At 36.8% G+C, this 69,532-nt stretch overlaps 1 protein-coding gene and 1 pseudogene across 1 annotated transcript; both read left to right on the top strand.

Moving 5' to 3' along the window:
- Nucleotides 1–43,287: 43,287 nt before the first annotated feature.
- LOC107630320 (protein CASP) lies at nucleotides 43,288–51,303 on the top strand. The gene is made up of 19 exons (XM_016333415.3): nucleotides 43,288–43,671; nucleotides 45,398–45,508; nucleotides 45,672–45,850; nucleotides 45,992–46,141; nucleotides 46,247–46,335; nucleotides 46,517–46,626; nucleotides 47,229–47,323; nucleotides 47,430–47,485; nucleotides 47,851–48,016; nucleotides 48,201–48,293; nucleotides 48,394–48,522; nucleotides 48,793–48,912; nucleotides 49,044–49,130; nucleotides 49,664–49,771; nucleotides 49,938–50,081; nucleotides 50,191–50,292; nucleotides 50,637–50,716; nucleotides 50,920–51,012; nucleotides 51,093–51,303. Exons 1-19 carry the CDS (start codon nucleotides 43,587–43,589, stop codon nucleotides 51,151–51,153), a joined length of 2,058 nt encoding a protein of 685 aa, XP_016188901.1. The 5' UTR covers nucleotides 43,288–43,586; the 3' UTR covers nucleotides 51,154–51,303.
- A 4,885-nt stretch (nucleotides 51,304–56,188) lies between these two features.
- LOC107632956 (uncharacterized) lies at nucleotides 56,189–58,938 on the top strand (annotated as a pseudogene).
- Nucleotides 58,939–69,532: the final 10,594 nt, after the last annotated feature.

The following is a 69,532-nucleotide window of genomic DNA, read 5'->3' as shown; positions in this document are numbered from 1 at the left end:
AATTTTTTAAATTTTAAATTTAAAAAATTTAAAATTAATTATTAATAATTATAATTAATTAAATTGTTCACTTTTTCACTGGTATACTTGATTTTCTATATTTTTTCATATATTTATAGTTTTCTTCCATACCCACAATAAAAGCACGAGTAACACACCCTTGACAACGTGTATAAATTCTGACCATGCATGAAGTGAAAATGTCAAATATCATTAATGAGTATTCATTCAATTGTTTATATTGTATCGTATTTGCATTGAGAGTCTAAATCATGTACCTGAATATAAGATATTAAGTAAGGCCCTTTTGCAAAAGAATTTAAGCTATATGTATTAAATGAAGGTAGGGCTCTATATTTTATTTTCTTTGTGTCGTGAGGAATGTCTTGACTGCCTCCATATTTACTAAATAAAACTAGGATTTTACACTTCATTATATGACTGCCTCCATGACCCATAAGAGACTTCAAATTGTTTAAATTTTTTCATAAGTTAGACTTGTACTGGAGGTATGTTCCTTGATTTTATTGTGATGAAAATCAGCGGCGAAACTTGAAACAAAATTTTGGGGGGCTAGATAGAAAATAATTGTCAAAATGTTTTTGATATGGATCTCATTTAAGATAAGATCGTCTAATCTCATTTATCTGGTTTGGGTGATATTGCCAAATTTAAAATCATTTTTCAAGATTTCGTTCCAAAAAGTTAAGGTTAAAGTCATTAGATGTAACTTTTTGAACTTTTGAAAGTTATATCTCACTTTCTTCGTGATTCATTAAAGTAGAAGAACTATCTACAGGTATTGATATTGTAAAAGTTATATGTAATTCTCCTTCTTAAATATTAGCCTTCCTCTTAAAAAATGTATCAATTCTTTGATTTTTCATTATCATTTTATATAAAAATTTGAATATATATCCTGTAAAATATGTAAAGAAGAAATTAGAAGGACAAATATTAAAATTTATAATATTTATTTAATTTTTTATCAATTTATACAAATACAATAATATTAATACTTATTGAATATTCTATTATTTTTTATCATATAAAAAATTAAATTAAATAAATAGTAAAATATAAAATAATATTAAATTAAATAAATAAAAAATATCTAATTTTTTATATTTGAACTTAAAGATAGAGAGAGTGTTGTTTATTGAACTTATTAGATACTTTAAGTCATAATAAAGTATTTAAGTCAATTGAACTATTTTTTATCTTTTGAAAAAGTACTACTAAATTTTTTATAAAAAGTTTGGGGGGACATAGCCCCCTTGTCTGAACTAAGCTCCGCCACTGATAAAAATTAATTTTTTTGTTAATTTTGTTTGAATGCAGTGAAAGATCCTCAGGTATTCTTAGTTTTTATTACATTCTCATTTAAAAAAGAAAAAATGTAAGTGAAATATTTTGAGTTTGTGATCAACTGTCGTGATTGTCCTTTTTTATTCTCTCTTTCCATGAAGTTTTTTACACTTATGGAACATTTTCTTTTAATTTTGGAAAACAAAGAAGAAGATTTTCACATGCTGGTTATATGAAAGATGCATGAAATTCAATAAAATAATGATAATATGTCATATAGTTTAAATCAATATCAAATCTTTGATTATATCTATCTACTTTCTAAAAAAAAATTAAGACTAGGAATGTTATAATTTTTTTTTTGCCAGTGAATTAGACAATCTCAATTTTAGATACATAACACACTCACACACTTCTCACACATTCTTTTTTCAATTTTAATTTCTAAAATTTAAACTCTAGACTTTTAAAATGAGGAGGAAAAATATGCCATGTAAGCGGAATGTCATAATTTCTATACATGTGAGCATGTTGTCATTTATATCCTTCTTTTTTCTCGTTTTGTAAGAAGTGCTTAGGAAATTTAGTGTAATTCACAACCTGAACTTTCATTCTCTATATGACTATATCCCTAGCTACTTTAACTAACACAAATTAAAAAATATAAATAAATGTGAGATTCTTAGTTTTCATGAAGGGTCTAATTTTTTAGTCAAAGTATTCTTTTATGCATTGTTTCAAGAATAGTGTTGTAGCAATTCATGTACGCGGGCCTCCTCATTTTTTCCAACTATTAATCTATATATAGTGAAAAAAATATTGATCAAGAAAAACTCAATAATACTTTAATAGTTGGAGTAATTTCTTTACTTCAATTAAAGTGGAATGACTCATTTCCATATATATATATATATATATATATATATATATATATATATATATATATATATATATATATATATTTTGATGGTACACCATCATCCAAATTAAACCTGACAAATAAACTTGATAAAGTTTAATTGTAAAACTACTGATAATAAGGTTTAATAATGAGTAAAAATGTCATCGAGTTTGATGGCATAACTTATTTGTAATTTATGCATATTTTTTAAAATAATTTTTTATTATGAATTATTTAAGTTTTAATAAATAACTCAATAAATTACTATAAGTTTAATTCACCATGTGTTTGATTGTGCTAGGTGAAAAATAATATCTACGTACGTAAATAATGTTAAAAATGATCCGAACAACGAGTTGGGTGATAATTTCAATTATTTCAGATGATGAAAATTCATTAGATGTTACTAGCAACAATGAAGATACAACTGAGGTTAAAAGAATTGTAAATTTAATGGTGGAACACATTTGGAATCGAGTTTAGATAGATATGAAGCTTGTCAATTTTATAATGCTTATGCTAGTTGACATAGTTTTGTTACGAGAAAAGATGACATCATTAGAGATAAGAATGGCATAATTATTTGTAGGCAACCTGTGTGCAATAAAAAAAGATGCAGAAATAAAAGGTATCTTGATTTAAACAACAGAACAAGGGAGACAAGGTCAATCTCGCAAGCTGTGTCTAGCGCGGCTTAAGGTTAAGCTTAACTATCAGTGTGGGAGATAGAAAGTATCATGTTTTGTTGAAGATTATAATCGTGAACTAGCTCCTCTACAATTTGCATATCTCGTTCCAGCCAATTACTGTTTAATTGCAGCTGATAAAGTCCAAGTAGAGAATCTGCACTAATTTAGTGTCAAAATGTGTCATATTATTGGATATATTATAAGCTAGAAGTGTAACACTCCGATTTTTCACAGAGTTATTTTCGAAAATTTTGTGATAAAAAATTTGATAAATATCTGAGAATCACCTCATCATAAAATAATAAGGTGGATTTAGACTGAATAAGTGAAAAGAATAGATATACCGTGAGAGATAAAAGCGTGTCATAAGCTGAAAATCGTACCGATAACGATAAATTTGACAAGTTAAATTCATCTATGAAATCTTTACTACTAGCTTTTCTTGACTGAATTAGCTTAGTAGAACATTCTAAGCTTAATCTAAATTTGAGATACTCTCTGCGACTAATATCTCAATTGCCGGTTATTCAAACCGATACGGTTTGAAACAGTAATCATACGGTTTAATTATTAAACCGTATCCTTTTTTTCTTTAGTGATTCGGCTAAACCAATGAAGAACTATCTTCACCCAAGACTCATAAAACCATATAATAAACTAACCCGCTGAGCTTAATTAAACCGAGCTTGAATTGTACCAAACCAACCGAACCACTAATCCACTATAAACCATGATTAATCAAACCAACGGAGCTAATCAAGGTTAGCACCACCTCATTCTTTTCTTTCAATGTGCTGTCCGAACTTCCTCATGCATGCAAGCCAAATTTGATGATTCATGAGAATGTAATTAATGCAAGCTTGCATGCAAGTTAACAAATGCCACCTAGATCTTTAATCCAATATCCGTTGCACTTAAATAATCTCATATGCTAATAAAAGAAAAAGGAGAGTTGGAGAGAGTGGTCGAAGAGAGTGAGTGAGGGAGAACTCGCCAAAACACTTGAATGCTCATCATGTTCCTCTTCCAAATTCAAGAATACCATACCACTTCCATTCATTCTTCCCACATTCATATCAACTCTCTTTAAATTCCAGCCACAAGCATCCAAGAATGTGACCAAGTTGAGCAAGAAAAACACAAGAGGTGGAGTAGAAGAGCTGGCCGAATTTGGGTCAAGGAAGGAGACCATAACCAAAAAGAAACTTCAAGAAAGTTACAAGAGGGGGTTATTAGGAACAAATTCAATGGCTTAAGCAACACAAGAGGTAAGGGTTAAGTAGCTATATGTGTTGATTTCTTTGTGACAATTTGTTTGTTGCATTTGTAGGTATAGCTTTATGTCTCGATTTGTTATTCACAACATGCCTACCAAAGTTCCCTCTCATCTGACCTGGGTAGATATTTCTGTTCTTACTCCCGTTTCTGTTATTGATGATAGTGAGTATGTTGAGACCTTTCGTAGGCACCATAGATTGTGTGAAAGTCGGGAGGATGAGAAAAATTATGAGATAGTTGTAGCTGATCCCGAGGAGAGGGTATGTTTTCCCCCATTAGATAAGTCGAAACACCCTTTCTTTTACGCCTATGATTGTTTTTTCACTAAGCTAGATGTTAGGCTTTTTTTTTTTCGATTTTGAGATTTATGTCCTCTGGACTTGTAATGTTGCCCCTATCCAACTACACCTGAACTCATGGGCTTTTTTGAAAATATACCAACTCCTTTGTTGGGAGCTGGATGTTCAACCTTCCCTAAAAGTATTTTTCTATCTTTTTGTGTTGACCAAACCTTTTAATTCTTCCAAGAAATTAGGTTGGTTTTCTTTCCGGGCTGTCCAGGATAGGAAGATTTTTTTTCTATTTTTGATGAGTCCTTCCACGATTTTAAAAATTACTTTTTTAAAATTCGAGCTATTGAGGATGCCCGACCTTTCTTTTTAGATAAGAATAATGAACCCTGTTTTTCGTTATATTGGGAAGAGAAACCAATGATAGCCAAATATAATGTAGATGACTTAGATGAGATCGAGAAGAGTGTAGTTGGCTTGTTTCAAGAGTGATGGGGTCGGGTTCCTTACTTGGACACCAAAAAGATTTTAGAGGATCCCAATCAATTTTGGTCCAAGCTAGGTAGCTCTCTTACCTTTTGATTATGAATTGTGGTTGTGAGTTTGTGTTGATGACTAATGTGCCTTTATTTTTGTATTACAGAAAGAATGGCTCCTAAATCTGCTTCCATGAAGACACTTCGGGCCACTAGAAAGAATGTTCTGGCTCGGGGTATTCAATTGAAAGAAGCTAGTGATACTGCTGCCTGACCTTCCCCTACAAAGTCAGACTCGGGCACCTCTTCTTCGTGGAAGATTATACCCGTCCCTGCATCTTGGCCAATTTCCCACCTCTCTACGTCAGACAGTGCTGTGGCACGTCCTCTTCCTTCTTCATCCAAACCCCCTCCCAAAATGTAGAAAACTTCTGATGGGGATAGTATATATGATAAGGGTTTTGATGAATTAAGAATTTCTATCCTAGTTGTGGACCACAAACATGGTAATTGTGTGTGAATTAATCTCAATTAGTCAATCTTACATCAAGCATAAGTCAACTAGGCATAATTAATCTCAATCTCTAAGTCCTAAGTCAACACTAGGGGGGTCACTTAGAGTCAAGGAAAATCAAATTAATTAGCAACCCTCACGCAATGTGGAATGGACATCCACCACTCAAGTTCACCCAAACACCAAAATTCTCAACCAAGAGTGTGAGAAACTAAGCAAAAACCCAACCAAGCATTTTGTCAAACACTTGGTGGCATGTAAAGAAAGCATGATAAAATGACAAGAAATAATAAATGCTACAACTACCAAGCAAGGAAAGTAAAGATAGCAACTCAACAAAGCAATAAATGATATAAAAACTTAAATTGCATTAAATGTAAATTAAGATAACAAGAGTGTGTGTGAACATAAAAATAACCAAAATGAGAAATTAACAAGATAACATAAGGGAATTAAGACAATAAAACAAAGAAAGGTAGAAGAAACTAGAGTAAAACAAGAATTAAAAGTAGCAATTACAAGGAAATTAAACTAAAAACCCTAGGTTCTAGAGAGAAGGGGGAGCTTCTCTCTCTAGAAAATGAACTACATGACTAAAATCTAACCCTAATTACTCCCCCCTTCACATGGAGTGAGACCTTGCTTAATATAGGAAGAATCAGCTTCAGAAAGTCCAAAAACTGGATTCTGGAGACCTAGAAATCTTCCCCAGCGATTTCCATTAAATGAGTCACGCGCTGGGAAGTGTGCGGACGCACAGGCGTGTGTGTATGCACACATGCTGATTTTCCTTTTGTGCGTACGCACAGGTTGTCATGCGTACACACACATGGTTTTGTGGCTTTTGTGCGTACGCACACTAGGTCGTGCGTACACACACTCCGATGTGTGCTTCTCTTTTATTTTCTTCATGTTTTCTCCCTTTGTACATGCTTCCTTCCACTTTTGCCTTGCCAAACTTGCCTTTAGGACCTAAAATCACTCATCAAACATGTCATGGCATCGAGTGGCATAAAAGTGGGATTAAAATAACTAATTTAAGCACAAAAACGCATGTTTTCATATTTAGGCACAATCTAGAGAGAAAACACAAAAGCATGCTATTTGGATGAATAAATATGGGTTTATATGATAAGATCCACTCAAATCAAAGTAAAATATATCATCAAATATGGATTCATCAATTCCTCCACACTTAAACAATAGCATGTCCTCATGCTAATCACAATCAAAGGAGAAGGAAAAAGGGGAAAAACAATTTATTCAATACAACCAACTACATGCATGCAACCACACTAAATGCTATCTATATATATGTACACTATGGTTCCTATTTAGTTTGGCACAAAACAAACAAGAGATTCCAAGTAATCCGAAACAAGCCTTAGGGCTAAGGCAAAGAGTCAATACACTATGATCAAAGTCCAAAGAATTGAATTGAGATTTTCAAAACTAACCAAAAAAAAACTTGCAAGAAGATACAATATAAGGGACAAGAACATAGAATTGAGCGACCGAACCCCTCACCGGATGTGTATTCACTCAATTCGCTCAGTGTTTAGGGCTTAATCACTCAATTCTCCTTTAGTCATGTTTCTCAAAGATTTGTAAGTCATCTAACAATCAACAATTATTTAGTGCATGCATACAAATATCATGAGGACTTCCATAGTTGTAATGGAGCTAGGGTCAAGGTAGGATGCATATGGTCAAGTATACTAGAATTTGAATCTTTGATCAACCTAAGCTTTCTACCTAACCTATGACAACCTATACAATTCAAAGCTAACCTAACTACCCATTCTTCACTTTTTCATACACTCATGTATTCTCTTTTTGATCATCACACATATGCATTGATTCTTATTGACTTCACTTTGGGGCATTTTGTCCCCTTTTTATTATTTTTCTTTTCTATTTTATTTTATTTTTTTTCTTTTATTTATTTTTCTCATCATTTTTTTCTTTTTCAAACTAAAATATATACAAGAACATCAATGCATATGGTTTAACATAATTCATACATGAGTATGTATCCAATTCCCAATATTTTGACAAAAACATAAAAAAAAAAACACCCTTTTATCTCAACCAATGTTCCCGAACTTCCCAAACTTAAATGATAAACACACTCACTAGCCTAAGCTAATCAAAGATCCAAACAAGGGACATTTATTATTTTTCGCTTAAGGCTTATGATGTGCTAAAATTAAGAACAAATGGGTTTAGCATAGGCTCAAAGTTAGTTAATGATGCGGCGGAAATTAGCCGATTAAGAATTTATAAATAGAACGGCGTTGTAAGTACAGTTCTTAACCGACGAAATCCGCTTATCAATTTAGAAGGGTTGTCACAAAATTAGAATAAAAATACTAGGAGTAGGAATCCCAGGTCGTCTCCCAATGAGTTGACAAAAGGGTGCTATTTTATCAGTTAGGAATTTTCCGAGAAATTTTGAGAGTTGAATAACAGAAAATAAATAATTGTAAATAGATGTAATGAAAATTAAAAGAGATTTATATATTCAAAATAAAAATCCTTGATCGGGAGAAGATTAATTGGAAGTTCTATCCTTGTTGGAATTCTCTCAAGTGTAGTAGCAAGAGGTTGTTGTTTTCACTTAGTTAACCCTTACTAAATACAGGAAAGTCAAGTGATTGAGCTGACTCTTATTCACAAGTCCTAATCCTCTCCCTTAGAAAGGATTAACGTTAGTGCCTAGAGAGTTAACCAACAACTTCCAATTTAACTAATCACTTGAGCATTCCAACTCAAGGGTATCCTTTTAATCAACCCTCAAGTCAAGTTGGGAGTCTACTCTATTGTCATGAATATAACGCTCACAGAAATATAAGAAGAAGACATGATAAATTAAATAAAATAGGAATTAAAAATTAATTAAAAGTAAAAATAATTCTTTGCATTAATAAATCCCAATATGCAACATACGTATCTGAACAGGGTTAATAAGTAATTAAAAGAGTAAAGGAATAAGAAAACAAACTAGAATAATAGCAACTTCAACGGAGGTAGTGACTCTTCTCAATATCCAAAGCAAAAGCTTAAAACTAGAAATCTATAAATGTAAAGGAAAACCTAGAGGAAGTCGTAAGTTCTCTCTCAGATTCAAAACTAAAACTAAAAACTATGCAAATGAGAATGTGTGTTGAGTCTCTGCTTGTCCCCCGGCTCTAGTTTGTGTTTCTGGGCCGGAAACTGGGTCCAAATTCGGCCCAAAATTGCCCCCAGCATTTTCTGCGAATTCTGCAGGTAGCGCATGTCACGCGTACGCGTCAGTCACGCGTACGCGTCGCTGGTCAACTTCGCGTGTCACATGTACGTATCAGGCACACGCACGCGTCGCCGTGCGAACTCCAATTCACGCGCACGTGTTAGCCATGCGTGCGCATCGCTGCTCTCTGGTTGTCTCCTCTATTTCTTGTGCTCCTTCTATTTTTGCAAGCTTCATCTCCATCTTCTAAGCCATTCCTGCCCTAATAAGCTTGAAAATACTTAACACACAGATCACGACATCGAATGGAAAAAAAGGAAAATTAAAATACACAATTTAAAGGCTTAGGAAGCAAGATTTCAATTATGGAACAAAACTAGGAAGGAATTGGAAAATCATGCAAATAGTATGAATAAGTGTGCAAAGACTTGATAAAACCACAATATTGAGCACAAGATAAACCATAAAATAGTGGTTTATCAATCTCCCCACACTTAAACATTAGCATGTTCTCATGCTAAGCTCAAGGAGATAAAAAGAATGAATGGGGAAAAGTAAGACTCATGAGATGCAACCTATGAATGCAACTATATGCTATGATGATTCTGTCTACTTGGTTAAAAGCAAATAAGTTCTTCAAGACAAAAATAGACCAGATTCCACTAATTCAAATCATACAATAAAAGACAAGTAAACTTGTAAGAAGATAGCTCATGAAAACAGGGAACATAGAATCAAGCATTGAACCCTCACTGGTAGTGTATATGCACTCTAATAGCTTAAGTGTCTAGGGTTAATTCACTCCACTCTTCTCTAGTCATGCTTTCTAAATTTTATTCTTCATCTAACCAATCAACAAAACTTTAGTATACCAATGCAAATATCATGAGGTCTTTTTAAGGTTGTAATGGGGCTAAGGTAAGGTGAAGATATATGTATGGCCAAGTAAGCTATAATATGAATCTTTGATTAACCTAAACTCTTACCTAACACACACGCACACTCTATGTAATTCCAAAATCATGCCTAGCTACCCCAAAATTCCCACTTTTGCATCACATACTCATGCATCAACCTTTCTTTAATTTTATCACACGTGCATTGATCTTTCATTAAACTTAACATTGGGGTAATTTTGTCCCCTTATTTAATTATTTATTTATTTATTTGAATATTTTTTATTGATTTTTTTATTAAAAATATAAAAGTAAACATAACATATCAATGCACATGAATTTTTAATTTTTCTAGTCTCACATGAGTATGTATCCAAGTTCCCAATATCTTGTCAACAAAATTCAACACTTTCCTATCAACCCAAGTTCCCACAGTTCCTCACACTTAATTGATATACAATCTCTAACTTAAGCTAACCAAAGATTCAATTGGGGTAATTAATTATTTTTTCGCTTAAGGCTAGTGATGTGGTAAAATATAGAACAAACGGGATTAAAAGGCTCAAAGTGGCAAACAAAGGTAATTGAAAGGATAGGCTATTTGGGATAAGTGAGGTAATAACAAACGATGGCCTCAATCATATGCAAGCATGTAAATATATTAAACAATGGACATATAGAATATAACAAAATATATATTACAATCATAGAAAAGAAAACACACAAGAATAAAATATTATGGTTAAATAATATAACCATGTAATTAAGCTCAAAATCTCAAAGATTGTGTGTTCTTAGCTATAATTCATGTTCTAATTTACAATCTTCAAACAAGTTTAACACAAATGATCAATTTAAATTAGTGAAATGCTATAAAAAGGGTCTTGAAAAGAAACTCATTACTTTAACCAAGCAGAACATACATGCAAACAATTATTATTATGCAATCTATCCTATCTAACAAAAGAAAAAGTCAAATGTTGGTGTTATGAAAGAGAAAAAGCTTACCTCCGGAAGTCAAGGACTGACCTCCCCACACTTAAAGCTTGGCACGGTCCTCCGTGCCTTCAGTAAGGAGCAAGGGAGGGCTGGAAGCGTCGCCTCCAGTGTCTGGTTTGCCTTGGCTCTCTGTACTACTGGATGAAGGGGAGTATGGGGTGTCCTTTTGTTCTGGGGGTGGGTGTGTACCAACTATGAGGTTCTTCAGGTAGTTGTATCGGCGCTTGTTACGGCGCTCCATTTGCTCCATTCGCCGGTCTCGCCGGTCGATCCTCTCAATGATCTGAAGAAACATCTGATGGATAGATGGTGCTTGTGGTGTGGATGATGGTGGAGTAGAAGTAGGAGGAGTATCCAAAGATGGACCTGCAGGTCGGCTCGCAGAGGGAACTGACGGCCGGATGTACTTCCCATTCGGGACATACTGGTCGGCTCTAGGGATCATGACCTTCGTGTCTCCTGCTCGAGATGACACACCCGCTGCAGAGACTAAATCTGAAACCAAAGCGGGGAAGGGCAGGTTACCCGCAATCTGTACGTGTCCCATGGCATGCTGGATGTGTCGGGGCAGGTTGAGCGGTTGCTCTGTCAGGATGCACCAGAGGAGGACAGCCATGTCTGCTGTGAAGGTCGACTCGTGAGTGCTCGAAAAGACATAGTGGGACATAATCTGTGCCCACACGTAAGCCTCCAGGGTGAGTGACTGAGCTGAGATGTTCTTGGAATTTGAACGATGCTGCCCATAGATCCACTTGCTGCCAGGTTGGGCTATAACTCCAAGTACGTTATCCCAGTCGAACTGATACATGTGACGCTTACGAGATGCTTCTTGATATGCATCCCATCCCTCTGGACTAGGTGAAAGGTCCAGTGCTCTCTGTATGGCACTCTCGGAGACAGGGACCTGCTACTGACGGACGAAGACAGTCTGTAGAGTAGGCGAGTAGAAGTTTGAGTAGAATTCAACTACCCAGGATAAGTTAGCCTCTTGTGGCTGCTTCCTCAAAAATTTCCACTGTCTCCTCTCGATTCGGGGCTCCACAAAATCAACAAAGTGTGTTGGAACAATGAGTATATGCTCATTGTTGTAGTTCCTCTCAGCTAGGACGGGGAACATCTGTTCGCAATAACGGTTAGCAAATCGTGTGGAGTCTCGGGCGGAAAAGGCTTTCTCTGATTCATCAACTTTAATGATCCTCTTCACCCGCTTTGTTGGCAGCTTGACACTGGTAGATGGAAGTGCTTTTGCCAGTGTTCTCTTGGTTCTTCTCCTAGCCGGTGGCTTATCAGTGGCCTTCTCTTTTCCTTTCTTGGTACCCATGCCTAAGGAAGAAGAAAAAGGAGGGATGTGAAATATAGATAACCAAAACCGGAAGGGAGAAGATTCCCAGTGATAATGAATGCCAAAAGAAAGATGTTAGCTCAAATACATGGTAGCTACAACATGTAGGTAAGACATCAATGGAGATCAAGAGGACAATTCATAATAAATAGATGTAGGAGTGGTTATGGCATGCAGAAATAGGCATGAAAAGCATAGCTCAAGCATCAAGTAGTAAATGTGCCAAATTAAAGAGCAGGTGTAATGATGACAATTGTGAATAATAATCCCAAATACATGTGGAGTGCAAGAGTTGTGAAAAAGAGGCATTCGAGTAAAAGAGTAAAATAAAATAGAGTTCAGGATTCCATAAGGGCTTTTTCACAAACACTTGGGGAGCAAGATAGAAAAGGAATGAAAATAATATAATCCAAATGTATATGAGAGCTAAATTAAAGTATCAATTGTCAAATCACTCCATATAATAACCACAAGCATCAGGAGAATAAGGTAATACCCAAATAAAACTCCAATACCAACATAAGAATGCATGAAAAAGAAAAGAAAAAGAAACCATAAATAAGTAAGTTAAAAGAAAGATAGAGAAGAAAGAAACATAAATAAATGCAATAATGAAAATATTAGATGGGAGGAAGAAAGGAACCTTGATGAAGAAGATGAAGAAGGAGAGAAGAAAGTAGTAGAAAGAAAAAGGAAGAAGAAAGAAGGAAGAAATAATTAGGATTGAAAAGAATTAGGATTGGAGGAGAGGGGATTTGAAATCAGGCGTTGAAGTGGATAAATTGTGCATCGCATGAGACGCGTACATGTGCATCACGCGTACGCGTGGATCGCGATAGTTTTAAGTGACGCGTACGCGTCAGGGACGCGTACGCATGACATTGGTTGTGCGAATGGCGCGAAGGCATCAATGCGCATGCACAACTCTCTGTTTGTTGTGCGCATGAGACCAGGATCACATATGACGCGTGCGCGTCAGGGACGTGCACACGTGGATGGCCAGTTTGGGAAAACGACGCGCACGCGTGATGGGGCTTGTGCTCCCAGCACAGTTCCAGCCCTACACAATCATAACTTTCTGGCCATACATTTATTTATGCCGATTTTTGGGGTCATGCGTATGCGTGAAGGACGCGTACGCGTGGTCTTGCTTGTGCCTAAGGCACGCTACCAGCACTACTCCCTCGTAACTCTCTGTTCTATTTCTTTAGTTCACGCACTCACATGTGACGTGTACGCGTCAGCGACGCTTGTGCGTCGAGTGCTATTTTTTTATGCGGAATGCAAAATGTAGAATGCAGATGAATATGCAGAATTTAGGAATGACTATTATGGAAAACTAAAGAAAATAAAACTAGTAATGGAAAAGGAACAATCATACCATGGTGGGTTGTCTTCCACCTAGCACTTTGCTTTTACGTCCTTAAGTTGGACGGTCCACAAGCTCAATCTACTTCTATTGGTGGATCTTCCAAGAGGAAGACCTCTAGCTCTTTATTGTCCTTCATCTTCTCACCATGATACAGCTTTAAGCGATGTCCATTGACCTTGATAAATTTAGAACTTGAAGGATGACTCAGGTGAAAGACTCCGTATGGCTCTGCCTTTTCTACCCTGTAGGGGCCTTCCCATCTTAAACGCAGCTTGCCTAGCATGAGTCTCAACCTTGAGTTATAAAGGAAAACTAGCTCCCCAGGTCTGAAATATCTTCTCTTGATGTGTTTGTCATGTACAGCCTTCACTCTCTCCTTGTATAGTCTAGAGCTATCATATGCTTCGAGTCGAAGGTTCTCCAGTTCTTCTAGTTGCAGCTTCCTTTCAGCACCAGCCTTCTCAAATCCCATGTTGCATTCCCTTACAGCCCAGAAAGCCTTGTGTTCCACCTCCACTGGGAGGTGACAAGCTTTGCCATAGACTAGGCGGAAGGGACTCATCCCTATGGGCGTTTTGTACGCTGTCCGATATGCCCAAAGCACATCTACAAGCCTGGTGCTCCAGTCCTTCCTATAAGGCTTTACTATCTTCTCCAGAATGCATTTTATTTCTCTATTAGGCACCTCTGCTTGCCCATTGGTCTAGGGATGGTAAGCTGTTGCCAGTTTGTGAACAATCCCATGCTTCTTCAGTAGACCTGCTAATCTGCTGTTACAAAAGTGAGTGCCTTGATCATTCACGATTGCTCGTGGTGATCCAAAGCGACAGATAATATAGTTTCTAACAAAGGAGACAACAGTGTTAGCATCATCAGTGCGGGTAGGAATTGCTTCCACCCATTTAGAAACATAATCTACAGCTAACAATATATATATAGGAAACTACTAGAGTTTGGGAATGGACCCATGAAGTCAATGCCCCAAATATAAAAAATTTCACAGAATAGCATAAGCTGTTGGGGCATCTCATCCTTCTTGGATATATTACCAAATCTTTGGCATGGGGAACAATATTTACAGAAGACAGTAGCATCTTTAAAAAGAGTGGACCACCAGAATCCACAGTCTAAAATTTTTCTAACTATTCTTTGAGGGTCAAAATGTCCACCACTCTCAAAAGAGTGGCAGGCCTCTAAAATGGACTGAAATTTTGACTAAGGCACACACTTTCTAATTATCTAGTCAGCACCATACTTCCATAGATATGGGTCATCCCATATGTAATATTTGGACTCGCTTTTCAGCTTGTCCCTTTGATGTTTAGTAAAATTAGGAGGGAAAGTGTGACTAACCAGATAATTAGCTATAGGAGAATACCAAGGAACTACTTCAGATATTGCGTGCAAGCTGTCAAATGGAAAAGCATCATTAATAGGAGTGGAGTCATCCTTGATGTGCTCAAGGCGACTCAAGTGGTCTGCCACTAAATTCTGGGAACCACTCCTATCCTTAATTTCTAAATCAAATTCTTGTAGCAGCAATATCCAACGTATTAGCCTTGGTTTGGACTCTTTTTTAGCTAATAAATACTTTAGAGCTGCATGGTCTGAGTATACTACCACCTTAGTACCAAGTAAATAGGCTCGGAATTTATCCAGAGCAAAAATAATGGCCAGAAGTTCTTTCTCAGTGGTAGTGTAATTAGACTGAGCAGCGTTTAAGGTCTTAGAAGCATAAGCAATGACGAAGGGATCCTTACCTTCGCGTTGAGCCAGCGCCGCTCCTACTGCATACTGCATGGTTGGAGGCATCACACATAATCTCAAAAGGCTGGCTCCAGTTTGGTCCTCTCACAATTGGAGCTTGAGTCAAGGCGATCTTTAGCTTATCAAACGCAATCATGCAGTCCTCACTCAGCTCGAACTCAACATCCTTCTGTAGTAGTCTGGATATAGGCAATGCTACCTTACTACTGAAGTCCTTGATAAATCTCCGGTAGAAACCTGCATGACCAAGGAACGAATGGACTTCCCCTCACGGAGGAGGGGTAAGGTAAACTAGAAATCACATATACCTTTGCTGGATCTACAGAAATACCAGTATTAGAAACAACATGTCTTAGAACAATACCTTATTTAACCATAAAATGACACTTTTCAAAATTCAATACAAGATTTGAACTAACACACCTGTCTAATACTCTAGCTAAACTATCAAAGCAAAGGTTAAATGAATCACCATATACGCTAAAATCATCCATAAAAACTTCCATACAGCTCTCAATAAGATCAGAGAAAATACTCATCATGCATATTTGGAAAGTAGCTGGTGCATTACATAAGCCAAAAGGCATCCTCTTGTATGCATACGTTCCAAAGGGACATGTAAAAGTAGTCTTCTCCTAATCTTCAGGAGCTATATGAATTTGAAAATAGCCTGTATAACCATCTAAAAAGCAGTAATGTGATTTACCTGACAGGCGATCAAGCATCTGATCAATGAATGGCAAGGGGTAATGATCCTTGCGGGTAACCTGGTTGAGGCGCCTGTAATCAATGCAAACTTTTCATGAATTTTGCACTCTAGTTGTCAGGAGCTCTCCATGCTCATTCTTCACTGTTGTGACTTCAGACTTCTTGGCACCACTTGTATTGGGCTAACCCATTCACTATCTGAGATGGGGTAGATGATATCTGCTTCTAACAGTCTGGTCACTTCCTTCTTAACAACCTCCAAGATGGTAGAATTCAATCTTCTTTGAAGTTGACGGACAGGTCTTGCCCCCTCTTCTAGAAATATCCTGTGCTCACAAACTTGAGGGCTGATGCCTACTATATCTGCCAAGCTCCACTCAATTGCTTTCTTGTGTCTTCTCAGCACACTAAGCAGCTGCTCCTCCTGTTGGAAAGTGAGTTCCCTTGCAATGATAACTGTGAGCTTCTGATTGTCCTCAAGGTAAGCATACTTGAGGTGGGGTGGAAGGGGATTTAATTCTATTTTCTGCTCATGGCTAGGCACTTGATCATCTGGAGCTAGTGATAATGGCAAAGTGTCCTCATTGTGTTCAGAGGGTTTCCCCACACTTGCACCTTGCTCCATGTGATTTCTTCTACTTCCTCTTGGTGAACTGCAGCTACAGTCTCATCAATGATGTCGCACTGGAAGATGGAATAATCTTCCGGAGGGTACTTCATAGCTTCATCCAAGTTGAAGCTCACTGCTCTGCCATCTATCTCAAAGGAGTAAGTTCCTGAGAATGCATCCAACTTGAATTTTGAGGTCTTCAGAAATGGCCTCCCAAGCAGGATGGATGATGGTCTTCCCGAGTCATTAGAGGGCATCTCCAAAATATAGAAGTCAATAGGAAATGTGATCCCCTTAATGCTCACCAGCATGTCCTCAGCAATTCCAACCACTGTGATGATGCTTTTATCTGCTAAAACAAAACGAGTTGCCAACCTTTTTAAGGAAGGGAGCCTCAAAGCATCATATACAGACAATGGAATTATACTAACACATGCTCCTAAATCACACATACAGTCAGAAAATTTCACACCATCTATAGTAATAGTAACCATGCATGGACCTGGGTCACTACATTTTTCAGGTATATCACCCACTAAAGCATAAATAGAGCTACCTAGAGGAATAGTTTCTAAATCCTGTAATTTATCTTTATGCATGCACAAATCTTTTAGAAACTTATCATATCTAGGTACCTACTGAATGGCATAAAAAAATGGAATGGTTACCTCAACTTTTTTGAATATTTTTACCATTTTAGGGTCTAGTTCCATATGCTTTTTGGGTTTCCTAGCAAGGTGTGAAAATGGAATAGGAATGGCGCCACTTGCAGCTTCTGCGTCCCTTGGTGCTCCATTCCTTGGTTGAGCTGCTTCTTCTTCAACCGAGTCTTGTACTACATCTTCTTCTTCAGCATCCTCTACCTCCACAGTACTTTCAACTGAAGTGTCTTCTGTGAAGCTTGGCTCCGCATGGCTCCTCTCTGGTAGTGTAGTCCCGGACCTCAAAGTAATGGCATTGATTCCTCCTTTGGGGTTGGGTATAGGCTGAGATGGGAGTGTACTGGAGCTTGCATGTTGAGTGTTGGAGGTACTCGACGATCCCATCTGAGAGACGAGAGCTTGTATAGCAGAGGTCAGACCAGTAAGTGTGTTTTCTATGGTCGTTTGTCTTTGTGCAAGATAGTGAAGCAACTCGTCATTGGGAGAGGAAGATGGGTAAGTGATTTGGGGGACCCGCTGTTGGTTGTTCTGAGGCACTTGGGACTGCCTTTGGTGAGGTGCTCTATAAGGTTGGTTTTGGTTCTGCTGTCTGTTGTTGTTGTTCCACCTCTGATTTCCATTATTGTCTCTACCTCCTCTGTTGTAGTTGTCCATCCATCCTTGATTGGAATTATCTCTCCATCCTTGGTTGGAGTTGTCTTGCCAACCTTGATTGTGGTTTCCACCTTGGTTGTAATTGCCGCCTTGTTGATTGTATCCTTGATTCGGGCGGTCATAGAAATTATGAGTAGCTGCCAAGGTGTTGTCTTCTTGTTGGAGCTGCAGACACTCATCAGTGTAATGAGTATAATCAGCACATATTCCGCATACTCTTTGAGGAACTAACTGTTGACTTTGTTGTGGTGGGGGAGGCTGAGGTTGTTGTTGATTCAGCTGTATCTGCTTCGGTAGGTTGGTCATCTCATATAGAGCCTGCGTGAAAGCAGTAGTCTTACTGCTAGAGGAAACCTCTGCAACAGCCTTGGGATGGTTGTTCCTGTGCCTGACATTCCGAGTAGACTCTGCTAGATCAGTGATCAGTTGCCACACTTCATCCGCAATCTTGTACTTTTTCAGAGAACCATTACTCGCACCATCCAATATAGTCTTATCCTGAGGCTTCATGCCTTGTGTGAAGTAGCTGATCAACACCAACCTGTCAATCATGTGGTGGAGGCATGCGTCCAGAAGATTCCTGAAGTGCTCCCAATACTCATAAAGAGTCTCTGATTCGCCTTGAATGATGCAGGAGATTTCTTTCCTCAGTCTATCAGTAACTTCAGTTGAAAAGTATTTTTCCAAGAATTCTCTCCTAAGTGTATCCCAATTGGTAACAACTGCTTCAAGTTGAGTGTAGTACCATTCCCTTGCCTTTCCCTCAAGAGAAAATGGGAAGGCGGTTAGCAGAATAGAAGTCTCATCTACACCATGACGCCTAACAGTTGAGCAGGTAAGCCATGAAACTTAGGCATTAAGTTGATTAGCGCATTCTTCAGTTCAAAATCTGCAACTAGATTTGGGTGACGCACTTGATACGATTGCAGTGTGAAGTCTGGGGCTCCTGCCTCCTGGAGAGTAATCCTTCTGGGCTCCGCCATATTACCTACACGTAGATCAACTGAATTAGTAGAAAAGGAGCTTGTTTCTTCCTCAGATTCGCCTTCAGAAGAGACTGGTGAATTGGTAGTAACCACTTCACCACCCTCAGAGGCTAACTGCCGCCAAGCTCGCCTAATACGTAAAATAGTTCTTTCAATTTCAAGATCAAACACGGCTAAGCTCAGATCAGGCAGCGAACGCGTCATTCAATAAAAGAAACATACAGCTCATGGTAATACAATAAAATAAAATATGCAAAAATTAAAAATATGTACACTAACTAATAATTTAGCACACAATTGCAACTTCCCGGCAATGGCGCCAAAAATTGATGCGGCAGAAAATAGCCGATTAAGAATTTATAAATAGAACGACGTTGTAAGTACAGTTCTTAACCGACGAAAATTCGCTTATCAATTTAGAAGGGTTGTCACAAAATTAGAATAAAAATACTAGGAGTAGGAATCCCAGGTCGTTTCCCAACGAGTTGACAAAAGGGTGCTATTTTATCAGTTAGGAATTTTCCGAGAAATTTTGAGAGTTGAATAACAGAAAATAAATATTGTAAATAGATGCAATGAAAATTAAAAGAGATTTATATATTCAAAATAAAAAGCCTTGATCGGGGGAAGATTAATTGGAAGTTCTATCCTTGTTGGAATTCTCTCAATTGTAGTATCAAGAGGTTGTTGTTTTCACTTAGTTAACCCTTACTAAATACAGGAAAGTCAAGTGATTGAGCTGACTCTTATTCACAAGTCCTAATCCTCTCCCTTGGGAAGGATTAGCGTTAGTGCCTAGAGAGTTAGCCAACAACTTCCAACTTAACTAATCACTTAAGCATTCTAACTCAAGGGTCTCCTTTTAATCAACCCTCAAGTCAAGTTGGGAGTCTACTCCATTGACATGAATATAATGCTCACAGAAATATAAGAAGAAGACATGATAAATTAAATAAAATAGGAATTAAAAATTAATTAAAAGTAAAAATAATTCTTTGCATTAATAAATCCCAATATGCAACATACGTATTTGAACAGGGTTAATAAGTAATTAAAAGAGTAAAGGAATAAGAAAACAAACTAGAATAATAGCAACTTCAACGGAGGTAGTGACTCTTCTCAATATCCAAAGCAAAAGCATAAAACTAGAAATCTATGAATGTAAAGGAAAACCTAGAGGAAGTCGTAATTTCTCTCTCAGATTCAAAACTAAAACTAAAAACTATACGAATGAGAATGTGTGTTGAGTCTCTACTTGTCCCCTAGCTCTAGTCTGTGTTTCTGGGCCGGAAACTGGGTCCAAACTCGGCCCAAAATTGCCCCCAGCATTTTCTGCGAATTCTGCAGGTAGTGCATGTCACGCGTACGCGTCAGTTACGCGTACACGTTGCTGGTCAACTTCGCGTGTCACCCGTACGCGTCAGGCATGCGCACGCGTGAGCCATGCGTGCGCGTTGCTGCTCGCTGGTTGTCTCCTCTATTTCTTGTGCTCCTTCCATTTTTGCATGCTTCCTCTCCATCCTCTAAGGCATTCCTGCCCTAATAAGCCTGAAAATACTTAACGCACAGATCACGACATCGAATGGAAAAAAAGGGAAATTAAAATACACAATTTAAAGGCTTAGGAAGCAAGATTTCAATTATGGAACAAAACTAGAAAGGAATTGTAAAATCATGCAAATAGTATGAATAAGTGTGCAAAGACTTGATAAAACCACTCAATTGAGCACAAGATAAACAATAAAATAGTGGTTTATCAGTTAACAATGGAAGATGAAGGGTAGGCTATTTGGGTAAGTGAGCTATTTGAAACAATGGCCTCAATCATATACATACATTCATACACAAAATAACGGACATATAGAATCAAGCAAATCAAATATTACAATTATAAAAGGAGTTTATCACACAAGAACAAACTTTATGGTTGAAGATGTGCAACCATACAATTAAAGCTCAAATCTCACAAGGTATGTTGTTCTAGCTCTTTTCTATGTTCTTATGAAAAATACTTCAAGCAAGTTTGAAAAATAATTTCTCAATTCAATCAATGGCATGCCCTAAAAGGGATTTCATGAAAATTTCTTGTTGTTTTTACCAAAATTATTCAATCTAACATGTAACATGCAAATATTTACTACCCTAATACTATAAGTATTAAAGAAATATTTACAAACAAACCAAACCAAACAAAGTGTAAATAAGACAAAAAATTGCACAAATTGAAGAAAAGGAACAAAAAGAATATTGCAAAGTGTCTAAGAGAAGAATTTTACCCCCCTTGAAGTTGGCGATCCTCCCCCACACTTAAATAATGCACGGTCTTCCGTGCAAGCACATAATCCGGGGGTGAAGAGCTAAGAGGCTTTACCTTCAGCTGGTGGGCACCGGGGGTTCCGGTTGCATGTAAACAAATAAATAACAATTGAGGAGAAGTGAGATGTGTGTGGTGTGATGAAAGGCAATGTGTGCATTCTAAGTGCGCGGTTTAGAAGACGCACATTGGCCCGGTAAAAAGAGAAACCACATAATCAAAAGAATTAGCACGGTCCTCAATTAGGTAGCCTAGGTTGCAATTAAAGAATAAGTAAACTTAAGGCACAAGCAACCCTAGGCAACCACAAAAGTGAATTGAGTATTTGATATTGGTTATTGAATTTGTGCACGTGAAAGCGCAAGATTGATATAAAATAGCACAATAAACAACAACCAATCCCATAATGAACGGAAACTCCTTATTCATCATGAAACATAATGAAAAAGTCACATGGAAAGGTACTTGTTACAAAAAGTAATAAGCTTGATAAAAATCAAGTTAAGTCACTCAAACAAATGCAAAGCATTAACAAGGAACAAGTATCGGATATGTGATGATTTTTAATATGAAAATCATGATGAACAAGTAATTTCAACTCAAATCACTTAATCTAATGCACTTATATAATTTTTCCTAGTGGTACAATCAAAACAAGAGTATTTAAATCCACTAGGTACTTGCATATTAAAGCAAGGTATAAGTGCATTGTATCAAGAGGCAACCCTATCGCTAATAAACAAACACTTTCAACTTATTTAAATAGAAACAACGAAAGTAAAACTAATATAATAACTAAAATAAAAATGAAATTCAATGAAGATTAAATAAAACAGGAGGAAAAACATGGAAGAAGCAAGAAAAGAGAGGGGTGGAGGGGCGGAAGTGCGTTAGGGCTTAAATGGAAAAGAAATAAAAATTTTGCCCAAAACAGCACCTGTGCGTATGCACAGACATATGTGCGTACGCACACTAGGTGAAAAGGGAAGGGGTGCGTCTGCACAAGTTGTGCGAACGCTCTAGACAGAAGGGGGTGTAAGAAGTGTGCGCACGCATAAGCCTGTGCGTGCGCACAGAAGGTTCTCTTTCTTTCTTTTTTTTTTTTTGAATGGATCATGTGTGCGTGCGCACACTGGTCCGTGCACACGCACTGAAGCGAGAAGGGTTGGGGTGCAGGTGCACAAGCTGTGCCAACGCTCCCACCAGAGGAGCTATTAATTGGTGTGTGGACGCACACATCTGTGCGGCCGCACAGGTCACAGAAAATAGAGCAGCGCGCACGCACAAGCTATGCTGGCGCTGCGACCAGATGGCATGTCAAGGAGTGTGCGGACGCACAAGCTTGTGCGGCCGCACAGGTGGCGAAAAATACAGTTTTGTGCGCACGCAAAGCATGGTGCACACGCACAGATGCCCTGTTTCACAAAAATTTTTCTTCAAAATTCTAAGGTACCAAGCCTTAGTTCAATGAAAGCTCAACCCCAAAAATATTCAAACATCCAAAATTTCATGACCCACATGCAAATTTACCTACTAAACTCAAAATTAAACTAATCCTAAGCAAACCAAAATAAGCAAAAATGCAATAAACCAAAATTATATACAAGAAAAAGGGTAAGAACAATGTTACCATGGTGGGGTGTCTCCCACCTAGCACTTTGGTTTAGTGTCCTTAAGTTGGACTTATGGAGGGCTCTCATCAAACCTCCTTGAAATCCCACCCAAGCTTGTTTTCTCCAAGATTTTTGAGATTCCAAAGCTTATGCACCCAAATCTTGTTGTGAATTTCTTTCATTCCATCTAGGTAACAAGCATTTGAAATTCTCAATTTCTACAACACAATAGCAACAAAACTCACAATGTCATGGGTGAAAATTCATAGGATAAAAAGAAAATAAAAATCAAAGGTAATAAGAACAAATAAAATAAACTCCTAAGACTTAGAAAAAACAAGCAATCAATCAAAACCAACTATTTACATATTAACATATTTACAATAGCCAATAACAAGTACCATTATAACTCCTCGGCAACGGCGCCAAAAACTTGATGAGTGTAGATTTTGCACCGATTTGGATTTTTCTACTCAAGATAACTTACGTTGCAAGTATAGACCAAACCGGAAAATTAAATCCCAAACATCAAAGTTTAATATTTCTAATTTAAATCGAGAGTAATTCAACCTCGGATCGTCTTCCCTAGGAGTTGCAATTAAGTGTCTATTATTGGCTATAGGGAAATGGGGGTTGGATGATGGCAATTGGCAAGAAATTAAAATGCAAGAAGGTAACTTAACATGCAAGAATTTAAATGGAGGCAAGTAAAGGCAATGGAAATGGAAATTGAAAGCTAAAAAGGACTCTTGGTAAGAAGTGGGTAATTAAGGATTCCTATCTTAGTTGTGGACCACAAACATGGTAATTGTGTGTGAATTAATCCCAATTAGTCAACTCTATATCGAGGATAAGTCAACTAGGCATAATTAATCTCAATCCCTAAGTCCTAAGTCAACACTAGGAGGTCACTTAGAGTCAAGAGAAACCAAATTAATTAACAACTCTCACACAATGTGAAATGGACATCCACCACTCAAGTTCACCCAAACACCCAAATTCCCAACCAAGAGTGTGAGAAACTAAGCAAAAAAACCCAACCAAGCATTTTGTCAAACACTTGGTGGGCATGTAAAGAAAGCATGATAAAATGACAAGAAATAATAAATACTACAACTACCAAGTAAGAAAAGTAAAGATAGCAACTCAACAAAGCAATAAATGACATAAAAACTTAAATTGCATTAAATGTAAATTAAGATAACAAGAGTGTGTATGAACATAAAAATAACCAAAATGAGAAATTAACAAGATAACATAAGGGAATTAAGACAATAAAACAAAGAAAGGTAGAAGAAACTAGAGTAAAACAAGAATTAAAAGTAGCAATTACAAGGAAATTAAACTAAAAACCCTAGGTTCTAGAGAGAAGGGAGAGCTTCTCTCTCTAGAAAATGAACTACATGACTAAAATCTAACCCTAATTGCTCCCCCCTTCACATGGAGTGAGGCCTTGCTTAATATAGGAAGAATCAGCTTCAGAAAGTCCAAAAACTGAGCTCTGGAGGCCCAGAAATTGCCCCCAGGAATTTCCATTAAATGAGTCACGCGCTGGGACGTGTGCGGACGCACAGGCGTGTGCGTACACACACATGCTGATTTTTCTTTTGTACATACGCATAGGTTGTTATGCGTACGCACACATGGTTTTGTGGCTTTTGTGCGTACGCACACTAGGTCGTGCGCACGCACACTCTGATGTGTGCTCCTTTGTTTTCTTCATATTTTCTCCCTTTGTACATGCTTCCTTCCACTTTTGCCTTGCCAAACTTGCCTTTAGGACCTAAAATCACTCATCAAATATGTCATGGCATCGAGTGGCATAAAAGTGGGATTAAAATAACTAATTTAAGCACAAAAACGTATGTTTTCATATTTAGGCACAATCTAGAGAGAAAACACAAAAGCATGCTATTTGGATGATAAATGTGTGTTTATATGAAAAGATCCACTCAAATCAAAGCAAAATATATCATCAAATATGGATTCATCAACCGCCTTATGCATCTTTTTTAAAAGCAAAGGTTTACTATAAAGAAAAATCTAAAATCTTTTCTGAAAGAGGAACTGTTCACTTCTTAAAAATTCAAAAGCCTTTCAAAAGGTTTATCTATGCTGAACCAAATTAGTTTTTCATACTTTTCCAAACCAAAAACATCAACCAGACATGGCCTTCGGCCCACCTCATGATCAACCACAACTCTAGGCCCAAACAACCCAAACAATAACCAATCACCACAGTCCAACAGAGTCTCAGTCGCAAACACAAATAGGAAAGTTCAAGCACAAACAAACAGTTATTACAATTAGAACAATTAGCAGTTAATCACAAGTAATCACAAAGGCAAACCAAGTACAATTTACACACCCAAACAATGTCACATAGATGCATATGATGAATGCCTGCCCTAGTAGTTGATGATATCATCTGTCGGTTATAAAGCCAACCCGACAAGTCCTGGTAGCTAACCATTGGACTGTCCCTCTGTCGTGCATCCCCAACTCGAGTTATTCACAATCATAATTATAATTCATATTCAATACCCTCACTGGTGTTTATTCACGGGGGCGAGCTCATCCGGAACTTTCACAGTGTCCGGCCACACTTACGACATAGGGTCAGTAGAGTATCAAGTCTCAACCTGGAGCACGTGGTGGCTAGCCACTGCTTTCACCCAGGAAAACTCATATCTCAGATAATTGGAAGTGCAACAATCACTTTATCAGCTCAAAATCATTCATATTCATACTCAGCCATCCAACTCATAACATATTCTACAATCAGCCACAATTCATTATCATATACAGCCATTCCGGCTCATAACATAAAAGCACTTCCACCATCCAACATCATCAAACTCATAAAATCATCATTCAAGCCATAAATAACTTTTTCTCAATTCAATTTACTTTGAAATCGAAAATTAATTCTTTCCAACCTTGGCGTTAAAATCCCCATTTCACAAATCCTTTCAGGCTCATAGCCACTTTTCCTCAAATGTAACTTTCTCTTTTCTAAAACAAAGTCACCCTCAGCATCATATTTCCAAAATTCCAAAACCAGGACAATTTAAAATCTCCTTTGAAGGATTCAAAATCATTTATCCTAATATAGGATTCGATAATAAAATTTCTCAGCCGAGTCTCAAGACTTTAGGGAAGGACAACCTATCTCAATTTCTTAAAAATTCATTGAAATTCTTAAAATCATATATCATTAGTTTAAGCAAATAAAAACAGAGTTTATTATAACCCAGATCATATAAAGTCACAAGTCCCAACCCAATCCAAAGTCAATTCACTTGAAATGGAACCGATTCGTTTAAATTAAAACCACTTTCAGGTTCCTCCTTACAACCAATTCTCTGACTTCTTCCAAAATGTCACAAACGCAATTATTCAGTCAAAGTCCAATTTCCTTTAAAATCACTAAAAGCTCCTCTGAACAAAATCTTTAAGTCTAGCCAAACGCAAAAGTCTTTTTTATATTAAAATCAATATTAGAACATAATACTTTCCTTCAGTGATTCAAATGGTAAAATAATTCATTTCTAAATAAGTCGAACTCAAAACATATAGTTTACTTAAATAAGTTAAGCTCGAAAACATAAATATTTTCTTAATAAATCAAATAATACAATTTATCAAATCCAATCCTTTCTAAATAACTTTTCAAACAAAGTCTAGAATTTTTATAGAAATTTCGGCAGCACCTCCCCTAAAACTTGGACTTTGCCACCCAGTTCGGATCCCAACTAAACCATTCCACGATCCTTTTCAACGGTCCAAAATCTAAAATCAGTTCAAAAGCAAGCTAAATCCAACAGTCATCTCATTTTCATATCTCAAGGAAATCGTTTCAAAATCAAATCATTATCAACCGATTAAACTCATTCCAAGACTTTAAAGAAACAGTTCAACAACAATTCATTTATCAAAACCAAACAATAATCTAATCAAAACATATAATTATATTCATACAAAGTATCCAAACAATACATAAGACTGGTACAATCACTAAAAGTATATAATTCTCACACCAGTATCCATTTATAACAATTCCAGATATAAAATAGCTATTTAGAAAAGCCCCTACCTCGATTGTCGAAATTCCATGATACTGGCAGTTTTGTTATACCAGGGTGACCAATTGTGGCTTCAACTCGAAGTTGTTCACAGCTATAGGAGGCACCACAATGCTTTTTCCATAAAGATCTGCAGTAGGAGCAGAGTAAGAGCCAAGCACTCTCCTTTGTTGATCATCCCCATTCGGATTTGCCACATTGGCATTAACAGCATTATTGTGATCCATAGCGGATTCTGCAGCCTTGTAAAGTCTTGCTTGTTGTAAACGTCACCTGAAAGTTCTTTCAGGTTCAGGATCAAAGTCTAAGAGATGTTTTCTGTCTCTGTTCCTGCGCATAAACAAACAGAAGACAAGAAAAGATGAGATTCTCTACGTCAGAATGTAGAGAAGTCCTGTGAGGTAACATGTGTAAAATAATAAAATAAAAATACTAAATAAAATAAATAAATAAAATTCAAAATTAACAGGGAGAATAAACAGAAAAAAATTGAAATAAAAATAACTAGGGGACACCAAACTTAATTTCAGAAATTAAGGAGAATATTAATGCTATTTATTTGTTTATTAAATTTTTTTTTGAAAATAATAAGCAAAAAATAAAATAAAAAAATTAAAATTAAAACGCCTAATCTAAGCAATCAAACAACTGATAGTTGTTAATCACTATCAATCCTCGGCAACGGCGCCAAAAACTTGGTGCGGTAATTTTAACCCACAAACTAACCGGTAAATACACCAGGTCGTACCAAGTAATACCTCAGGTGAGTGAGGGTCGATCCCACGAGGATTGAAGGACTAAGCAACAATGATTGATTGATTGGCTTAGTTAGACAAACAGAAAAGAGTGTTTGAATATTCAAAGAGCATTAAACAATTGTACAGAAATTAAAATAGTAAACTGAATGAGTTGGCAATAAAATATGGAGAAAACAGTTAAGGTTTCAGAGTTATCTAATTTTCCGGATTAACTTTTCTTACTAACTATTTTAATCATGTAGGATTTAATTTATGACAAACTATATGTGACTAGACCCTAATTCCTTAGACCTTTCTAGTCTCCTCTAAAATTCATCAACAGCCAATTCCTTGGTCAATTAATTTCAATTAGAGGGTGATGATCAAATTCCAGTTTATATGCTACAAAAACTCTAATTACCCAAAAATAAAAGGATTATATGTCACGTATTCCGTTAAATCCAGATAATTAAAATTTAGGAGAATATGTTTTCAAGCTATTGTTCAAGTAAAGAGCTTTTTCAAGTTATACAAGAACTCAAATAGAAAGAGGGTCATACTTCCGTTCCACCCAAATTCATAAGATAAAGAGCGAAAACAATTCTTAAATTATAAATCCATACATAAATTAAAATAGAAAAAGCAATAAAATCAATCCATACAAATAGACAGAACTCCTAACCTTAACAGTGGAGGTTTAGTTGCTCATGGTTCAGAGAAAAAAATAAGAATTGTAAATTGGAATGGAATAATGTTGTGTTGTAACCCCCCTGTTGGAATCTCCTTTTATAACTAATCCTAATTAATTTAAAATCTATCTCTCAAACTAAAATAATATATTTTCCTAAAAATAATATTTGAATTTAAATTAGAATTAATTAACAAGTCTTCAGTTGATGGGTGGGGACTACTCATTTTGTCCATTCTGCAACTTCTAATATGTGTTTTCTGAGCTGAAAACTGAGTTCAAACAGCCCAGAAATCGCCCCCAGCATTTTTTTGCGTTTTCTGCACGTGGCGCATGTCACGCGTACGTGTCAGTCACGCGTACGCGTCGATGGTCTTCTTCGCGTGTCACGTGCACGCGTCAGTCACGCGTACGCATTGCTGAGCAAATCTTCAAATCATGCGTACGCGTCAGTCACGCGCACGCGTCGCCATGGAAAACTCCAAATTACGCGCACGCATCAGTCACACGTACGCGTCGCTCCTCGCTGCCATCTCCTTTGGTTCTTGTGCTGCAGAAACTCCATCAAATCTAGCCGACTGCTACCTAAAATAAACAAAATTGCAAAAGACTCAAAGTAGCATCCATATTGGCTAAAAGATAATTAATTCTTTATTAAACTCAACAATTTAGATGCAAATTCACTAGAAAAAGATAGGAAAGATGCTCACGCATCACCCGGCAGCCACCTCAAGCGGTAGTGGTGACCTGAACAACATGTAGCGACAATGAGGTTCCCGAAAACTCAACGGAAAGGAGAACCAACTTAAAACCCTTATCGACAGAATTTTCCGGTGACAGCAGCGAGGTTTCGAGCAGCAGAAGCGGCAGAAACAGCGCAGGTCTCCCCTCTCTCTCCTCTGCTCCCGTGTTTTCTCTCTCTCTCAAACCAGATCGACGGCTGACCACCATCAACAGCAATGAAGAGGTGATGGCGGCGGCTGGCCTCGTCAATGACGGCGGCTCCAAGGTGGACACCGTGACATCCACGACAGCAGCAGACTTCTCTTCACAGTGACCCTGCTGTGGCGGCTCTGAAGGAACGGCGATGGTATTGCGACGGCGTCGGCCATGGGAGCTCGGTGCCAAGCTGACGGAGACAATTCCTCCCGTGGCGGTGAGGACGCAGCTGGCTACGCAATTCTCTCTCCCTCTTCACGTTCGCCTATTCTTCTCTCCTCCATTGTTGGCGTCGACAGCAGCGACTAGCGGTGGACTGTACGCGGCTGGGTGGCGGCGGGATTAGCTCGACGGTGATGCTCCTTCTTCCCCTCTTCCTTTCTTCTCCGTGGATCCCTCTCCTCACTTCCCTTTCTGTTTCATTTTCTTTCTTTCAAGAAGAAGGGAAGTTGTGTGTGTGCTAATGCTGCTGGGTGAGGGAAACTGTGCGTGTGCGTATCTGTTTGGAAAGAGTGGCTGCAGCTGCTGGGTTGTGGGGGAAACGGGTAACTGGGTTAGGGTTTCAAGGTTAGGGTTTTCCAATTTGGGAATTAAGGTTTAGATAAAATTAGGTTTAAGGGTAGTTTTGTAATTTCAAATAAAAATAGGGATAATATAGTAATTAGAAATAAATTTTAATCTAACAATAATAATGTATAAAAATGCTATTTGTTCATCAATTTTACAAATTATTTTCAATAAAATGTTCAAATTAAAAAATCAGAAATAATATAATTAATTTCTTTATTTTCTAAAACAGTAGTATTAATATTTTAAAATATTAATTATTTTGTCCAAATCATACAAAATTCTTTTTATTTCATAACTATCAACTTTATAATTTAAATATAGAAAATAATTCAATAATTGTAAAATTGGATAATAATCTTAATTTATTTCAAATTCAATTTAATCAAAACTTGCTTTAATCATCTTTAAGAAAGAAATTTCTGAAATTAATGATACAAAAGTATTAAATTTGAAATTAGCTCATGACAGCTCTTCTTCAAAAATTCTGGGTCTTACATGAGGAGGAGCTGGCTAAGGCCCAGGACAAGTATGCAATTCTTGAGGAGTCTGTGGCTGGGGGAATGGATGAGACGTTTGCTAACCTGAATGCCCAGATCCAAATCATTGCTATTGAGGCAGACCTTTCCTTGTTTAGCCAGGATAATGTTGTAGTAGACGTAAAGATTGTCCCGACTCCTAAGGATGATGAAGAGGTTCCTTTTCCCGACTCAAAGACTTTGGGGGGCAGAGATCAGTCAGACTTCCCAGAATCCCAAGGTTCTTCCCGAGGTCGTCAATGTCAAGCTCCCTCCTTCTCCGACTGGCCCTATTCCAGCTGTGCCAATTTTAGAGTATAACCTGACTCCTTCCGCCCAAGCCAAGGATGTTGTTACTGGCAACGAGCTCAATTCTTTGTAGTTTTCCTTTGTCTTTAGTATTTTGACTGCCCCGATGTGTGGGTCTTTATGAACAATTTTTATTTGTAATAGCTGGTAGCTTTTTCAAACACTTTTATAAGTTTAGTTGTACTTTTTTGGACAACTTTAGCTTTTTATCAAAAAAATATTTCCTTATTTTAATGATTATAGGTTTTAAGTAATTGCTTTAAGTTAAATCTTAGCTCGTACAACCGTTCAGTTGAAAAGCATGTCTTATCAACTTTTAATGTTGTTTTTTTGCTAAGTTAAAAGGTGATGTCGGCGAATTTGTTGGTATAATGATTTCTTTGTAATTTCCAACTTTGTCTAGTCAGACTTTTTCAAGTTACTTTTACACTTCATTTTTGTCCCGCCTTGATTTTAAAGTCGGTTTTATGAATTGTTTACATAACTTCTTACATTAATTTGTACCTCGTCGCTTTATCTTGTTGAACATTCTAGGTTGGGCAATAATTTTCGTAGTTTATCGAGCATAAATTAATGCATTTTTATAGAAAACTTATAAAGAAAGAGTGGATTTATCATTAATGAAGAAAATGCCTTACATAAGTTTGCTACTAAGGATTTTTACCTACCCTTTTGTTATGGTACCTCATTAAAACCCCCTTCAGTAAAAACCCTTTTCGAAAAAAAATCGTGAAGTTGGAAAAAAGAGTACATCAGGGAACAAGGTGCGCTACCTAACTGTAGTACTTCTTCAAGTTACATGTGTGCCACGACCTTGGGAGTTCCCTTCCTTGTAGGTTGGATACTTTGTAGTAACCCTTCCCTAAGACTTTAACAATCTTGTAAAGTCCTTTCCAGTTTGCAGCCAGCTTTCCTTCGTCTGACTTCTGAATCCCGATGTCATTTCAGATCACTATAAGGTCGTTTGTGGTGAAGTTTCTTTTGATCACTTTCTGATTATACTTTAGGTCCATCCTCTAATTTAGTGCTTCCTCTTTGATCCGAGCTTGTTCTCAGACTTCTGAGAGGAGGTCGAGTTCTTTCCTTTGTGCTTGGGTATTGGCCCCTTCATTGTAGAATATAACCCTTGGTGATTCTTCGGCAATTTTTATAGGAATCATGACTTCCATTCTGTAAGCAAGTCGGAAAGGTAACTCCCCTGTTGTCGAATGAGGGGTTGTCTGATATGCCCATAAGACTTGAGGAAGCTCAACTGCCCATGCTCCCTTTGTGTCTTGTAGTCAGCGTTTCATCCTAGCCAGTGCCCAGTATGACTTTTTTTACGGCTTCGACTTGTCCATTGGCCTAAGGATGTTCCATCGATGTGAGTTGGTGTTTTATCTTAAGGCCGGCCACATAATTCTTGAAGGTTGAGTCCGTAAATTGAGTCCCATTATCTGTGATGATAGAGTGGAGAACTCTAAACCTTGTGACAATATTCTTGTAGAGAAAACTTCCGACTTCGTTGGGCCATGATGGTTGCTAAGAGTTCTACCTTGATCCACTTAGTAAAATAGTCGACCCCATTATGAGGTATTTTACTTGTCTTAGAGCTTGAGGAAATGGTCCGAGAAGATCGAGACCCCATTTTACGAATGACCATGGTGAAATGATGCTGATAAGCTCTTCGGGGAGTGCAACATGGAAGTTGGTATCCTTCTAGCAAGGTGGACACTTTTTGAGAAACTCGGCCGCTTCTCTTTGCAAGGTCAACCAGAAGAAGTCTGCTCGGATCCCCTTCTTAGCTAGTGATCAGGCTCCCAAGTGGTTCCCACATATGCCACTGTGTACTTCATCTAAGACTTCCTTCGTATTAGAAGTCGGGACGCACTTTAGGAGAGGTGTTGATACCCCTCTTTTGTATGGAACATTGTGGACCAAGGTATAATTTTGTGCTTCCCTTATGAGCCTTCGAGCCCCTTTTTCATCATCAGGAATAATATCAAACTTAAGATAATTGACTATAAGGGTCATCCATCCTAAATTTTGGTTGGATATGGCCATTATGTCTGAGTTGTCATCTCCCTTTGGTATTGGTGGTGCATGGAGAGTTTCCTGGATGAGGCTTCTACTGTTTGCCGCTGGCTTGGTGCTAGCTAACTTGGGAAGGACATCTGCTCGGGCATTTTATTCTTAAGTTATGTGTCAGACCTCTCCTTCCGAGAACTATGCTAGTTGTTCCCGTGCTTTATCTAAGTATTTCTTCATGTTGGGGGTCTTTGGCTTAATAAGTGCCATTAATTTGTGAAGTTACCACTTAGGAATCACTAAACACCATCAACCTTTATGCCCCCACCTCTTTAGCCAGCTTCAAGCCCGCGAGCAAAGCTTCATATTCTGCTTGGTTATTAGAAGTAGGAAATTCAAACCTTAACGAGAGTTCTATCCGAGTTCCTTGCTAACTTTCCTGGATAACACCGGCTCCACTGCCAGCTTTATTGGATGATCCATCTATATATAAGCTCCAAGTTGTCGGACTTCTTTAACTTTTAGTTTATTCGGCCACAAAGTCGACGAGGTACTAGGATTTGATTATTGTCCGAGTTTCATATTTCAAATCAAACTCGGATAGTTCTACAGCCCATTGTAGCATCCTTCCTGCTAGCTCTGTCTTTTGTAGAATATGCTTCATGGGTTGATTAGTACGGACCTTTATAGCGTGAGCCTAGAAATAAGGTCGGAGCCTTCGGGAGGTGAGGATAAGAGCATATGCAAACTTTTCTATCTTTTGATAGTTCAACTCTAATCCTTATAAGGAATTGCTGATAAAGTAAATAGATTGATGCTCGTTCTCATTTTTTCGGATCAAGGCTGAAGTTATAGCTCGCCTCACCACTGCCAGGTAGAGGACGAGCACTTCTCCCGCCGTAGGTCGGGTGAGTATGGTGGTTGGCTCAGAAATGCTTTAAAGCCTTGAAAGGCTTGTTCGCACTCTTAGGTATATTCAAATTGATTCCCTTTTCTGAGAATGCTGATCTTATCAAGAATCTGGGTAGTGCCGCCAACCTCCCATTTAGTTGTTGGATTTCTTTAAGACAAGTCGGGCTCTTCATCTCTAATATGGCTTTACACTTATCTGGGTTTGTCTCTATGCCTCTTTGAGTTAGCATAAAATCTAAGAACTTCCCGGCCTCTATCGCGAAGGTGCATTTTGAGGAGTTTAGTCTCATCCCATGCTTCCTTATTGTGGAGAATACCTCTGAGAGGTTGGACAAAAGTTCCAAGCTATCCTTAGTTTTTATGAGCATATCATCCACATACACTTCCATGAGTTTTCCTAAGGGGGAAAAACACTTTGTTCATCAGTCACTAATATGTGGCTCCAGCATTCATTAATCCAAAAGGCATTACTACGTAACAATAGTTAGCCTTGAGGGTGATGAAAGATGTCTTTTCTTGGTCCAGCTTGTACATCGGGATTTGGTTGTATCCCGAGTACGCGTCCATAAAGGACAAGTACCGATAACCTGAGGCCGAGTCGACCAAAGCATCTATGCTCGAGAGAGGGTATGGGTCCTTGGGGCAAGCTTGGTTGAGGTCGATGTAGTCGATACACATCCTCCACTTTTCATTTTGTTTCTTTACCAGAACCACTTAGCCAGCCATAAAGGATACTTGACTTCTCTTTTGAATCCGGTTTCCAATAATGCTTGCACTTGTTCTTCCATGACCTGTGTCCTTTTGGGTATGAGTCTTTGACGCCTTTATTGAATAGGTCTAGAACCTGGGTAGACAGCAAGCTTATGAGATATCAAGTTGGGATCTATGCGAGGCATATCGAAGGCTTTCTAAGCAAAGAAATCGGAGTTTCTTCGTAGGAGGTCAACGAGTTGTGCTTTCAATCCTCCTTCCAAGTTAGCTCCTATATTTTTTGTCTTTTCTGGGTGATCTCCGATTTGCACTTCCTCTATCTTTTCTCCTAGTTGAGCGCGTAGCTCTTCCCGTGTTTGAACACCACCGAGCTTGACAGTGTTGACTTCTTTTTCTCCTGGGCTGTCTTTTAGATTAAGGCTTTTGTTGTAATATTTTTGTGCCAATTTTTTATCTCCCTTTATGATGGCAATCTCTTCTGCAGTGGGAAACTTCATACAGAAGTGAGGTGTAGAGACAACTTCTGCAAGTCGGTTTAAGGTGGTCCAACCTATTAGGGCATTGTATGCTGACATGACGTCGATAACGATATAGTCGACACTTAACGTCCTTGACTTTGTGTCTTTTCCAAAGGTGGTGTATAGGGATATAAATCCAAGAGGTCGGATCGGCGTGTCCCAAACCTGAAGAGGTTGTCTGGGTACGCCTTTAGATCCTTTTCTTCCAGCCCGAGTTTGTCAAAGGTGGGTTTAAACAGTATATCTATCCAGCTACCTTGATCCACTAGGGTTCTATGGAGGTTTGCATTGGCGAGGAGCATTGTTATCACCACTGGGTCATCGTGGCCAAGTGTTACCCCTTGAGCATCTTCTTTAGTGAACGAGATAGTTGGTAAGTCGAGTGTTTTGTTATCTTCTCCGACTTGGTACACATCTTTAAGATGTATTTTTCGTGATGATTTTGAAATTTCTCCTCCCACAAACCCATAATTTATCCTATGTATGTGTCATTCAGGGGTTTGTAGGGGGCGTTCTTGCCGTCCCCTGTCTTCATCTCTCTTTCTTTACCTCTGATTGTCCGACCTCTCAGCCAAGTACCTATCTAGCCACCCTTCCCTGGCCAACTTCTCATTAACATTCTTTAAATCGTACTTATCGTAGCAATCATTGGTAGAATACCCATAAAATTTGTGGTACTCACAGTATTCTGTTCGGCTTCCTGCCTTTTTTATTTAATAGGGCGAGGCAGTAGAAGTTTCTCGGTGTGACATATCTTCCTATAAACATCTACAAGAGAGATTCGGAGTCGAGTGTAATTGTAATACCTTCGAAGTTTTTTCGAGTTGTACTCCTCTTTCTTCTTTGCTTTTTTCTCCTTTTTTTGAGGTAGATAGGGCAGGCTGGGTCTTGAGAGAGACTCTCTTAGTCGGGAATTTTTCTCCATGTTTATGTATTTTTCTATCCGTTTTTGTACTTTGTACAAGGAAGCCGGGTGTCGCTTAGATATAGATTGAGAGAACGATCCCTCTTTAAGGTCATTAACTAATCCCATTATTATTGCTTTAGTAGGTAAGTTTTGTATTTTCAAGCATGCTTTGTTGAACCTTTCCATATAATCTCGGAGTGTCTCTTCAACTTCTTGTTTAACCCCTAACAAACTTGGGACATGCTTCACTTTAGCTTTCTGAATTGAGAATCTAGTTAGAAACTTCCTTGATAGGTCATCAAAACAAGTTATCGACTTGGGAGGCAAGTTGTTGAACCACTTTATCGCAGCTTTGATCAAAGTCATCGAAAAGGCTTTACAATGAGTAGCATCAGAGGCGTCGGCTAGGTACATTCGACTTTTGAAGTTGCTAAGATGGTGCCTCGAGTTGGTCATTCCGTCATAGAGATCCATGTCGGGGGTTTTAAAATTTCTTGGAACCCTGACTCGCATGATTTCTTCAACAAACAGATCTTCACCTCCTAAAGGGCTTTCTTTCCCAATCTGCTTGATTGCTTCGCCTTTGGAGATCAGCCTTCAAACTCAAGAGCTTTTCTTCCAGCTCTTTTCGTTGTTATACCTCTCTTTACAATTTTCGTTCTGCTTTTCGTTGTCATTCAGCTACCAGCTCGAGTTGCTCTAGTCGTCCGCGGTGTCCGTGGAGTAATCCTAGTATTTTTCGTTGGATGGATCTCTGATTGAATTTTCCGCAGCTGAGGGTTTTCCGATGTTCCTTCTCCGTAGCAAACATGAATTCTTTCTTGAGGTAGAGGTAGTGCAAGTGTGAGGTCATCATGGTGGGACTCTGGTTCTGACTCAGATGCCGTGTGGCCATCTTCGTATTAATCGTCCAACATTATCAAGGGTTGAGCTCCAGGTCCCTGGCAATGGCGGCAATGTTCCGAGGATTATCTAAAATGGTGATTTGGGCTTGAACATGAGGTCCAGACTCTTTTTGAGGTAGCGACCAACTTGTTTTGGTGCTGAAGTGCCGATGTTTGAGTTCCTCATGAGGATGTGGGGGTGGTACCTGCAAGAGACTCCGATGCTTAAGTTAGCAAGGACTTTAGGTATATTTTTAGTAGATGGAGACGTAAATATAACTGAGGGATGTTAGTATATTTATAGTAGAATAGATAACCACCTTTTGGAGTAGTTCTATCTTTATTGGTAGATAAACGTTCCCTTTATCTTGGAATTTTGTTAGAATCTATCTTTTAGTGGAGATAGAAATAGTAGGAGAGATTCGCGGAGGCAGTTACTTATTTGGATAAGTAAAACTTGGACTTTCTTGTCGTGTCCGACCTCTTAATTGGCCGGGTAAGCTAGAGAGGCCGTCCTCTTTGGGTGGGCCTTTTATCCTTATTGGGCGGCTTTGTCGTGGGTCAGGATATGAACAAGCATATTAAATATGAGTAATGCTATACATCAAAGTCTTTTTATGAATCAAGTTCAACTAAGTTAAACAATAATACTTAGAATAATATTAGCTATAACTGATTTTTGTTATGTTAGATCAACTTAGTTGAACTTAGTTAACAAAAAGACTTGGATATGTAGATTATTTTTTAAATATATAGTATTCTAATTAATTGATGAGCATATTAATTATATAATATTTTTTAGAAAAAATTTCACTCTCCTCTCTTGAGAGATGCTAAAATGACACTCCCTTCTCCTCTATTTGTAAAATGTACATTCCCTTCCCTTATAACTTTTAAAAAATTTTCTCTTTAATCTATTTTAAATTTTTTGTGTTAACTTATGTTAATTTTATGAGAAAGTATAGGGAGCCAATGGAATATTTGTACAATGTGTGCAATGGAGGTTTAGGCATGTCCGATTCAGTATTAGAGATATAACCATTAATGTTATTTTTTCCCATCAGCTGAAACTTTTAGGATGAGTTGTATCATGACATGGTATCAGAGCTCTAGATCTGAAAGGTCAAGAGTTCGATTCTTAGTGAATTCCAAAATCAGCTGAAGTTTTTGGGATGAGATGTTTATTATTCCTAGTACCCGGATGGTTATTCCATTGGCTCTCTAGTAGGACTCTAATTTTATCCATTTTTCAAGAAAAATAAATTATTTTTTACAAAAATACCCTTTAGCAAAAATTTTATTCTTTTGTCATTAAATTTTACTTACCAAAATACTCTTTAATAAATTATTTTTATTGATTAAATTGTATTTTTATCAAAATATTTTTATAAAAAATTTAATAATTAAATTATTTTTTAAGATACCCTTCAATAATTTTTTAATTATTAAATTGTGATTTTACCAAAATTTTCGTTAACAATTATTTTTATATTTTATTATTAATTTTCTGATATCAATATATATTATTTTAACATTAAAAAAATTTTGATAAGATTATTTTTCGATATCAATATATATTAAATTTTATACATACTAACAATGGTAATATTTTTTTATTTATGGTTAAAATAATATATATTAATATCGAAAAATTAATAGTAAAATTTAAAAATAATTGTTAATAAAAATTTTGATAAAATCATAATTTAATAATTAAAAAATTATTGAAGGATATCTTAGAAAAAAATAATTTATTAAAGAATATTTTAGTAAGCAAAATTTAATGAAAAAAAAATAAAATTTTTGTTAAAAGGTATTTTTGTAAAAAATAATTTATTTATTTTTTTAAAATGAATAAATTTAACATTAGTTAATACAAAAAAAGTTAAAATAGATTAAAGATGAGATTTTATAAAAAATATAATAGAAAAAAAATATACATTTTACAAATAAAGAAAAAAAATATCATTTTAACCTCTCTAAAAAAATAAAATTTTCTCTACTTTTTAATATGCTCATAATAAAAAAAACTACATATTTAATAAGTACTCCATTGTGTAATAGAAATGAATGAGATTATGATATTTTAATTTTTTTTCCTTACATGACTGATTGATTAGAGTACTACATAGAAGAAGAGTTTTTGTTGTTAATGGAGATCTTAAGTGAAGGAAATTTAAAAAAAATAATAATTTAAAGTAACAAATGTACAAATTAAAATGGGTTATTACATAATGATTCCAATTTCAAAAACTAGAAGTGCACCGAACGCTTAAAATTGGATATTCAATCGAAAATATTTTATAATAGAAAATGTTTATCTTTTTCATTAAATGTAAATCTTATCCTTTTTTACGATATATAAATATCGTTTGACTATTTTATGAATAAAAATTTTATTTCTTTTGTAAAAAAACACTCACAAGTACAATTTGTAATAAAATAGGAATTAATAAAGTTTAAAATATTTTTATTTTCAAAAAAATGCTACACATCTATGTAATTTTGTAACCAAGTTAATCCAACACCAAAAAAACTAAATACCATTAAATGAAACATGAAATACACGCGCCCAACACACACGAAATTGCTTTTGCCCAGCGCTTCTTCTCCCCCACGCTTCTTCTTCTTCTTCTTTTCACGCTCGTTTACGCACGGAGCGTCTTCTTCTTCTTCGCCTTCTTCTTCGCGTTCCTCCTTCTCTTCCTTCTCCTCCTTCTCCTCCTTCTCCTCCTTTTTCGCGTTCCTTCTTCTTCACGTGTTTTCTTCTTATCGTCATTCTTTTGTTGTTGTTGCTGCTGTATTTTTTTGTCTTTTTCTCCTTCTCTCTCTGGTGAAGAAGCAGTAGATGGTGAAGATGAAGTGTTTTCAATAGTGCAGAATGAACCGAACACAGTACTCATGGTGAACCGAACACAATACAATTGTATAGTACTGAGTGAACGAAACATAATCCATTATATAAAATCAAATTCAAACAGCTTTCTGCAGAATGAACCGAACACAGTACTCATGGTGAAACAATTGTATAGTACTGAGTGAACGAAACATAATCCATTATATAAAATCAAATTCAAATAACTCTGCCTACAATTTACATATTATCAATTCAATTCAATTCAATTCAGTACACCTCCATCCATTTAATTCAATTCAAATTAGCAATTGCATTCCATTCAATTTGATTCAAAATTGAATAATCCAAACTTTGTCAGTTTGATTCGTTTCAGAAAAGTAATCCAAATCGCTCTCCTGTTTACCAAAAAATTATGAACCCTTAAACACTGAACCCTAAACCCTAAACACTAAAACCAGAACCCCAAACACTGAACTCTGAACCCATAAACCCTAAATCCCTAAAATCCTAACACCTAAACCCTAAACCCTACATCCTAAAACCTAAACCCTAAATCCTAAACCCTGAACCCGAACCCTGAACTCTGAACTCTGAACCCTGAACGCTAAATCCTAAACCCTAAACCCTGAACCTGAACCCTGAACACTGAACTCTGAACCCTGAATGCTAAACCATAAACCCTGAACCCTGAACCCTACCATAAACCCTAAACCCTAAAACCCTGAACACTGAACCCTAAACCCTCAACCATGAACACGGTGAACCGAAATTAATACACGGGGCGAACCGAAAGTTTGAAACACACTGAACCCCTGTACACTGAACCCATAAACCTTAAACCCTAAAACCCTAAACCCTGAAACTTTATCGTCATTCTTTTTTTGTTGTTGCTATTGTATTTTTTTTTTTGTCTTTTCCTCCTTTTCTCTCTGGTAAAGAAGCAGTAGAAGGTGAGGAAGAAGAGTTTTGAATAGTGTAGAATGAACCAAACACAGTACTCATGGTGAGCCGAACACAGTACTCATAGTGAACCGAACATAGTACTCATGGTGAACCGAACACAATACAATTGTATAGTACTAAGTGAACGAAACATAATTCATTATATAAAATCAAATTCAAACAGCTTTCTGCAGAATGAACCGAACACAGTACACATGGTGAACCGGACACGGTACTCATGGTGAAACAATTGTATAGTATTGAGTGAACGAAACATAATCCATTATATAAAATCGAATTCAAATAACTCTGCCTACAATTTACATATTATTAATTCAATTCAATTCAATTCAGTACACCTCCGTCCATTTAATTCAATTCAAATTAGCAATTGTATTCCATTCAATTCAATTCAAATTGAATAATCCAAATTTTGTCAGTTTGATTCGTTTCAGAAGAGTAATCCAAATCGCTCTCCTGATTTGAAGTTGAGTTATTTATTGTTTCGATTCAGAAGTGTAGATCGAAGAAGAAAACAAAGAAGAATAGGAAGAAGATAAATGCAACCAGATCAAAATAAGAAAACGAGAAGATGAACGCGACCAGAGGAGAACGACGAAGGCAATACAGATTAATAAGGAAGAACGCGAGCAGAGAAGGAGAAGAAGAAGAAGGAGGAGGAGGAGGAGGTTTACTTTGCAGCAGAATGTTTATGTTGAGCAAAACTTTAGGTTGCAGCACGCTATATGTAGCGCGTGTATGACAAACGAGTAAGGGGTGGGGGACGTGCGTGTAGAAAAAAGTTACTTGATTAACAACCATGTAAAAAATACATGGATACAGAGCTTTTCCGTTTTTTTTATTTTAAAAAGTCAAATAACAATTCATTCAATTCAAACAAAAAACTTTATAGGATTTGCCTTACTAAATCAGTTTTATCGTCTATACCTATTTATAAGATGCAAGTAAGCCTTTTTCCATCAGGTGTGTGCTCTAACATTGATAAAGTTTACTAGAAATTTCATTTGGTGTGGTAGTCATAATCACAGGGGTCTTCATTTAGCATCTTGGAGAATTTTGACGACTCCAAAAAAGTTTGGGGGTCTTGCCTTGCGGGAGTCGCGGTTGGTCAATTTTTCTTTGTTAGGAAAGCTAGTTTGGCAAATTTTGATGAATCAAGAGAAGTTGTGGGTCAAAATTATGCTTCAAAAATTCCTCCGGAATAGAAACCTTTTTGCGGTTAAAGCAATGGGTTCTTCATCATATATATGGAAGTCTACTGTGAACACAGCTTCCGTATTAAAGGAAGGGTTTGTTTGGGAAGTGGGGGCTCTCTCTAAGAATTTATGGTTTGACTCTTGGTTGCACTCTGGGCTAGTAGAGGGCGAGGGTTGAATTTCTTGATATTTGTGAAGCTGCTTTGACCATTGAAGATGTTTACCTTGATGGAGTTTGGCATTTGGAGAGGATTTACTCTTTTATTCCTGGGGACTTAAGGGAAGACATTCTTAGTTTAGTACATATTTCGGCTTCTGGTTGTGATTTGGGTTGGAGTTGGGAGCACACTCTTTACTCTGCTAAACAAGGATATTTATGGTTAATTCAGAATAAGTTGAATTGGGATAGGAATATCAATTGGCTTTGGCTTTGGAAGGTGCAGGTCCCAGAGAAGGTGAGGTTCCTAGTGTGGTTTTGCCTTCATGATGTTGTACTAACTCAATATTTGTGTTTTCGGCGACATCTCTCTTCCTCATCCTTATGTACACGTTGCAATCAACTTCCTGAGACAATTCTTCATTGTTTTAAGGATTGTGAAGTGGTGCGATCAGTTTGGGTTTCTCTAGGTTTTTCTAATGTGAGTTTCTTTGGCTCTCACGAGGTGCACGATTGGTTCAAGTATGACCTCCTCAATGAAGGTTGTTCCAAATTTGCAGCTATAATATGGTCAATTTGGCAAGACAGAAATCTTGGTATTTTTCAGGGAGTTTTTGGATCTTCTAGGTCAATTGCATACACGGCTTGCAGGTGGATGGTGGATTTCGATTATACAACTCAAAATCGAGTGTGTTGCATCCAGGGATTAAAATCTCTATCTTGGTCTCCGCCAGAATCTGGTGCTTGGAAGTTAAATTGAGATGGAAGTGTGAACTTGGGGGATGATTGTGCTGGTTTTGGGTGGGTAATTCGCAATAGCTCGAGTCAATGGGTAATGGGATGCTTAGTAAATTCCTTTGGATCTAGTGTCATCAGGATGGAGTTGTGGAGTATATGGAAAGGTTTGGCTTGGGCTTGGGAGGCGGGTCTTAAGCTTGTTGTGTGTGAGACAGATTGCGTAACAGCTTTTGAACTAGTGACTGGTTGGCAAGTTCTACTCTGGCATCTTGAAAAAGAAGTGATACAGCTGATCTTTGAGTTGAAGTTAAGAAAGGATTCAGATGTTCGTTTTGAGCTTATCCCAAGAAATAAGCTAATGTTGTGGCATATCAGTTAGCTAAGATGGGATCTGGAGGAAGCGAAGCTGATGAGGTTAACCTTTGACACCAGCCACCAGAAGTAGTTTGTCCTCTCTTGTTGTTGGGAACTTGATTTCTTTTCCTTTTCTTTTATGCTTTTTTGTTTTTTTTTTATTTTTGATTGGTCACCAAAAAACAAAAAATTTTATAATATTAAATTGTGCTACATATAAAAACTACTGATTTTTCAACGGGAGATTTGACTTTTATAACCCATCTGAAGGTTGGGTCGGCACACCCATTAGAAAGCTGGTATTGCCACCAAAAAGAAAAGAAGAAGCAAACCGAATCAAATCCTAAACCTTAAACCAAATAATAATCCCGCTACGTTACCAACAGCATTTTTGCCAACTTCTGCCAATTCTGATTTATAACGGTATTTAATGGAAGTATTTTTGTGGATGTGTCTAATAAAAGTGTCTTTATAGATGTATTTTCTAGATGTGTCTCTTTATACATGTGTTTAAAATATAATAATTAATTATTGTTGGTAATAAGTTAGTAGATAGCATATTGGTACCGTATACTTTTTCAAAAAATAAATAAATAAATAAAACAAACCGAACGGAACCGACCAAACCCACCGAACTGCGTATTTCGGTTCCAAGTTCCAACTGCACTTTTTGTTACTACTTACTACTGCTATTCCATTTCTAAGTGTTCGTTCTTCCTCGGCAACAGATACAATTGAGAAGAAACTAAGAAAGTGAGGGAGGCTATTGAATGTCCATACAGAGTGCACTACCGGCTTACCGCCATAATTAGTCTCGTGCTCCTACCAGTCCAGTGAGAGATAAATTAGGATCATTCAACTTCAGATTCGATTGATCGATAATTTGGTGAAAAGAGAAGTGCGAAGACTAAGAAGTGAGAAGTTAGAAATGGAGGGTGCACCTCTGCAAGGTGGATCTCAGAGAGGAAATAAAGCCAACTCTCCAATCTCCGTCGTCTCCGCCTTCTGGAAAGGTATCCTAATATTCACTCATTCAATTCCTCTTTCTGCAGCTCCAATTCCACTTTCCAGCTCTTCATTCAATTCATCTATTTAATTATCATCATGATTGTTTTCTTATTGTTAATTTATACTTTTATATGTTAATCGCCTACAACAGACTAATAATTATACACTAAACTGGGTCATGACTTCATGTTCTTAGCTCTGATCATTTTCTTAATGCATAATTTTCGTTTGAATAGGTAGAACTAACCATTTTGAGTGAACTTTGATTCGCTCATTTCTATGCTATTTATGCATGCCAAACACCGATTCGTAATTGAACAACAGCGTTAACTTCTGAACTAATATATATTAATTACGTCCATAGTTATGATGGTGTTGTACTTCAGAAACACACCTATTTTTTATTTTGAACCTTTACGCTGTAAGTATGAAAAAGCCCTGATGTGGAATGGAATTTTTTAATCCTCCCCTTTCCCCCGAACCAAATTGTTGAGTGTGCATTGAGATGTAAGAACGTGTAAGGAACGGGTTAAAGGAGAAAAATGTGTGGTGATGACGATTAGTGGAAGGGTCTAGATTGACATGTGGGGATGGTATGGGAAATGGACACAATCAGTAATTACATCATGCTATGCAAAGAAAAAAGAAATTGTGATGTATACTGTAAATTGTCCAATCCACACAAACATGAGTTAGCGACTTAGGTTAGTGACGTCGTTTCTCTCATTTTGATACTTTTTATGGTGGAAACTCACATGCAGTTGTCTTCATGTGAAGTTGATAGTTGAAAACTATTAGATGACAATTTAGTTAAACATGTCAAATTATCTAATAGTTTTCAATTATGAACTTCACATGAAGACAACTATATGCGAGTCTCCACTATTTTTTATTTGAATAGTTGGAACCTCTAACCAGCCTGATTGAATTCTAGTGCACTCATCTTTAAATTGTTCATGCCATGCACCATATTATTTGTTCTTTGTGGGAAAATTCTGCATCATGTAAATCTTGGTAATTTCACAAAAAAATGAAGAGATAATGACTTAATCGTCTTCATCAATTGTTTGGAACACTTTAACTTTAGAATAAAGCAGGGGCGGAGCTAGAAATTTTTTTGGGAGGGACGAACATGAAAACTATAAGTTAAGAAGAGAGAAAAATTGAAAATTAAAAGGAAACTAAACTAAAAAATTAAAGGTTTGGGAGGGGCCATTGCCCCCCTTCCCACAAACGTGGCTCCGCCACTGGAATAAAGTAAATTACAATCAAAATGAAAGGAGGTTTACTAATTCTGTGAAAAGAAGTTCCAATATGAACTGAATTCTTATACTAGTATTGCTCCAAACAAATTTCATACAGTAATAATTTCCTTTCTAGAATGTTACTTTTGTCACCCTTCCAGTTCTTTTGTTTATTCAGAGATGGTATTAAAAAGAAAGGTAGTAGTTACCAGCTACTCATTTATCAGGCTACCAAAGAATATTGACATGGTTGAGATTACTTTATAGAACATGAAACACAGTAAAGGTAGCACGACAGTTTTCTGTGTTTTCCGTTGCTATTTTAAACTTTCCTTCGGGATTCTTAATCTCTTGATATCATGCCGCAATGTCTGAATTACTTATTTTAATGCAAAACTATATTTGTACCTAAAATCACAATGCAAAAACTTATGGGTGCCATGATTTTACCTTGAACTTTTTTTTCTTTGGGGGAGGGGGGTTGCAGATTTTGACTTGGAAAAGGAGAAATCGATTTTGGATGAACAAGGGCTTCGTATTGCTGAAAACCAGGAAAACAGTCAGAAAAATAGGCGTAAGCTTGCGGAAAGCACTAGAGGTATGCATCATGCATGTTTAAACCGATATTTTGACATTAAGGTGAAATGATACCCCTTCTGTCATGTTCATCATGACTTTATTCTTTTCAATGATTTATTGTCTGGCCTAGTGCCTACTAAAGACAATATTGTCTTACGCATCTTAAATTATGCTGCATACAGATTTTAAGAAAGCTCCAACTGAGGAGAAATTGGGTTTGTTTAATACATTGCTTAAGGGCTACCAAGAAGAGGTTGATAATCTTACAAAGAGAGCAAAGTTTGGAGAAAATGCTTTCCTTAACATCTATCAAAAGATCTATGAAGCTCCTGATCCTTACCCATCTATTGCATCAGTTGCTGTGAGTTCTAGAAATGCTTCTAAGAACTTCTGGCTAAGCTTGCTAGCACTGTATACGTATGAAATCCGTGTTATCCATATTCATATACTTGAATATTTTCTATTTGAGTGTTTATGGAAATTCATCTATATATTTGCACAGGAGCAAGATCTCAAACTGTCTGAGCTAGAATCTGAGAACCGAAAAATGAAAGTTGAGCTTGAGGAATTCAGAACAGAGGCAACTCACTTGAAGAATCAGCAGGCCACAATACGAAGGCTTGAAGAGCGAAATCGGCAATTGGAGCAGCAGGTTATTGATGCTCGTGCTCTTGTGTATATGTTGCAACATTTATAGTCTCTGTTGCTTTTTGGACATTAGCACCTGGTGTTGAACTTATAAATTTTGGTGTGTCAGATGGAAGAGAAAGTAAAAGAAATTGTGGAGATCAAGCAACGCAGTCTAGCGGAAGAGAACCAGAAAACATTAGAAGTTTTAAAAGAAAGGTAACTTCTGGTTTTCTGCCAGAAATTGTTTGTTTGTTTAGTTTAATACATGAGAATGCTGCATGTTGATATGACATTTGTTTGGCCTTCCTGCTCTGAACTTTGACTGCTCCTTTTGAATTGGAGGCATTCTTTCTCTATCTTGTTATTGCTTACTTAGATTAATGATTCTTGTATACAGGGAACAGTTATTGCAAGATCAGCTGCAGAGTGCTAAAGAAAGTGTTTCCAATATGCAGAAACTACATGAACTTGCCCAAAATCAGCTGTTTGAACTCCGTGCTCAATCTGGTAATCAACTAGTTGTCATCAATTCATCAATTCTGGTCATACACTAATTATTTAAAAATCTGTAACTTACCATTATTCTGTTATTATAATCTAATATCAGCACATTTGTCTATCTCTTTGCTTGTTGAAATTGTGATATGTTAAGTATCTAAGGAAAGTAGGAAACCATACCTTAAAAGCTGGCTGATAAGGGGGAAGAACCACTCTCCTTATATATAACATCAAGCATCCCATATACACCGCCCCTGAGAGCCGACGTCCACAGCGGCTTCACTCTATCGACACTGACCCAACGGTAGCCACTTTGGTGCCGGCTATCAGTATTTGGTATTCACCTTATTCCAGCCTATAGGTAGCCCTTTCCATGGCACCAACAACCTGGATTTGATACCATTGTTAAGTATCTAAGGAAAGTGGGAAACCACACCTTAAAAGCTAGCTGATAAGGGGGAAGAACCACTCTCCTTATATACAACATCAAGCATCCCATACTACCCGATGTAGAACTTTGAGCACCCCATAATACCCAAGTCCCTAACATGATACTTCAAGGATTATTCTATGTTGAATGAACTGACCTTTTGTGTTCTTGAAATTTTTAGAGGAAGAGAGGGCAGCTAAGCAATCAGAGGTTAATCTCCTCATGGATGAGGTTGACCGAGCACAAACAATGCTTTTTAGTTTAGAGAGAGAGAAGGTGCAATTCACAAGCTTTATTTGGAAATCAAATGTCATTTTTTGGTGTTCATGTGTCACAAACTTCATTGATGTGTCTAATCCATGATCCGTCTATGTCTGTGTAGGGGGTTCTCCGATCCCAGTTACAAACAGCAAATGAAAATACAGAAATGAGGAATAGGTATAGAAATATTTCAGTCCTTGTCTTTTCAGATAAATGATATTCTGGCACCCGATGACCCAAAGTAAACAAGCAAGCAACTTGTGAAATGAATAGTGCAGATTACAGCATCCAAATTGTTCAGAAAGAAACCTTTTCCTGTTTTGGAGTTAAACAAAATTGTTTTTAGCCAATACTATCCATCAATCCAACACCCTTTCAATTCAAAATTTTATTAAGGTACAAAAGATGGTCAACTTGTTTCCTACAAAATATGGACACTTACATGATGATATAATGCCAGTCTTCTCATATCATTCCATTTTGCTTCCTGTTTCATTTTCATTGTCTTGTGGCCTTCAAATTACTCTTGGTTGTTGTTGCAGAGATAATTTGGACTCAAATAGTGCACTTGAAAACTCTTTAATTGCCAAAGAGAAGTTAATATCTGAATTGAACATGGAGCTACACAATATTGAAACAACCTTGTCAAAAGAACGAGAAGAGCACATGAATGACATAAAGAAATTTACTGCAATGCTCAACGAAAAGGTGATGTTTATTATGCTAAAAATTATAAAGATTACACTAATCTGATATTTTAACAAGTTGAAGCTCACTCATCAGTATGCACTTTTCTTCTAAGGTGATGAGAAATCATTGCCCTTGAGTTACCTAAATGCAAGGTCACGCTATTCCTTTGTGGGATGCATGATGGTCTCTTTTATTTATACAGGAAGCTACTCTGGAGGCAATGAAGAGAGATCTTCAGGCAAGGCCAACAGAAAAGATGGTTGATGATTTGCGTAAGAAAGTGAAGATTTTGCAGGTGGTTTTATTGTTCTTTCTAATGGCCTTTTATGTAACCTCTCATTTTGGATACCTAGCTTTGCACTATCTATATGACTAATATGGGCATACACATTCAGGCAGTGGGTTATAATTCAATTGAGGCTGAAGACTGGGAAGTGGCTACCAGTGGGGAGGAGATGAGCAAGATGGAATCTCTTCTTCTTGATAAGAACCGTAAAATGGAACATGAGCTAACACAGTTGAAGGTATGAATATCACTTTTTTTTTTTACATGACATCCAATCCCATCTAGAAACTGATGTTAGTCAAAGAGTCAATGAACTGTCATAATATGGACTTTTTTGGGTGTAATTTCCGGGAAAGCTAGAACCATTATATTTTGTACCTTGTCCACGTTAATGGGATCGGCAACATTTCATTTGCTTTACAAAACTGTTCTCCGAGATGATATGTGGGTGTGATTGCTGTCCATGTATTCATTTCGAATGTTAGATTACATTATATACTCTTTTCAGGTCAAACTTTCAGAGAAATCATCTTCACTAGAGACGGCACAAGAGAAGATAAAAGAATTTACGGAAAAGATTAATGAACAACAAAAACTGATACAGAAGTTGGAAGATGATATTTCGAAGGTTTGGAACAATTGCAATTAAAATTTTAAAACCTCCTTTGCTATATTGACCACAATAATAGAAATTGAACCGCTTCATTTTGTCTCTTTTCTCTTTTCTGCTTTTTATAACTAGCTGTTCTGTTGGTACAGGGTTATAGTTCCAATCCAAAATATCATAAAGGAACTTTCCTCGATGATTGGGATCTATCAGAGGCTGGACGGGGGGAGGTGTCTGAGGTGAATTCCTGTTTACAGTTTTCTATTCTTATTGCATTTGCCTTAAATTTCTGAAGAGCATTCATCAATGGAATTAAAATATCATGATTTCAACAACTGTTAACATATTCTATTGTTGGGTTAACACTGCAATTCTCTTGTGGGGAAGCCTACTACTTTTACTTCTAAATAATGATCTTTGGCAGCATTGACAATTTTCTTCTTAGGAAGACTAACTAGTTCATATTAATGAGCTATGGAAAAAAACTTTGGAACCACATGATGTTCATATTAGGAGAAGTAAAATAGAGTATACAGAATGCATCTTAGTAAGAGACACAAGCATGTCTGATCTATCATTCAAAATAATGGGGGCTTGAAACGGATGAAATCTCAAGTGTTATTCTTTGACCTACTTAGTAGACAAGGCTAAGTAGTTACTTTTGTATTCAACAATTTTATAGCCAGTGATTTTGCACTTCCCTCCCCTTGCGTTATGTTGGATTTGTGTTCAAGACTTTTAAGATTTCTTATATTTGCTTCTGCTGCATCAGAGTTCAGATCAAAGACATGTATCCGTAGACCAAGATCAGAACACAATGCTTAAAGTGATCTGTAATCAAAGAGATCGATTTAGAGCACGCTTACGAGAGACAGAAGAGGTATACTCATAACTAATAGAGATTCATGTCTTTCTACTCCTCATTATTTCACATTATATTTCATCCAGATTTAGATTATGATGTTACGCCGTTATTTTACAATATGTCTCATCTACATTTGGATTATAATGTTACGTCAACTTGGTGAATCTTTCACATTTGATAGGAAATAAGGCAGTTGAAGGAGAAGATTGGGGCATTAATGGTGGAGCTGGAAAAGACGAAAGCAGATAATGTCAAATTATATGGGAAGATTCGTTATGTTCATGATTACAATACTGAGAAAGTGGTTTCCAGGGGTTCTAAGAAGGTTTTGTAAATTTCTCTCTCCACCCCAACACCTGCTCTCTCTCTTTTTTCCCGCTTTACAACTGAGTGCTTACCCTGAACTTCTGATTAGTATGTGATTTTTCGTTCAGTATGCAGAAGACCTTGAAAGTGGTTTCACTTCAGATGTTGAATCTAAATACAGGAAGATATACGAGGATGATATAAATCCCTTTGCTGCATTCTCAAAAAGAGTATGCCATTTCCTTTACATCTCTTAAGTGAAGCATTACTGATTCTTGCTCGGGAATCAATTACTTTTTCCCATCATTACGAATAATTTTAAGTTTGCATTTACTATTTAGTGTCACATATCAGAAGTAACTTTTATCAAAACTCCGATTTTAGATGATTTGAAAAGTAACTTTGTCTTCAGAACTGTATGTTAGTTAGGTTGGAAAATGATATCATGTCTAGTCATCAAGCCCAGGTCACCATTTTCTATAGTCTCAATTCTCGGTATATTTTACTTCTTTTCAATGAAATTTTATTATATTCTAGCAACAAGCTGATATATCAATCTTCTGCATGTAAATAGGAAAGGGATCAAAGATACAAGGAGCTGGGATTCAGGGACAGAATTACACTCAGCAGTGGACGCTTTCTTCTTGGTAACAAGTATGTTCCTGCCTAATTTCAGGCACACTACGATGTTTCTGTTTCTCCTGTTTAAATTATCTCTTAATCTGTTTTGTCATTGTTACTTTATGCAATGCATCCTACTTGATATAGTTCTTCAAAATGAATGGAGTATCATCAAGATGTGCCATTGATTTTCATGATTGTTTATGTGGGTTAGTTGATAAATAATTGTCTGGCAGGTATGCCCGGACTTTTGCATTCTTTTACACCATTGGATTGCATGTATTAGTCTTCACCTGTCTTTATCGAATGTCAGCTTTGAGCCATCTAAGGTATTTACCCGCTGCTAAATTCGTTGTCAAGGCTTTTGTATAGATGGATTTTCACTAACTACTATTTTCCTTCCTTTCAGCCATGGCTCAGAGGAATCCCTGATTGGAGACAAAAACATTGATCTTCCACGCGGACACTAATGGGTATAGAGTCCATTCTCGCAGTTCAGTTGTCAGATGGGATGATAACAAATTGTCAATATTCAAATGGACATCGAATATATTGTACATATGACAGTCATGTTTTATTGTATTACAATATATTGATGCAATGAAATATAGTGGCGGTTGTAGCGTTGCTAGTAATAGACTTTAGAGCAGTGATATATCCTTAGATTGAACTACATGTGCTCAGAGAGGATTTTTTTCCCTCTCTTCCCATTGAGCTCGGGGAAAAACAAGAGAAGAAACGGATTTATTTTTATTTTCAATTTTCAAGTTTAGTAGTTAGGTGCACATTATGGTACAGATGTTTTATAGAGACTAGAATGAGACTCGCGCGATGCGCGGGGCGGTAAATTAATGATAGTATATAATAAATATTAAAAATTATTATATTTTGTAGAATTAAATTAAATGTGTAAACTAAAGTTAAATTTAAAAAGTATTTTATTTAAAATAATTTGTAATACAAAAGATTTGGATATTAGAGTTGTATGTATAAAATAACATTTTTATTTGGTGGTTTGATTTTTGTATTTGTTTTAGTTGATGAACTTAGTCTTCTTATGTGGCGCTCGTCCTCTTTTTTTTTGTATTGGTTGTTGTTAGAGTTGTTACTTTCCTCCTTTTTTTTGTATTGGTTGTTGTTAGAGTTGTTACTTTTTTCTTTGTGTATAGGTTCTTGTGAAGACATGTTCTTTATGAATTGTTGAGTTATATGCACTTTTTATTGTGTTGTTTGTTCCATCTTTGCAAGTATGTTCTTCTTCCGAATATGTGTCTTGAATTTGTATAGTTTTCTTTCTTCTTAATCTCTTGATGGGTATGTGATCTTCATCTAATGATATTAGTGTTGGCGAAGTTAGTTCCTATAATCAATGAATAATTTAAATTAGAAACAAAAATGATGTTTAAAATAACTAAAATAAGTGATTTTTTTTAGTATTACCTATTTTATTTGTTGTAATGAGTGTTGAGATTCAGTGTTTTTTGTTGTAACAAATGTCTTAGTAAGAGTGTATTGTTTAGAACTTTCTTTAAGATTAAAATCATTTACATTGACTTCAAATATAAGTGAGGTTGTACAAATTTTTTAATTGGGGTGGTGTTTCAATGTCATTACTTTTCTGGAGTGCCATTAGATTTGAATCAGTTGTACCCAATAATTTTTTGCTTCGCCATCAAATAGTACAAAAATTGTTGTACCACTTTAATCTGAAACCTTTAATTGAATTTTGAACCTAAAATAAGTATTGAGTTAGTAACTAATAATTTGATAGATGGGATTATGAAAAATATATAGAATTACCTTATTGTTGGATAGTGTGGTGTTTGATTACATATGCGACAAATGTAGTTATCTCCTTTTTCATATGCTTTCTTCTTACACTTTTCACATTCAACATAATTATCTCCATTGAGTAAGTTTGAGATAGTGTGTAGTTCGAAAATAAATTTTTTGTGTTAAATTTGATGTTATTTGAAGGAATAGTCATAAGAGATTTATATAAGTAGTTCAAATAGTATGGAATTTGAATATTTATAACGTAAAATTTACAGGGATGCTACACATCCATGTAACCAAGTTGGCCCAACACCAAAAAAATCCAATACCATTAAATGAAACGTAAAATACACGTGCCCAATACACAAGAAATCGCTTTTGCCCAATGCTTCTTCTCTTCTCCATCACGCTTCTTCTTCTTCTCTTCTTCTTCTTCTTCTTCTTCTTCTTCTTCTTCTCACGCTCGTTTACGCACGGAGCGTCTTCTTCTTCTTCGCGTTCCTCCTCCTCCTCCTTCTCCTATTTTTTCGCGTTCCTTCTTCTTCACGTGTTTTCTCCTTATCGTCATTCTTTTTGTTGTTGCTGTTGCTGTATTTTTTTTTGTATTTTCCTCCTTCTCTCTCTGGTGAAGAAGCAGTAGAAGGTGAGGAAGAAGAGTTTTGAATAGTGGAGAATGAACCGAATATAGTACTCATGGTGAACCGAACACAGTACTCATGGTGAACCGAACATAGTACTCATGGTGAAACAATTGTATAGTATTGAGTGAACGAAACATAATCCATTATATAAAATCAAATTCAAACAGCTTTCTGCAGAATGAACCAAACACAGTACTCATGGTGAACCAAACACAATACTCATGGTGAACCAAATACAGTACTCATGGTGAAACAATTGTATAGTACTGAATGAACGAAACATAATCCATTATATAAAATCAAATTCAAATAACTCTGCCTACAATTTACATATTATCAATTCAATTCAGTTCAATTCAGTACACCTCCGTCCATTTAATTCAATTCAAATTAGCAATTGCATTCCATTCAATTCGATTCAAAATTGAATAATCCAAACTTTGTCAGTTTGATTCGTTTCATAAGAGTAATCCAAATCGCTCTCCATTCAACTGATTTGAAGTTGAGTTATTTATTGTTTCGATTCAGAAGTGCAGATCGAAGAAAAAAAGAAAGAAGAATAGGAAGAAGATAAATGAAACGTAACCAAATCGAAATAAGAAAACGAGAAGATAAACGCGACCAGAGGAGAACAACGAAGGCAATGCAGATCAATAAGGAAGAATGCGAGCAGAGAAGAAGAAGAAGTAGAAGAAGAAGGAGGAGGAGGAGGTTTATGTTGCAGCAGAAGGTTTACGTTGAGCAAAGCTTTAAGTTGCAGCATGTTATATGTAGCGCGTGTATAACAAACAAGTGAGGGGTGGAGAACGCGTGTGGAGAAAATTTCTTGGTTAACAACCATGTAAAAAATACATGGATGCAAAGCTTTTCCGTAAAATTTATTATGATTAATAATATTATTATGACATTTGTAATATGGATGTTTATTACATTGAATGAGTTATTTATAGAAATTAATAAATTAATTATTAGAATTATAAGTTTATTGTATTGTTTACAACGGTAAGATATAATAAATATAGAAATATGAATTTAATGTCTTTGTAAGTTACAAATTTGGTTAGACGCTTGACGCTATTAATTTCTAATTATTGTCGTTGGTAATTATTGTATTGTTTTTTGTATATTTTGTTTTTTTTTTGCTGATTTGGAAATAATAGATGATTTGGCAAAAATTGAGTAGTTGATTCTAAAATTTTGCCAAGTAAGCGATGTTGCTGACATGACATTAGTAGAAGAAGAAAGATGTCTTAAAAGTAATATGGATAAACTTATGTATCTACTTTTGTATATTAAGAATAGATTCCTTTGCTTTTGGAGATATGGCGACGCGTGTCCCATGTGGGATATTCCTGTCGATGCAGGTTGAGGCTTAGTGACAGCGGCACTTATACCCTCCAATTATGGCTCGGCTTGGCAATTTTTACGAGAAGGAATTCTATTTGTGGTTATGGGTTGGCTGGACTTTTTTGAAAGGTAGATTCAGTAGTGGATCTGGTTTCGGGCTGGGTGGGTGTTGGGGATGGATAGGGTTTCGGGTTGGGTGGGTGTTGGGGCTGGATAGGGTTAAAGGTGTGTTTGGAATTCACGTTGGAGAAGAGAGAAGTCTGTTTTCTATTTTTATGTTTGACAACTTTTTAGTGTGTATTTGGATTGCAATAAAATTGATTTTTGCAAACTTGATTTTGATTAAAAGTAAGTTTGTGTTAACGTGATTTATGTTTGGCAATCTTTATATCAAAATAGATTATAATAAAATAAATATTGTTTGGATTATATTACTCAAAATCATTTTTAAATAAAAAAATTACTAAAAAAAACATCAATTTAAATCATTTTTTTATATTACCCTATCATTTTACTTTAAATATTTGAATAAATCTTATTAATTCATTTTATAATAAAATTAATATTTACTTACTAAATTAAAGGAACATATAAAAGTTGACAAAATATATTTTAATACATAAAAACACTAAAAGGAGTACTATACATTTTAGAGAAAAGGACAAATAGGTCCCTGACCTTTTGTTCCGCGAACATTTTCGTCCCTAACCATTGAAAAATACTTTTAAGTCCATGACCTTCATAAAACTTGGACAGATCAGTCCCTGACGGAGGCATTTGGACGGATCAGTCCCCGACGGAGGCATTTGGACGGAGGGACTGATCCGTCCAAGTTTTGTGAAGGTCAAGGACTTAAAAGTATTTTTCAATGGTCAGAGACGAAAATGTCCGCGGGGCAAAAGGTCAGGGACCTATTTGTTATTTTCTCTACATTTTATAATGTCAAACAAAAAAAATATTCTATAATTTTTTAAGTACCGTTAGTATTCTTTAATTTAGTATCATTCTGGACTATAAATTTTTATTATTCATGACTCTTTTGTTACTTATAATTAGTATATAATAAAAACAAGAGTAAAGTATCATTTATGTCCCCATTGTTTGGGGTAAGTCTCAAACCTGTCCCTAACATTTTAAACGTTCTATTTGTATCCCAAACATTTCTAAATCGAATCAATGTTGTCCTACCGTTAAAATGATTAACATTTCGTTAACGGCGTTACATACGTGGACGCTGAGTGAGTAAGCCCAAAGGTTAACACAGACACGTCTGCCTCTTCGCGCCCATTATACCATTCACTGAAGCAAATACGAAACGTTGAAGAAACAGAGCACCTGTACGCAAGGTTGTCCAGTCTAGTTCTCCTCACCACACACGTTTGACACTTCTTCGAGCCTGATCGCAGGGAGGGGCTGCAAGGTAGTTGGCGGGTCGTTGTTGGTTGTGTTGCATGAAAGATCACACCTTTGGTCTGGCAACGGAGTGGTTTTGTTCGACAAGGTATGTACGAGGGAGAAATTTTGTTGTTTGGGGTTTTACTGAGTAGTTCCACGAAGAACGAATGGCATATAGGAGATTGTTTGCATTTTAGGGTTTATTTATTTTTTGTATTCCCAGAAAAATGTTTGTTGCGAATGTTAGTTAGGGCATGAATTTACTTGTTTTTGGTGACTCATTCTGTAGTTACGAATTTACTTGTTTCACTATGTTGACCTGATGTAATAGGGTTTGCTGTTTAGGATGAGTTATTTTAGTGTGAAAGTTTACCACCAAGGTAGCTTTGGACTTCAAGGAGGGCCTTTGAAGTATTTGGGTGGGGAGACAACTGTGATAGACTATTGCAATGAAGATGAGTGGAGCCTGATTGAGGTTTATGACATAGTGAGTAGACAAAGGTATTTGAAAAAAGATATTACAGCAATGTAGTACAAATCACAGGATCAGAATATAGAAGAAGGCTTAAGGATGCTATGAACCGACAAACATGCAATGGATATGGCTAACATTGGGGTTAGGGAGGATATGGTGGAGCTGTATGTAGTTCATAAAACTAGTGATATCCATGAAGAGGTTGAGGATGTACACATGTTAGGGAGTACTGAAACTACCATGTAAGAGAAGGCTGGTGGATCTAATGGGCCAGGCCCAATGGTAACATTTCAGGCCTATGCAGTTGGACAAGTAGAGATAAATTTTGGCCCAAATGAGGAGGAAGAAATTATGGCTGAGAAAGATGAAAAAGATGAATCAGATGAGGAAGAAGAGGGTAGTAATGGCAGTGAGGACGAGGACTATACTCCCAAGGGTGGTGAAGATGATAGTAGTGATTCATGGAGTTTTGATTCCAGAAATGGTTATTGCTCAGAAGATAGTGCTGTTGAGGTTGTGTTTGGTGACGGTGATGATGACAAGGAAGGGGCTGAGGGGTTAGTAGATGTCAACATCAGGGTAGGGGATAGATTCGAGGCTGGCACAACTGAAACCCAAACAGATGCAGCAAAAGAGAGTATAAGTGACAATGACAAAGGTAAGGAGAAGATTGCTGCAGGTTTAGGGGATGAGGAAGAAGGATATGAATCTGAAGATTTTCTGGATATGCCTATTATTGATGATGATGATGAGGATGATAATAATGTTTTCAAGAAGTATCCGTTGCACAAGCAGCTAAAGGACATGAGTGAGTACAAGTGGGAGGTTGGAACTCTTTATGTATCAAGAGAGGAGTTTAAGGATTGTGCTACTGCCTATGCTGTACATACTGGCAGGGGTTTGAGGTTTGATAAGGTTGACCTTCGGAGAGTGAAGGTTACTTGCATGGAGGGTTGCAACTGGTTTGCATACTGTGGGAAGATGAAGAATGAGCAAACATGGCAATTAACCCGCTGCCACAACAAGCATAGTTGTTCTAGAGAGTTGAAAATTGGGATTATGCATGCAAAATGGTTGAGCAAGGTGTTTATAAAAAATATTGCTGAGAATCCAAAGATAAAGCTCTCCACACTAATGAAGAAAGCATACAGCAAGTGGAATGTAGAGCTGACTAAGTCTAAAGCTGCCCGGGTTAAACAGTTTGCACTTGATGAGTTACAAGGAACGTACATAGAGCAATATCGGAGACTCTATGACTACTGTCATGAATTACTGAGGTCTAACCCGGGTTCTACAGTGAAGTTGCAAGTGGAGAGACCACCTGAGTTTGCTTCTGAGAGACCAAAACCTGGTGTGGATCTAAGGCCAAAGTTTCAAAGACTCTATGTGTGCGTTGATGCTTGCAAGAAGAGTTTTATGGTTTGCAGACCAATAATTTGCCTTGACGGGTGCTTCATCAAGACACCATATGGAGATCAACTTCTCACGGCTATTGGCTGGGACCCGAACGACCAGATATTGCCAATAGCCTATGCAGTGGTTGAAGCAGAGACGAAGGACACATGGACCTGGTTTCTTACCAATCTGTGTGATGAATTTGGCTATGAGAAGATAAGGAGCTGCACCTTCATGTCTGACCAACAGAAGGTACTTATTTGTAAACTTATCTCAATCGAAAGCTACTTTATTGAACCTAGTGTTAGTGTTAGTCTTGCTGCCCTAGTTATACTGGTGTTTGAATTGTATGAGCTAGTGTTTGTAGTGTATGAGTTAATGTTTGAATTGTAATGAGTTAGTGTTTGAATTACTGCATTAACTGATTTAATTATGCCTATCAAATATCATACTGATTTAATTACTACATTAACTATGCCTGGTGGGTTTAGGGTTTAGTTCCAACCTTCGATGAGCTCATTCCCGGAGTGGATCATAGATTCTATGTTAGACATCTTTACAGCAATTTCAGGAAGAGATTCCCAGGGCTGCAACTAAAACTGATGATGTGGAATGCTGCAAAGGCTACTTATTTACAAGAGTGTGATAGGAGGATGACTGAAATCCAAAATGTTGATAATGGAGCCTACAACCACCTGATGGAGATACCAACCAAATATTGGTGCCGGCACAAGTTTGGGACTTGGTCTAAGTGTGATACCTTGGTAAACAATATGTGTGAAGTATTTAACTCTGTGATTGTGGATGCCAGAGAGAAACCAATAGTCAGCATGCTTAAAGACATCAGAGTATACATAATGAGGCGTTGGGCTGATAATAGGGATCGGATAATTGAATACCCAAGAGAGGTGTTGCCCCGTATCAGGATTAAGGTTGAAAAACAAGCTAATGCAAGTGGTAAGTGGGTCAGCACGTATGCTGGTCGTGACAAATATGAGGTAACTAGTATCCATGGAGGCAAAGAGAAGTTCGTTGTTGATTTGAAGAATCACAAGTGTTCGTGCAGGAAGTTTCAGCTGTCCGGAATCCCCTGTGCTCATGTAATGACCTGCATTAGGAAGATGTGCTTCAATGTGAACAACTTTGTTGCAATCTGTTACAAGAAAGCAACTTATTCTGAGTGCTACCAACATGTGGTATATCCCTTGAATGGGCCCAACCTGTAGGAGAAGACACAGTTTGATGACGTTTTACCACCAATTTACAGAAAATCCATTGGAAGGCCTAAACTGAAACGTAATAAAGCTGCAGATGAGAACCCAACTAGGGGAGGAGTGTCTCGCGAAGGGCAGAATCAAAAGTGCTCCTATTGTTTTGCTAGAGGTCACAACAAATGGACCTGTCCAAAGAAGTGCAAAGTAGCTACAACTGTGTCGGTAAGCACTCTACTTGGTTTTGTGCTGGTTCATGCTTCATTTTTATTTATTGCATTTAAAGATTATGATGTGAGATTGTGGTATTGTGGCTATTTACTAGGCAAACAAAGTTGCTGGATCCACAAGAGCTTCAAGAATCATCTCTAGCACCATCTCTAGCACTATCTCTAGCACTATCTCCAGCCAGGCTTCTAAGCAATCCTAACCTGCTTCAAAGAAGACCACAATCTCAAGGCCAAAGAGAAAATCATCTGCCAATGATGTGAGTTTCCAACACTCTCAGGCTACTTCAAAAAAGGCTAAGTTGACCCCGTCCAACAAAAATCTCAGGGTGCTGCCAATCCCATCGAAGAACATCAGCAAATTCCAACTGAAGGTCATGGCTAGGACACCTCCCAAAGCATGGGAAAAGATGTGACAACTATGATGTGTGCTATTTTATGTTTTCTGGAAACTTTATATTTGAGTAAAGGATTTCTGATTAGTATATTATAATGTCTGCAACTACTTTTAAGACTATAGTTTGTTATCTCAAACCTTTTTTGTGGAGCAAAATGTGTTGCTCTTGTTTTGTTATTTTGCTGTGACTCTGTTGTGGTGTAGCCAATGACAATGTTATGGTTAATGATTAAGTAATATGTTACAGAAATGATTGTTGTCATGCTAATGACTTGCTTGATTTAAATAGATTGCAAAATGTAACACTTCTTTTCATTCAACTCATTTTCACAATTCGGATGAGTTCACTAAAATAACATTGCATCTGCACAATCTATCATTGCATTTAATTACACATGCACAAACCAGCCTTTCATGAACCTTAACTCAACAAAACATCATTGCATTACAATATCATTGAGTTCAACAAAACAGCAACTAGTTCAACATCACTTCTATTTCTAAGCCAAAATACAAAGCACAATTTAGGTATCTAACAATTTTCTCCTAAACCTCATCATTTCTAGCAACATCATTCTAGTGAAAGTCTCCCAAATTTGGTTGTGGTTGTTTTTTCAAAAACCAATATCAGTGCAAGTGTCCATCCAACTAAAGTAACTCCCACTGCAACCATGAACCTGAACTCAACCATATCCAATTTGCCCTTCAAATTTCTGACCTTCATTCTTAACCTTGAAACTTGTGAGGGATCTTCCTCTGGTTCTGCCCATACAAAATAGCCGCATTCTTCTCCAACCTAGACGAAACATGAGATAGCCGAGTCAACCTCACAGATGATCAAAACATATAACTCAACAACAAATAAACACATGGCTAAACCTCACCCCGAAGTTAACGCAACCCCATAACCTCCGCCCAAGATTTTCTACTGTCGACGACGTGGCAAGCACAGGCCGTTCCCCACAGTAGCAAGTTGTCCTCCTTCGACGTGCTTGGTTTCTATTTTGTGTGGCTTGCTTGCTGCCTTGCGTTGCTTCAGATTGGCATGCTTCATGCTCCATCTTTTTTCACGCAGAGAAAATCGCCCTTGAGAGATAGTGCAGCAGCAACGAGAAGCAAAGATTTGGGGATTAGGGTTTCGAAGAGGACCCTCTCTTCACATATATGTTTTTTTTTAAATTCAATAACAGTAACAACAAACGCCCTGCCACCGTGTATCATAACGTCCACGTATGCAACGTCGTTAACGAAATGTTAATCATTTTGACGGTAGGACAACATTGATTCGATTTAGAAACATTTGGGATACAAATAGGACGTTTAAAACGTTAGGGATAGGTTTGAGACTTACCCCAAACGTTGGGGACATAAATGATACTTTACTCTAAAAACAAAAATAAAGTATAGAAAGAAGTACAATAAAAACGAAAAAAAATGAAAAAAATTCATACAAATATAGTGTTTTACTCAAATTTTGTTAATGTTTAAAAGAAAATGTGGGTACTCGCAATTGTATCGTATAAGAATTAAAACGGATTGAAAGTAACAAATAAACGAAGAAATGCGAGGTGCCGGAGGCAAAGTAAATTGCAGAAATTAAAAAAAATAAGAAATTAAAGAGAAGATGAAGAAGAAACATAAACGTAAAATAGATGAACAAGTAAAAGTAGAGAAATTTTATTAATAAAAACTGAAAAAAAAAAACAAATTACAAGTGTTTGAGTTCAGAGAAATTACTTAAGATTCCCAATTTTACTCTATAATGTCAAGGGGCTGAGAGTGTTTTGGATTTCTAAGTGTTTTCCAAAAGAACTGAACTCTCTACAAAATGTACCTAAAGTTTTATTTATAGACTAACCTAATGTCAACTGACAGTTACCAAGTGGAAATTTGAATGGCATCCGTAACTGTTCTCGCACTCCTCATTTGATGCCAATTCAAAAAATCAAAATAAATGACCAAACTGTCAAATGACCTAATTTAATTAAAATAAACATAAATATTATGTACAAAAACATCACTATATAAATAATTATTTCTTTTTCATAATTTTTTATAAAAATAATTTTTTTGTCTAACATAATGCCAGCCAAGATTTTTTACTTGAAGTCATATAGTTATTAAAAGTGAAAAAATCTTGTTGGTTATAGTAATAAAAGAAGTATATATAAGCAAGGTTGTCAAACTCGCGAGTCTAAGTAAACTCGTGGAGCTGACCTAGACTCGATTCGCGAGTTAACTCGTAGACTCGTACGAGTTCACATGTTATAAAGTTTTTATATATACATATATCATACATAATGTATATTTACTCAATTCTAACCCTTCAAAATTAATAATATCAATATTAAAATATATAATAAATTAAAATAGTAGCACACATTATAATAAATACTTTAAAATACACATTCAAATCCTCTACAATTATTCTTATACAAATACAATATAGAACAGACAAAATTAAAAATTCTAAATCTGTAATACTAAATCTTTAATTGAACATTGAACAATATCAAATAATCAAATTAGAAACCTAAAAATTAATCAAATTATAAATTATACTAACACTGTAATTTATCAAAGCTGCAATACTGAAAGTAAAAAAAAATTATAAATCTTTAACACTACATAACTAAAATAATAAACATTTGACAATTCAACATTCAATATAACTTTAACAATCTGTTTACGACATATAATTAACTCTAATCTAAATAATTAATTACTAACAGCCATGAATGGATGAACCATCTGGCCATCTAACATAAACGATAAACAATAGGCTAAAATTAGAAGCAATAAAATTTAAAAAGAAAAAAAACTAAATCAAGAAGCAAAGGCTCAAAAAAGGGGAAAGACATAAAAAATAGAGGATGCAGAAGCAAAGAAGGGGCAAAGTCTCAGCAATAACGGATCGATAAAAGGGTGCACCAGGCAGTGGTGGTGAGGGTGCAGCAGCAGCACAAAACGACGGCGACAAAGAGTCATGGACTTCACGACAGCGTGAATTAGAACAAAGATAGGACTGTAGAAGAAGTAGTCGAACTCGTGAACGGTGATAGCATGATGGAGTTGTAGATAGTGGAGATGTGAAGAAATACAGAGCAAAGTACAACAGAGGTAAAATTTACAAAGACAATGGCGCAAATCAGAGCAGAGGTAGCAGACGCAGGCGAATAGTGGCCGCTCGACGGGGAACGCGACTACGGCAAAACATCGAGAAGTGAGACTTGAGAGAAACGACGCAGATGAGTGAGTTGTGATTGAGTTTTCTTTCACTCTTTCGGAATGTTATCGTAACCCTAATAGAAAAAGTGTTTTTTAGGTTTCAAATTGACGCTTTTTTTGAACAAAAATGCAGAAAAAACAAATTCACTAACTCGATCCTAGACTTGCAAGTTTGACCGAATTTGACCGATACTAGCCGAGTTTACTCAAAATCGAGTTTATGTCCGAGTCAACTCGATTCCATATCTAAACTCTTAAACTCGCCAACAATGTATATAAGCATGTATTTATTTATTCTTTTAAATTTATTATTATTTTTATTTTATATATATATATATATATATATATATATATATATATATAATAATAAAAACACGTATTGACAGGTATCTTATTTTAAAATGTTAACTAGAATATAAATAGGAGTACTCGTAAGTGTCGTACTCTCTTTTTTTAGTTATTTTTATTTATTTATTTACCTATTTATTTATTTTTATTTTTATTTTGACCAAATAAAAATAAAACAGTATCCTATCATCTTGTAATACTTGTGAGAGAGAGAATACGTTAGTATTTAAAAACCCATAAACTTCTTCTTTAACTCTGTGTCTCCCATTCTTCCAAATTTCATCTACTTTGGAGGGCTTCTTCCACTCAAAAGGGTTCAATTATACCTAGTTCTTTTGATATTTCAAGTAAGATTTAATTGTTAGTTCTATTTTTATCTATCTCTTCTCCATTATTGATTTAGAGAAACCCTAACCCTAAAAAATAATGTGAATAATATCTCTTGTGTTATTTATGAGTACTAGAATCTTATTCTGAAGAGCATTCTTTTTTTTTTTACATTCCTTGACTTAAATTAAGATTTGACTGTTGAACCCTTATTCTTCAATTCTATTATGTTGCTTTTTTTTTACTTTCATTTTTTCTTTTATGTTTGTTTTCTTAATTTGATTATGAGCTAATTATGTTATTTGGTATATTGCTGATATTTATAATTATAGATGAAATTTTTTTTAACTATGATATTGTTCAACATGTTCTCTGTTCTTCAAATTACATGTATGCTCTACTGTATTAAATTTTGTGAACCAAAAATTACAGATTATTTTCTTGGGCATGTTCATGTGGGTTGGAATTCAAATGCTTTTTATCTTAGTCATTTTGAATTGGAAAAATGATAGGATGTTCTAATGTCTAAAGAGGCATCTCTAGGCTACTATATATATATGAGTATTGGCAAGCAGTATTAAGTGTTGTTTCATGTTAAATCCTTGCTTATTGCTTAGACCAAATTAAACCCGTATAAGCTCAACTTTTATTCATTTCTTATGCATTACTTTTTACCTTTACAGCTTGTTTATTGATTGTTGACAACCTCGGCATCCAATACTTGGATTTTTTAATCTGTACTCTTATGGCAACCTTAAACCATCATCTGTCAGCAAGTCCTCATTCTTCATCTAAAGTGGTCATTTGTGATAAGTCTGTTGTTAAAAACGACAAAGATTTTGCTCCTGAACCAGAGGCCTCAAAATAAAAAATATAGGAATCTCAGGTGCTACTCCCTTTCACCATTGACGGTGTAGACTCAGCTTTCATCGGCCCTGTTATCTCTGCCAAAGCCGCAAACAAGATCAAAAATTCTTTTTCTGGTCACTCTCAAAGAAAACCTGTTACTTTTCAAGACTCTATTCCCATTAGATACTTTGACTCCAATAACAAGCTATTCAGAAATCCCCCAAAGACCAACATTGGAGGTTACCGTACTTGATTAGATAGGGTTGAAACTGAGAAGATGACCTTGTAGAAAGAGATTGGAATATATGATCTAATTCAGCTTAGTAAAAACTCTTACACTATCAATTTAGGACTAATGGGAGGTGCATTGTATTTTTGGGATGAGACTTCTCATACTTTTCACACCCCATACGATATGATTATGCCTACTCTTCTGGATATAGCTGCTATAACTAGCCTACCTCCCTTAGGAGAGGAAATTTTAGCTACTACCAAGTCGACCACAGGAGTTAAGTATGCCATTGATATCTCTTCCACCACCTACCAAAGCTTCATTCTCAATAACAAAGGTCAAGATGAAGAACCTGTTTTTGATAATGAGCACATAGCCTTTCTTCTCTATTGGTTGAGCGGCGTTGTTTTCTGTGCCCAAAGTATTCAAGTCGAAGTCACTTATCTCCCATTGGCCATTATGTTAGCCGAAGATAGGAAGTTGTGTTTAGCCAAATTATTTCTGCCTCGACTATATCTCACTCTAGATTGGATCACAGACCTTATGAGGGAGAAGAATAGAATCACTAATGTTAATGGTCTCGTTTGATTTTTTCAATTGTGGCTGTCTGCCATTTTTTAGTTGAGCTACAACCGCATTTGACCCAAAAAAGTCTTACAGATTCTATGATTGCAGGACACCATCTGCTCAACTTAGTTTTTTTCGACAAGTTAATGGCCTCACATGATAAAATGAAACACTTCTTTCGTGCTTTCTATTACTTGCTAGAGAAAGACCACAATATTAATTTAACTCCTTTTACTAAGACTTCTGGTAGGCTTGTAGGAAAAAAGAAATTCAATTTTAATTACTCAAGCCGCCAGGTAACAAGAAGACTTGAACCAATTACAGTGTCAACATCTTCAAATAGTGATGATAAGGATGATACATCAAATACATCCGATGGAAACCTTGACGGACCGGTAGTCTCTCAAAAAAATGAAGAGAAAAACGAGAGCAACTCGTCTAGTGATAAAGCAGTGAGTAAATCCTCTTCAAAAGATAATGATGTTGAGGGAGTGGATCCTCTCCACTGAATAAAAAACTGGATGGTGTGCAGTGTTTAATCTAACCATTCACCACATTCTCTCTCTTATTTATTTCTGGTCCCACTATTAAAATTAAAGGTGAGAGATTGCACTGTATTTTGTCAAGTATTGAAAAAACTGGAGAGGATCCATTTCCTGATGTTGATGCCCTTAGCCTTAGTGGTCAACTTGCTTCTCAAGTATTTTTATATATTCTCACATCTCCCATATTAAAAATAGCATTATCTTGAAGAACTTAAATGATGATGATGTCGCTCATGCTGATTTTTTTAATCTTTCCTACTTTGTCGTAGAATCTAACCCTTGGGGATTCTTCATTGACTTCTATAGAAATCATAGCTTCTATGCTAGAAGCAAGTCAAAAAGAAGATTTTTCAGTTGTTGAATGAAGGGTTGTCCGATATGCCCACAAGACTTGAGGGAGCTCGTCAGCCCATGCTCTCTTTGCATCTTGTAGTCGGCACTTTAGCCCGGCCAGTACGACTTTGGGGTATTCTACCAATTTGAAATGGTGCTTAATTTTGAGGCTTGCAACCAAACTTCTGAATGCTGAATCAGTGAATTGAGTTCCATTGTCCATGATAATAGAGTGTGAAACACTAAACCAGGTGACAATATTCTTGAAGAGGAACTTCCGACTTCTTTGAACTGTGATGGTTGCTAGAAATTCTTCCTCAATCCACTTAGTAAAATAATTAATCCCAACTATGAGGTACTTTACCTACCCGGATCCCTGTGGAAATGATCCGAAGAGGTCTAAATCCCATTTTGCAAATGTCCAAGGTGAGGTAATGCTAATGAGCTCTTCAGGAGGTGCCACATGGAAGTTAGCATGCTTTTGGCAACAAAAACATTTTTTGACGAAGTCGGCTGCCTCTCTTTGTAAGGTCGGCCACAAGAAGCCAGCTTGGATCACTTTCTTAGCTAGTGATCGTGCTCCTAAGTGGTTTCTGCGTATGCCATTGTGGACTTCCTCTAAGACTTCTTTAATTTGGGAGGTTGGGACACACTTTAATAGAGGTGTAGATACTCCTCTTCTATAAGGAATGTTGTGAACTAAGGTGTAGTTTTGTACTTTCCTTATGAGCCTTCTTGCTTTCCTTTCTTCGTTAGGGATGATATCGAATATGATATCAAATTTAAGGTATTTGATAATGAGAATCATCCAACCCAAATCTAGATTGGAGATAGCCATTGTGTCTGACTTGTCAACTTCTTTGGCCGCTGATGGTGTGTGGAGAGTTTCCTGGATTAGGCTTCTATTGTTGCTCCATTTCTTGAAGTTGGCTAACTTGGAGAGGGTGTTTGCTCGGATATTTAATTTCTGAGCTATATGTTAAACCTCAGCTTTAGAAAATTGAGCTAATTGCTCTAGTGTTTCTTCCAAGTACCTCTTCATGTTTGGGATCTTTAGCCAGATAAGTCCCATTTACTTGAGAGTTTATTAGTTGAGAATCGCTAAATACGATCAACCTTACGGCCCTGACCTCTTTGGCTAGCCTCAAGCCAGCAAGTAATGCTTCGTTCTTTACTTGATTATTGGAGGCCAGAAACTCAAATTTCAATGAAAGTTCTATCTGAGTTCCTTCTTCATTCTCCAGAATGACTCCTGCTCCACTTCCAGCTTTATTGGATGATCCATCTATATGTAAATTCCAGGTTATAGGACTTCCTTAGGTTCCGGTCTACTCGGCCACAAAGTTGGCCAGATATTGGGATTTAATTGCTGTCTGTGTTTCATACCTTAAGTCAAATTCGGACAGCTCTATTTCCGATTGTCGCATCCGACCTGCAGTATCTTTCTTCTGAAGAATATGCTTCATAGGTTGATTAGTTCAAGCTTTTATGGTACAAGATTGGAAATAAGGTCGGAGCCTTCTTGAAGCGAACACAAGGGCATATGCAAACTTTTCTATTTTTTGATAGTTTAGTTCTGCCCCCTGTAGAGCCTTGCTAAGAAAATAAATTGGTTGCTATCCGTTCTCATCTTCTCGGACTAAAACTGAGGCTATGGCCCTACTTGCAACTGCTAAGTACAATACGAGCACTTCCCCTGGAACAGGTCAGGTGAGGATTGGTGGTTGACTTAGGAAGTTTTTGAAGTCTTAAAAAGCTTGTTCATATTCCCGAGTCTATTCAAATTGCTATCCTTTCTTGAGTATTGAGAATAGGGGTCGTAGAGACTTTAGAGCTAATCCCGCTAAGAATCTGGATAAGGTTGCTAATCATCCATTCAATTGTTAAACTTTCTTGAGGCAAGTTGGGATTTTCATCTCGAGTATTGCTTTATATTTGTCTGGATTAACTTCGATGCATCTTTGGGTGAGCATGACGCCTAAGAACTTCCCAACTTCTACTGCAAACATGCACTTTAAGGTATTTAGTCTAATCCCATGTTTTCTTATTGTGTTGAATACCTCAGCTAAGTCAGACAATAGTTTAGTGTCTTCCTTTGTTTTGACGAGCATGTCATCAACGTAGACTTCCATTAACTTATCGATGTGGGATGAAAACACCTTATTCATTAGCCATTAATAAGTGGCTCCAGCATTTTTTAACCCAAAAGGTATCACCACATAACAATAATTGGCCTTTGGAGTGATGAAAGAGGTCTTCTCTTGGTCCGCCTTGTACATCAGGATTTGATTGTATCCCGAGTATGCATCCATAAAAGACAAGTATTGATACCCTGAAGCTGAATCTACCAAGGTATCAATGCTAGGAAGTGAGTACAAGCCTTTAGGATAGGCTTTATTGTGGTCGGTATAATTGACACACACTCTCTACTTCCTATTCTGATTTTTCACGAGTACCACATTAGCCATCCACAAAGAATATTTTACCTCTCTTATGACTTTGGCTTCTAATAAAGCTTCTACTTGCTCTTCCACGACTTGTGCTCTTTCAGAACCGAGCTTTCATCATTTTTATTGAACAGGTCGTGAGCCCGAATAGACAGCAAGTTTGAGACTCATGAGGTCGGGGTGTATCCCAGACATGTTGGAGGCTTTCCAAGCAAAGAGATCAGAGTTTTGTTGTAAGAGCTTAACGAGATTTGTTTTCAATTCTTCATCCAGATTAGCTCTTATGCTTGTTAGTTTCTCTTCCTGATCTTTGATTTGAACCTCTTCGGTCTTTTCACTGGGTTGTGGTCGTAGTTCCTCTCGTGTTTGGACACCACTAAGTTCAATGGTGTTGACTTCTTTTCCCTTAATGATTTCCTGTAGATTCAAGCTTTCATTATAACATTTATGCGCTAACCTCTGATCTCATTTTATGGTAGCGATTCCCTCTAAAGACAGAAATTTCATGCAGAGATGAAGAGTGAAAACGACCGCAGCTAGTTGGTTCAAAGTTGCCCGACCTATCAATGCATTGTAGGGCGATGCCACGTCAACCACAATGTAGTCTATACTCAAAGTTCTGGACTTCACACCTTTACCAAAAGTGGTACGCAAGGGGATGAAGCCGAGAGGTTAGAGGGCATGTCTCCTAACCTAAAAAGATTGTCAGGATAAGCTCTCAACTTTTTCTCTTCTAACCTGAGCTTGTCAAAAATAGGTTAAATAATATGTCGGCCGAGCTCCCCTAATCTAGCAAAGTTATGTGGAGGTTTGCATTGGCGAGTATCATTGTAATCACAAAAGGGTCGTCATGGCCAAGGGTTACTTCTTGAATGTCTTCTTTGGTGAATGAGATTGTGGGTAAATCGGGAACTGCGTATTCTTCACCGACTTGGTAGACTTCTTTCAGATGTCTTTTGCAAGAAGGCTTGGCTACCCCTCCTTCTACAAATCCTCCAACTATCATGTGGATGTGTCTATCAGGGGTTTGTAGGGGCCAATCTTGTCGACCCTTGTCTTCCTTACTTATCTTCCTTTTTCTTGGATCGTCAGACCTTTCTGCGAGGTAT

This window comes from Arachis ipaensis, chromosome B3 (assembly GCF_059453495.1).
Source record: "Arachis ipaensis isolate K30076 ecotype BB chromosome B3, ASM5945349v1, whole genome shotgun sequence".
In the NCBI taxonomy this organism is placed as follows: Eukaryota; Viridiplantae; Streptophyta; class Magnoliopsida; order Fabales; family Fabaceae; genus Arachis; species Arachis ipaensis.
This window is presented reverse-complemented; position numbering and strand designations above follow the sequence as displayed.

Coding starts and splice junctions, on each gene's coding strand:
- LOC107630320 (XM_016333415.3), top strand. CDS start 43,587: ATGGAGGGTGCACCTCTGCAAGGTGGATCTCAGAGAGGAAATAAAGCC. Junction 43,672..45,397: donor CGTCTCCGCCTTCTGGAAAG/GTATCCTAATAT, acceptor GGGGGGTTGCAG/ATTTTGACTTGGAAAAGGAG. Junction 48,913..49,043: donor TGGAAGATGATATTTCGAAG/GTTTGGAACAAT, acceptor CTGTTGGTACAG/GGTTATAGTTCCAATCCAAA.